Source organism: Trachurus japonicus, chromosome 9, assembly GCF_045865225.1.
Source record: "Trachurus japonicus isolate A0001 chromosome 9, Traja_1.0".
Taxonomy (NCBI): Eukaryota; Metazoa; Chordata; class Actinopteri; order Carangiformes; family Carangidae; genus Trachurus; species Trachurus japonicus.
Window position 1 is genome coordinate 4,726,653 of NC_140915.1, and position 71,549 is coordinate 4,798,201.

At 43.7% G+C, this 71,549-nt stretch overlaps 4 protein-coding genes and 1 long non-coding RNA gene across 7 annotated transcripts in view; 3 read left to right on the forward strand and 2 right to left on the reverse strand.

The window, feature by feature from the left end:
- The window catches only part of LOC146980738 (phosphoinositide 3-kinase adapter protein 1-like), a 19,062-nt gene extending 18,040 nt beyond the window's left edge, over window positions 1–1,022 (forward strand). The window contains exons 14-15 of the mRNA XM_085787926.1: window positions 667–806; window positions 993–1,022. Of these exons, the coding sequence (XP_085644052.1) occupies window positions 667–806; window positions 993–1,022 (170 nt within the window). The remainder of the gene's footprint in view (window positions 1–666; window positions 807–992) is intronic.
- Window positions 1–19,428, reverse strand: part of LOC146980736 (uncharacterized) — a 63,780-nt gene extending 44,352 nt beyond the window's left edge. For 2 of the 3 annotated variants that reach the window (XR_015036535.1, XR_015036537.1), the window contains exons 1-2: window positions 19,338–19,428; window positions 16,144–16,276 (exon numbers count right to left, since the gene is read on the reverse strand). This is a non-coding gene — a long non-coding RNA (uncharacterized LOC146980736). Of the gene's footprint in view, window positions 1–14,766; window positions 14,880–16,143; window positions 16,277–19,337 lie in introns of all 3 variants that reach the window. The other variant, XR_015036536.1, reaches the window with a different exon arrangement.
- LOC146980739 (caspase recruitment domain-containing protein 8-like) lies at window positions 7,893–13,981 on the forward strand. Its single transcript, XM_085785735.1, has 7 exons — window positions 7,893–8,498; window positions 11,315–11,367; window positions 11,613–11,827; window positions 12,013–12,269; window positions 12,527–12,640; window positions 12,728–12,869; window positions 13,408–13,981. The coding sequence occupies exons 1-7, from the start codon at window positions 8,265–8,267 to the stop codon at window positions 13,746–13,748; spliced, it is 1,356 nt and encodes a 451-aa protein (XP_085641861.1). The 5' UTR covers window positions 7,893–8,264; the 3' UTR covers window positions 13,749–13,981.
- A 7,474-nt stretch (window positions 19,429–26,902) lies between the features above and the next one.
- On the reverse strand, window positions 26,903–54,367 carry slc71a2b (solute carrier family 71 member 2b). The gene is made up of 12 exons (XM_085785734.1): window positions 54,012–54,367; window positions 47,844–47,936; window positions 46,459–46,521; window positions 44,828–44,955; window positions 38,172–38,286; window positions 34,862–35,080; window positions 34,662–34,775; window positions 32,773–32,844; window positions 32,510–32,622; window positions 31,820–31,917; window positions 28,696–28,835; window positions 26,903–27,287 (listed from the first exon to the last, which is right to left on the reverse strand). Exons 1-12 carry the CDS (start codon window positions 54,066–54,068, stop codon window positions 27,054–27,056), a joined length of 1,446 nt encoding a protein of 481 aa, XP_085641860.1. The 5' UTR covers window positions 54,069–54,367; the 3' UTR covers window positions 26,903–27,053.
- Window positions 54,368–68,273: 13,906 nt separating this feature from the next.
- LOC146980741 (spindlin-1-like) overlaps window positions 68,274–71,549 on the forward strand; it is a 14,003-nt gene continuing 10,727 nt past the window's right edge. The window contains exon 1 of the mRNA XM_085785749.1: window positions 68,274–68,409. Coding sequence (XP_085641875.1) covers window positions 68,358–68,409 — 52 coding nt within the window. The 5' untranslated portion in view covers window positions 68,274–68,357. The remainder of the gene's footprint in view (window positions 68,410–71,549) is intronic.

Sequence of the window (71,549 nt, forward strand, 5' to 3'; positions counted from 1 at the left end):
GACACCAATTAATTGGAGGGCCCAATTCATTCGAAATAAAAACATCACACAAAAAAAAAAAAAAAAAAAAAAAAAAATCAGGATTTTCATGGGCCCCTCTCTCTACTCGGGCCCTGGGTAGTCAGGTCCACTTTTCCCCCCACTACCACGCCCATGGACAGAGATGGCAAAACCGGCAGTAGCCCCGTGGGCCTTTCAAAATTTCCCGAGAGGAAATTTTCTAGTTTTTAAATACCACCAGTATTCTGGATGTTGCTTATGCTTCCCATCCATATTGCTGTTATTTGACGCAAAAAAGGAAAAGATGTGATTAATAGCAATTAACTCAGGAAATTTTTAGATTAATCGCGATTCAAATTTTAATCATTTGGCAGCACTAGAATGAATACATGAATGCATTCTTTTTCATATGCATGAATAAATATGAAAAAAATCATATAAAAGACTCTGGTGCGTTTTAGCTCCGTTTGATGTATCAAGACACACTGCAGCGCACACGGTGGAAATGCTCTGATTGTTGGCAACGGAGTCAGAACAGAGTGGAGACAGACAGTAGAAATTAATTTGAGCGTGTTCCTGCGCGCTGCATGTATGTAGGCCTATCTGTCTACCTCTTTCATTGTGGATAACTGTGTGTGTGCGTGCGTGTGTGCGCGTTGTGGCAAGCCAGGAGAAGCCACAGGCCCAACCCGACCGGGGAGAAGCCCCAGGCTCCGGTTAGGGGAGGTAGCAGGGGGTGTGTTCTACCCAGTGGAGGTGGTGCAGCCACTGGGAAGCTGGCACTGGACACACCTGCAGCCCATCAGGTAATCAGGGGAGAAGATTTACTCCCTGCTCTCCCACTCAATCTGGCTGCTCTTCGACCAGGAGGAACGACAGGCAACAGACGTCAGACAGCCAGGAGCCAGAGACGTGGGACTGTTAGAGTAGCCCTTGGACCCCGTGGCAAGTAACTCCTGCCTCACCTCTCTCCCTCTCTCTGCCCTATCCAGGAGCCTGTTATGTTGGAGACCCCGGACTGAAACCTGAGGACAAACGCCCCAGCCGGGAAGAAACCTTAGTTTACCTTTAAACCTGTGCCCTTCTCCCTCCCTCTAACTTGTCTATTAAAGACTTTTTGATTTTGCCTCATCTGTCTTGGAGCCTATTTTATGTGAATCTTGTTGCATTCTCCCCTGGGTTGCCACATTTGGTGGAGAATGCGGGCAGTGTGATCCATCGCTACAGATTCACTATAAAATAGACTTCAGATGGAGGAGGCCCTGACCCAGCTCATCCAAACCCAAGCCCAACAGGCCCATAGCCTTAAAGCCTTGCAGGATGCATTCACTGTGTTGGGAAAACACTTGGTGAAACCAGAGAGGCCAGTGGGACCCAGTAAAGTGCTAACAAAACAAAGTGCAGAAGATGATATTGAAGCTTACCTTGAGGTATTTGAGAGGACAGCAGAGAGAGAGAGGTGGCCCAGGGCAGAGTGGGCTGGCATCCTGGCGCCTTTCCTAACGGGGGAAGCTCAACGGGCCTGTCAGGACCTTCCTCCCCGGGACGTCAACAACTATGACCTGCTGAAAACGACCATTTTGGCCCATTTGGGCCACAACATCCCAACAAGGGCTCAGCGGTTCCATGCCTGGGCCTACGACCAGACGGCCCCCGTACGCCCCCAGGTAGCCACGTTGACCACCTTTGAGTTGATCACAGGGTTGGTGAAAAACCTGCCAGTCCCTGTACTCATCGGGAGAGACTACCCCATATTTTGGCGTTTATGGGGGCCAACCAACCCGAGGAAGAAACCCCGGGGCAGCGGGAAAGCGAGGCCCCGGCCTGTCTGTGCAGCTGGGCTCCCCGGCTCCTCTGGGGAGGAGACCAGTGAAGACGTTCAGGGACCAGCTGAACCGGTAGGGGCCAGGAATAATAATAATAATAGTAATGGATTACATTTATATAGCGCTTTTCTACCGTTACCCGATACCCAAAGCGCGTACAGTAACCATTATTCATTCATACACATTCATACCGGTGGTGGTAAACTACGTGTGTAGCCACAGCTGCCCTGGGGCAGACTGACGGAAGCGTGGCTGCCATTTCGCGCCAAACGGCCCCTCCGACCACCACCATGATCATTCATACGCATGCACACAAGGCAAGTTGGGTTAGGTGTCTTGCCCAAGGACACTACGACAGAGACTGGGAGAGAGCGGGATTCGAACCGCCAACCCTCTGATTATTGGACGACCCGCTCTACTGCCTGAGCCACTGCCGCCCCACTGAACACTGAACCCGAAGAAGCCTCATCAGACGACATGTTTTCAGAGGCGTTTTCTGAATTCCCCATTGTAGAGGAGGAAAGGAGGCCCCACCCAGGGCAGTTTGGAACTGCCCAGTTAGAGGACCCCAACTTGGAACAAGCCCGAAGGAACCTGGTTGAAGTTGAGGGCAACCGAGTTGAAGGGGTGAGTGCAATCATCTTTCCACATTTTATGGTAAAAAAATGGGCTCTTGTACAGGGTGGTTAAAAAGGGAGAACTCATTGTTGAACAGTTGTTGGTCCCAAAATGCTATGTACCCAAAGTGTTGTACCTAGCTCATTCACACCTATTAGGGGCACATCTGGGAGTAGAAAAAACGTACGAGAGAATCCTGGGCCGCTTCTACTGGCCTGGGGTGAAGAGGGCTGTCCAGGATTATTGCAGAAGCTGTGCAGAATGCCAGAAGACAGCCCCAAAGGTAAACTATCAGAACCCTTTGATCCCTTTACCCATTATTGACACGCCCTTCCAGAGAGTGGCCATGGATATTGTGGGTCCCCTCCCTAAATCCAGCAGGGGACATCGGTATATCCTGGTCCTCCTTGACTATGCCACTCACTATCCCGAGGCTATTCCCCTACGGGCAGCTACGACTAAGGCTGTGGCTCGTGAGCTGTTCCTACTGTTTAGTCGAGTGGGCATTGTCAAAGAGGTCCTCACCGACCAGGGAAGCTGCTTCATGTCAAGAGTAATGAAGGAGATGTGCAAGCTGTTGAAGGTGAGCCAGTTAAGGACGTCTGTTTACCATCCACAGACAGATGGTCTTGTCGAACGGTTCAATAAAACTCTCAAACAAATGCTGAGAAAGATCATTGATGTGGATGGGAAAAACTGGGACCAACTAATCCCCTTTGTCTTGTTTGCCATCCGAGAAGTCCCACAGGCGTCCACAGGGTTTTCACCGTTCGAGCTGCTGTACGGACGGAGGCCACGGGGCATGCTGGACCTGGCCAAGGAAGCCTGGGAACAACAACCATCTCCCCACCGCTCTATCATTGAGTATGTTGACCAGATGAAGGACCGGATGAGCATGGTTTGGTCCCTTGTTAGGGGGCATATGCAGCAAGCCCAGCAAGCCCAAGCCAAAGTCTACAACAGGAAAGCCCACATCCGAGAGTTCAGGCCTGGCGAGTTGGTCCTGGTCCTCATCCCGACCACAGAATGCAAGTTCCTGGCCAAGTGGCACGGGCCCTATGAGGTCATGGAGAAGGTGGGTGAGGTCAACTATAAGGTGAGGCAACCGGGGAGGAGAAAATCTTGTCAGGTTTATCATGTTAATCTTCTGAAGAAGTGGCATACCACTGATGCGGCCCCGGCGCCCGCCTTGACTGTTAAAATGTCCAGTTTGAATGCACAGGTACCCTTCGGCCCTCAGCTGGCACCGTCCCACCGCCAAGACCTGGTTGAACTGACGAGCCAGTTTCAAGATGTGTTCTCTCACCTGCCTGGACGTACGGATGTGATCCAACATGACATAATCACCGAGCCAGGAAAAAAGGTGAGGCTGCGGCCCTATCGCATCCCCGAAGCTAAGAGGCAGAGCCTTCGAGAAGAGGTAAAGAGAATGTTGGAGATGGGGGTCATTGAAGAATCACATAGTGCCTGGTCCAGTCCAATTGTACTCGTTCCTAAACCTGATGGCTCAGATAGGTTCTGCAATGATTTTAGAAGACTGAATGAAATCTCTAAGTTTGATGCTTATCCTATGCCTCGGGTCGATGAGTTGATTGAACGATTAGGCCCCAGTCTTTTTGTGTCAACTCTTGACCTCACCAAAGGTTACTGGCAAGTCCCCCTCACCAACTGGGCCAAGGAGAAGACCGCCTTTGTCACCCCCGAAGGCCTGTACCATTACACCATGTTGCCCTTTGGAGTACATGGGGCCCCCGCCACCTTCCAACGGATGATGGACCAGGTACTCCGACCCCATCGTGAGTATGCAGCCGCTTATATAGACGACATCATAATCCACAGCACAGACTGGACCGCCCACCTAGGCCACCTGCGGGCAGTCCTGAGAGCTCTGCGACAAGCCGGCCTGACAGCCAACCCAAAGAAATGCCGATTGGGGCTAGAGGAAGCCGAGTACCTGGGATACACCATCGGCAGGGGTAATGTGAGACCCCAACTCCGGAAGGTGGAGGCGATTACCACCTGGCCCCGGCCGATGACCAAGCGACAGGGTCTGGTTGGCTATTATCAATGTTTTATCCCACACTTTGCTACGATTGCAGCCCCTCTGCATGAGATGACGAAGAAGAACCACCCTCACCGCATGTCCTGGAGTGCTGAAGCAGAAGAAGCCTTCTCCACCCTTCAGAAGGCCCTGTGCACGGAGCCCGTGCTGGGTGCCCCAAACTTCTGCGAACCTTTCATTGTGCACGCTGATGCTTCAGGAACAGGGGTCGGAGCGGTCCTCTCACAGATCAGAGGAGGAGAGGAACACCCGGTGACTTACATCAGTCGTAAGTTGCAAAAACATGAACAGAACTACTCCACCATAGAAAAGGAATGTCTGGCTATCAAATGGGCTTTGACCAAGCTGCGGTATTACCTCCTCGGCCGACACTTCACCCTGGTAACAGACCACGCACCACTCAAATGGTTATCAACGGCCAAGGACACCAATGCACGGGTCACAAGGTGGTTCTTGGAATTGCAAAACTTTAATTTCTCAGGGGTGCAAACTCATCAGGGGTAAAAAAGGTGACAAGATACCGACCCCCTAGGGGGGTCCGGGGGCATGCTCCCCCGGGGAAATTTAAAAAAACAACAACTTTAAAGGTGAATTTACAGTCAATTTTAGCACGAGACTAGGTTCCAGATTTACTCAGGTTTGCACAGCTTTTGCTCCTGTTAAACCTGCACAATCTGTCTCTCTGTGTTTGGTTTTGAAACATGTGAAGAGGGTCTTCAGCCTATGCAGGTTTAGCATGAGCAAAAGCTGTGCAAAACTTAGAGAATCTGTCCCTTGATGTCCATCAGATGAACCTTGCAAACCTTGCCTTCAAACTAAATAAAATTGAATACAGACTGATTGGTTCATTGTGAAACATTTAGGCTATTTATTGATGTAAATGTGTTTTCTGTAGGCTACGTAGGCTATGCTCCGAGGTAGCGCTGCTCTTTCTGTCCAATAACACACATGAAGCTTAAAAATGCCATAGGCTACGTAAAACATATTAAAGGGATAGTTCAACATTTTGGCAAATTGGCCCATTGCCATAATTGCTATAGTCATAGCAGTAGGTTCGTTACCTTTAATTGTAGGTGTAAGCTATTTTCAGTACGGCGGAGCGCAGCAGCTGGCTGCTCAGAGCTACGCTATGGAGGCTAAGGGAATTTCTTGGTTTCCCTCATTAAACTCATCAAATACAAAATCCCAAAACTCCACAGCGCTTTTGTAGACAAGTTGTGAGCTGCACAACCACCACGCTATGAGATAATGACGGAACGATACGAAACGGAGCCGTTTTCGAGGTAAATTCATACAAAACCGCTGATGCGCGTTGCGTTCAGGGACAGTTTTTCAGCAAGCAGTCTCCGTATTTACCCTGTATTTACCTCGAAAACGGCTCAGTTTCGTATCGTTCCGTCATTATCTCATAGCGTGGTGGTTGTGCAGGTCACAACTTGTCTACAAAAGCGCTGTGGAGTTTTGGGATGTTGAATTTGATGAGTTTAATGAGGGAAACCAAGAAATTCCCTTAGCCTCCATAGCGTAGCTCTGAGCAGCCTGCTGCTGCGCTCCGCCGTACTGAAAATAGCTTACACCTACAATTAAAGGTAATGAACCTACTGCTATGACTATAGCGATTATGGCAATGGGCCAATTTGCCAAAATGTTGAACTATCCCTTTAAGCGGCAATATGTATTTAAAAGATGTTCAAGTAAACGGTTCGGTTCACGGTTTTGTGGTCATGGTTTTCGGTTCGGTTTCGTATATTTTGATCGTTGGGAAAATCAATCATGTCTCTATATTCAGGTTAAAACTGAAAGAATGAGGCAGTCTGACATCTGATACATCATAGTGACAGTCTGAGGTTAAAAGTAGGTGAGATTCTGGCTGCAAGAGAGGAGACGATAGTTCCAGCATGTTTTAATTTATTGGGCAAAGAAAGTTATCTAACAAATGCTAAGAACAATTAGATATTCACTGAAATATATAACCTATATTTATTAATTGTGGTTCTTACAAAAAATATATCTTATAAAATATAAAAGCTAAAATGTCTCTTAAAGCTCTGCCCCTTTAATTAGTGCATACTAAATAATTTAACTTTAGCCTACTACTTTTACAACCACATTATTTACCAGCAACATAAAGTGAAACAGAGGCAGAGGTGTCCTGCCACAGTCAGTCAGCCTCCTCCTCCTCCCCCTCCTCTTCCTCCTGCTGCTGCACAGGTCGCTCTGGAGCTAGTCTCGCTCGCCAGACCCTCCTCCAGAGAAGAGGGAGACACTGGAGCTAATTAATGCTAAACGCGCTAATCGCTAATTGGCCGCGATCGCGATCATCACACACACGCGGTCCCATACAGCACCTATACAACGCTGCTGGAGCATCTTCTAGCTCCGACTCTTTCACTCGCCATGCTCAAAAAGTCGCGTTAGTTAGTCTGTATTAAAAGTGAAGCTTCAGGTGTGTATTGCTGGACAGAAGAGCAGCGCTGCCACCACTCGTTGTCATCCAGATAAGGTGCATGCGCCTTAAAGAGACAGGTGCATTGGCTCGGCTCGCCTCGCCGCGCCGGACCCCCCCCCCCCCCCCCTCAATTTTCTTTTTATTGCGGATTTACACGAATCACACAAATGACCAATTTGGGATCCAAAACGGCGAATTTCGCCGAAAGGTGACAAGTTTGCACCCCTGTTTCTCTGTTGAACACAGGTCGGGCAGGGCCCACGGAAATGCGGATGCCCTATCCAGAAGAGAGGACTGCTTGTTTGTTGACGCTCCTAGCCCTGGCCTGGAGCTGGTGGGGGGGGTATGTGGCAAGCCAGGAGAAGCCACAGGCCCAACCCGACCGGGGAGAAGCCCCAGGCTCCGGTTAGGGGAGGTAGCAGGGGGTGTGTTCTACCCAGTGGAGGTGGTGCAGCCACTGGGAAGCTGGCACTGGACACACCTGCAGCCCATCAGGTAATCAGGGGAGAAGATTTACTCCCTGCTCTCCCACTCAATCTGGCTGCTCTTCGACCAGGAGGAACGACAGGCAACAGACGTCAGACAGCCAGGAGCCAGAGACGTGGGACTGTTAGAGTAGCCCTTGGACCCCGTGGCAAGTAACTCCTGCCTCACCTCTCTCCCTCTCTCTGCCCTATCCAGGAGCCTGTTATGTTGGAGACCCAGGACTGAAACCTGAGGACAAACGCCCCAGCCGGGAAGAAACCTTAGTTTACCTTTAAACCTGTGCCCTTCTCCCTCCCTCTAACTTGTCTATTAAAGACTTTTTGATTTTGCCTCATCTGTCTTGGAGCCTATTTTATGTGAATCTTGTTGCATTCTCCCCTGGGTTGCCACAGCGTATGTAGGCTACAGGGGGCACAGATGGAAACAAGCACTACAGATGTAAAGAAACATTCCTACGTATCTCTGTTGCATTTACAGTTCGTATTATGCTCTGTTCATTACTGTCCCGTCTAAATAACCAGGACATTTGCATTTACATTTAGGCTATGCAGTGTCGTTTTTAATTACATTTTACACGGGTGTGCCGTGAGATTTTATGCACTTTTGAAAGGTGCCGTGACTGATACAAGTTTGAGAAACGCTGGTTTAGGTCTGCTTTAACTTTATTTATACATCTCTCTGCCTGTTGTTTACAAATTCTCCATGCAAATGGAGAAAAAAAAAGAAGAAAAAAACCTCCCCTCAGCTGTTAAGGAACTCTGTATGTATCGACGGACAACAGCATGAACCACGTGGTCAGGTGGAGTTTATTTCTGATTAGCATATGATAAAGAGAAGAATAGCAGAGACGCTGATTTCTGAGATGTTCTTTGTTTCTTCTCTTTTAACAGGTGTCTCAAAGCCAAAAGTCTCTGAGGACAAGCTGAAGGAGTCTGAGGATGACTCAAAGCTGAAGGTCTCAGAGGATGACTCAAAGCTGAAGGTCTCTGAAGATGACTTGAAGCTGAAGAGGTTTGATGAAGACAGCTTGGAGCTTGAGGACAACACAAAGCTGAAGGTGAGAGAAAAACATTGTATCCTGATTTTCCAGACAGATTTAAGGGCTCAACAGAGGGGAAAAAAATATTCAGAGATTATCTCCTGTGCTGGTAACAACAATGAGATCTTCAGTGTAGAAACAAACTCATAGTTTAGATCTTGGTTTCAGCACTAGATGAATGAGTTGCATAATAATAACAATCTATTCTATCCATGTTCTCCCACTTTTCCGGGGCCTGGTCTCAGTACCAGCAGGTTAAGTAGAGGGTTCCAGATGTAATGATCTGTCTGTTGATATCCTACTACATCCCACCTTCACCCATGCACAAGATCCTAAGATACCTCAACTCCTTCACTTGGGGCAGCAACTCACCTCCAAACCAGAGAGAGAAGCAGAGTTTTCTGGCCGAGAACCAAAGCTTCAGATTTGGAGGTCCTGATACTCATCCCTGTTTTCCTCCTCTCGGCTAAAGGTCGTTGCACACTGAGTCTGATTTTTTATTTTCTGTTCCAAACTTCGGAGAGGGAGACAAAAGTCATCGCGCAGTGATGCACTTTGTGGTCTTCTCACTTGAGAAAAATAAAATATTGTGTCCGTCTGATCCTGAGAGGACGTCAATAGCAGGGGACCTGCTTGTAAATGAGCAGCAGAATTATCATGATCACTTCAACAGTTTATTTTAGGATGTCAGTTCCAGTTTGATAGATATTGATTATTAGCTCACATATTAAACAGAAAACAACCAATTTCCATGATCCTGAACAGCGGCTGGCTCGCACACATACACACACACACACACACACACACACATTCAGTGGGGATCCTTTCTCTCCCTCTCTCTTCAGCCTCGAAGCGCTGATGTGATTGGTCAGCCAGGCTGCGAAAAACACAAAATCTAACCTGTTCCGAAAACTTAAATGACAGACGAAAGTTTCAGACTCGGTAAGTAAATATGATTGACACAGCGCCGTAACGTAACCGCGCGGGGCCCGTTCGCCGCGGATGACGGCGAGGCAATGGCCGCGATGACGGGGGGGGGGGGCAGGCGGCGGCGGCGAGGCGATGGCCGCGATGAGGGGGGGGGGGGCAACACAGCAGAACAGTCCTGCCTAGGAGCTATCCATGGTTAGCCAACTTAACCAAAAGTCTCTTGAAATATCAAACAAAGAGGAGAACTATGGGCTGTGGAAGCTTGAATGGCCAAAATACAGAAGTTATCATGACGTGAACCATGTTGTGGTGTAAAAAAAAAAAAAAAAAAAAAAAGGACCGTTGATTCGGTGGAAACTCGGTTTAACGGGCGGGGGTGGGGCCCCCACGGCATGCGGGGCCCCCCCGCCTCGCGGGGGCTGCGGGGGTATACTTTACGGCCCAGGATTGACACAATATGAGGTTGAATTTATTTTTTGTGTTTTATGTGCAAAGGCCTTTATGCCGCAAATTTGTTGACACATGACACATCTCACTCTTTGGTGGTACATGGACTGAATGGCTTGTAGCAACAAGCGTGTTACGTCCTGGAGGACCCCCCACAGAGTGTCCGGGGCACATGGTTGTAAGCCCTTTCCAAGTCCTCAACACACTTGTAGACTAGCTGGTCAAACTCCCATGCCCCCCGGGGTGGCGTTTAGCTCACTGGGTAGAGCTGCCGCCCCATGTTGAGGCTCGGTCCTCAGTGCAGGCGGCCCCGGTTCGAATCCTGCGTCGGACGGCCTTTTCCTGCGTGTCATTCCCCCACTCTCTGCCTCCCTGTTTCCTGTCTCTCTCGACTGCACTATCAATTAAAGGCAATAAAAGCCCAAAAAATATACTTAAAAAAAAAAAAACTCCCATGCCCCCGTCAGAGCTCCTGCAAAGGTGAAGAACAAGTCCACTGATCCACATCCAGGACAAAATCCATATTGCTCCCTCTGGGTTGACAATCGGTCAGAACCTCTCTTCCAGCTGCTTGGCATGGAATTTTCCAGGGGAGCACACAAAACTGGTGGTTTGCCACTTTACAGGTATTGTACCCAATTGAAAAGATGTGTAGGCAAAGACAGCCCAACAATATCCAGAGCCTCAAGCATCTCAGAGTGCATCTCCTCCGCTCCAGGTGCCTTGCTACTGAGGTGCTTCTTGACTACCTTTGCAACCAAATATGTTTTTTAAATTTTGCAACAGCATCCACTGTGGTGGCCACAGCTTTCTTGACCAGATGGTATCCATCTGCTGCTTCTAAAGACCTTTGTTCAGCCAGGCCCTAAAGTCCTCATACTTCAGCTTGGTAGCTTCCCTCCTGCTGAGATCCTCCAGTGGGTTCTCATGTTGCTGCCTCAACAGGTACTGATGACCTTGAGGTTACAGCTCCCAATGGCTGCTTCTGCAATGGAAGCTCTGTCCCTAACCGTGAGGGGATGAAGGTCATAAAGAAAATAAATAAATACATAAATAACGTATAGCTGCTCACACAAGAAATTCAGCTCAGATTGTATGCCAACAAGAAATTACATGCACCAAGTGTTTCACATGAAAAAGGTCTAAAATTAACAGAAAAACATGTAAAAACTCACTTCAAACTAACTGTGATGATAACCTTAAGGATGAACTGATCATATTATGGTCACGGTTATTCCACAAAACATTTGTCATTTCTCTGCTGCTTCTCAGATGCAGTCTGTACATTAATACGTTAAATCAAATCCCTGTGTCACACTGTCAGTTCCTCCAGACTTTGTCCACTGTGCCTCAGGTCACTCAGGACTGTGGAACAAATCCATTGTCTTCACTCAACACAATATATTTATTATAGCTTACATTTATTATAGCTTACATTGTTTATGTCTGAATTGCAGCAGTCAAGCTTCAAACCTGAACTGGAAACTGAATCTACACAAGTCTCATACAGGTAAACATGCAATAAACTTACTCAACACAGTTTTTACCAAAGTACCTTCCTCTTCCTTCACAGCTTCTGCTGAGCCACAGCAGATGTGTCTCTGCAGTGTTGGTCTCATGGTCGACTGTCTGAGGGAACATCAGCTGGATCAGCTCTCAGTCAGCTGAGTCAGGAGGAACACAATGTTTTAGCTAATGTTGGACCTTTTTCATCTCAGGGTCTGAGGTGGTCACTCTGCCTTCTGTGTCCTACAGGTTCAGGTGTCCTGGTCCAGGCCAGTTCCAGTGTTCTTCAACTGGACTGGTGTTTGTTGTGGCTCAGGAGGCGGAGCTGCTCTACAGGACTGTCCAATGGGATGAGAGCCTCCTCCACTCAGTTGGCCAGATGGCTGCAGGACCGCTGTTCAATATCCAGTGTCCTGAGGATGCCGTCCATCAACTCCACCTCCCACATTGTGAAACAAAGGATGGTGAGCAAGTGATTGTGTTTGTTAGTTGTGACCATCTAATTGACGTGTACATTTATTAAATGAATATAATGTAAAATCAGGGCACTGTCCTTCACCAGCCTCCTGATTAATTTCCTGATGTTGACAACAGTGACTGAAATGATCACTGCTGTTGTAACGAGGTTGTTGTCTCTGTGTTTCCACAGCTCTGCTCTGTGACGGTCTGCTGTCTGTCGCCCACATCACTGATGATGGAATGAGCTTCATCGAGCCACTGGAGATCACAGACACTCATGTGATCATCTCAGTCCCTCATCTTTCTGCCTTTGGTCTGGTTAAGAGGTGGTGGAACAACTTGAAATCAGTTCGCAGTCAAATTCTGCTGTTCCACCAACCAAACCTCATGGCACAGGAGCAATACCTCAATGTGCATCTGCTGCCTCGTAACGTCCCACTGGATGAGGTAAGGCTACTGACCCAAGTGTTAGAGATTCACTTTGCTTCAATTTCCAAACTCTTCACTAACAGAACTGATGACACGAACTTTGTTTCATGGACACTGTGTCTCGCTGTCACCTTGCCATTGCCAACATTCACATGAACTCAAGGATGAAGGTCAAAGATCAGTGTGATCTCAGAAAGGACTCTCAGCCCAGTAGAACTAGTCTGTCTGTTCCGGCTCAGGCCCGACTCTAATGAAATGATCTGATTGTTCTCCAGGTGACGGCAAAGCACAACAACTGTAAGTTCATCACGATGCCTTCTGAAAGCACACTCGTCAAAAATAAAACGTACACAGTTCACTGTCCGCATGCCGATGTAGTCCAACCTAAGGTGAGTGTTTCAGACTAAAGCTGACATGATTCCTCAAACTGCTGTCACTCACCTGGAGACACTGACACACATGCTGCTGGTTTTCAGAAAAAAGACTTTGACCTGGACTATGGACCAAATTACCACCCGACGTTTCAGATCATCCTGCCTTCAAGCACTAAGAAAACCAACATAGAGGTCCGCGATGAAACCAAGACAGCTGTGTGGGAGTGTCGAGTTCCTCTGCCAGGTAAAGTCTTCTTCTATCTGACGTAGATTGGACTGATGAGTGGTGTCTCTGTTCTTATTGGGCCACAGATCATTTTCTGTCTACTTTTATTCTGTGATCCATTCTTGTCAACCAGTGAGAGTCAAACTAGTGGGAAACCATTCAGAGTAGGACCAAAGACAGTCTTTAAGGAGCTGAAAGGACCTTCAATAAAATAAGGACTATAAATGTTTGTGCTCAGTCCTTCATCAGGTCCTGAATCAGTCGTTCCTGTTGATGTGTCTGTAACTTGTGAGTCTGTCACATGTCGTCGTCCCAGTGTCAGAGCTCGTCACCTTAAAATCATTAGAGCTGAAAATGCTCAGAAGTGATGTTGGATGGACTTTACAGTTGTGTTCGGCCTGGTGTGATCACTGGTGGCTTCTGGGTTACTGCTGTAAGGACTTTCTACAGAGCCCTGAACTGAGACAAGCAAACTGGACGACACAGATTGTTTTTCATGAGTTGTTCCATCCGTACTGTATACACTTGTAATTGAATTTGCTTCTACATCTTCCAGGTGCTGTTCCAGAACCAGCTCCAAGTGTCTCAGCTCCTTCTTCAAGTGTCTCAGCTCTGACTCCAAGTGTCTCAGCAGCAAAGAGGCTGAAGTCTGCTCGGACTGAGTTCATTGAGAGAGTGACTGAACCGGTTCTTTATAGGCTGCTGGATAAACTCCTGGACTGTGAGGTGGTAACTGACGGTGAAATGGAGTCTGTTGCTGCGATAGCAAACAGGGCAGAGAAAGCTCGAAAGGTGATCGACACTGTACGAAAAAAAGGAGAAGCAGCTTGTTCTGATCTGATCAGAGTTCTGTGTGAGGTGGATCACTGCCTGTCAACACAGCTGAAGCTGAGCTAGAAACAGTCTGTCAGCTGTTTGTTTCTGATACCAGAGGAAGCAAAAATGTATTTTAACTATGAGAAGGAATAATAGAAAATGTGAGAATTATAAAATGATAAGGCACATGCAGAGTGGAGGAGGATGTGTGCTGGAGCACCTGCCCCTTTGCCCCTTGATGTCCAATGTGCCTTTTAGTCAGTGCCCTTTTTTCCGTGTGTGTGTGTGTGTGTGTGTGTGTGTGTGTGTGTGTGTGTGTGTGTGTGTGTGTGTGTGTGCGTGCGTGTGTGTGTGTGTGTGTGTGTAAGCCTGCCTGTGGCCCTTCAAGAATAACATTTAACAAATAAAATAGTAATTTTGTTAAATGCTACCTTCAGTCACATGATCCACATAGACGTGCCCTGATGTGACCTTGCAGCTGCGAGAGTCAATCAGTTAGTGAAATATTGAACTTACAGTTTTCATTGTCAGCGTTTGGAGGGGGCACTTTATTCTTTTGTTTTGCTGCTGTCAGAAACTTTAAAGATGATCCTGAGGAGAGATAAGAGATGTTTTAAATGTTCTTCTCAGGCATGGCCTTCATTATTCATTGATTTCATACCACCCAAAGCTTGTTAACTTTTACACTTTCATGTTATTATGATACTGACTACTCATATTAATACTGTAAAATATTAAATTAGCTTATTTACTTCACCCTGCTAGCTAGCAAGTTATTAAAGTGTTGCTACTTGCTGTCAAGGAGGCCGACAATTAACGTTAAGTTAAACTTGCATTTTTTTCTTTTACTTCACAACCGTGAGTGCCAGAGCACCAGTCTCTCAGTCAGACTGACTCGAGTGCAGTTCGACTCACTAGCTAACCAAGCAAAAACCTGAAGTAATAAACTTAACATTAACGTTTGTTAGTCTAACGCAGTCACTGGTCCGACGCTAACGTTAGCTGCCATTCAAATGTCTCCCCGTTTGTAAGACTAACAACATTTGTTCAATAACAGCAGTTATTTACTGTTCTCGTTATACTTAATCACTCCACTTACCACTGTCTCGCTTTCTTTTTACTTCAGCCTCTTTTTTTCTTCTCTTCTCGCTCCCAGACGGATAGCTCCTCTTCTTTTTCCTTCGGCTTCATTTGAAACTCCCAGGATGATAACTCAGGTGCATCATACAGGTTAATTTTCTTTTCTCTCTCTACTTTTTATTCTTCTTTGCTCTTACTTTTGACTTCATGTTTAATGTTTATAATTTTTTTCTCATTTAAAAAAATTGGTTTTATGCTGTTCTTTTTAAATGTTTTGTCTTTATGTAAAGCACATTGAGTTGCCTTGGTATGAAATGCGCTATATAAATAAATGTAAATAATTGCCTAATGTTAGATGGGATCATGGGAGTGATGCTTGATTTATGGACGAAACTCCTCCCTCACTGTATAAAAACCACAAAACACCTGACTAACAGGTTTTCAGGCATCTTGTTGCTTCTTCATCATGCATCGAGACCTTTTTTTTTAAACAAAGGAAGGATTTGTTTTGTTTTGTTTTGTTTCTTCTGTAATTTAATGTAAAGTTTGTATCGAGTGTCCAGGGACCAAAGGGTCACAAATCTCAACAGGAAGTCACTGGATTTATTAAGAAAACTATATTTTGTTGTGACCAACGATTTAAGCTTCCCTTGCCAAAGGAAAACACAAACATTTAAAGGTTGAATAATTATGTAGAATTACCAGAACAACAATAGAAAAAGAATTCCAGCAGTCGATTGCCAGACTGTTGCTAGGAAAAACGGGCCGTTGCTAGGGACTCCGCTCTGATCAGAGGACAGCAGAGGAGGAGAACAATGCAGGATATTTACCTTATGTTTCATTTTTACCGTCATTACTAGCATAATAAATGACTTGTAGCTTGTTACAGGAGAGTGGAGGCTCTCTGCCTTCACACCGCTGCTGAAAACCAAACCTGCGCTCAGAGCCTCCGCTGTCACTGCTCTCGTCAAGTTGGAAAAAAAGAAAAGAAAAAGCAGCTTGGGCACCGGGAGTCCGTGACAGTAAACGTGTTTATGACAGATAAGACTACACAAATACACCCATCCTAACATGTACATTATTAAAAAGGCTTGGTTGGAAACAAACGCATACGACCGGGAGGAGGCAGGAAAACAGCGGAGAACTGAGCCACCTGTCGGCTACGGGCAGGTACGAATGTAAACAGAACGTTGACAGAAAGTCATTGTCGAGCCCGTCAAAAAAATTAAAAAATATGAATTCTGACTAAAAAATTTTTTTTTATGGAAAAGCAATACTTTCATTCTGAACCCCTCAAAACGCCCCGTGGATGTATTTTTTTTTTTTTTAAATATAGCTTTTAATGAAGATTCTACATATTCAACCTTTAATGTACAAAAAGGAAACAAAAACTCACCTAGATGAAGATTTCTGCCTGTTTATAGTAGTGTCAGCAGGTGGCGCTGTGGTCACAGCTCAGTCTCTGCCCATCTGAATCCGAAGACATTTCCAACATCCACAGATTCCTCACAGTGAATGGGATCAGCGACCTGGGGTAAAATATTATCAGAAGAGAAAGTTTATCTCTAAATAATCAAACAGCCATGTTTGTTTTTACAGAGATAAATGCCTGTGAATGAACAGCAGCTTAATGTCAGTTTGTTTCAGGTAAATGTTGATTGAATGATCAGTGAAAAGGCTGAACAACAACGTGCTCTTCATATTGGATTCTCTTATTTCTCTTCGGCTGATTTTCTGTCTGCTTCAGTAACACATATTATTCTCATGGATCTTTGACTGTTTATATTGGTTGTCTGTAATGAGTTTCTCAGCTGTACCTGTTCATTGTACGACCATGGGATTCAGTTATTTGTAAATAAAACACAGTATATGTCCTCTAGCGGTTTATGCGTTGTGTATAGTCGACTCTGAGTACATTGAGCTCGTGCCTGACGACTAGTAAAAAGCCATCATCAGTGGAGGTCCGATATTGTGATTCACCATGGCAACAGGGGAGAAAACAGGAAGCAGACATGTTCTGAAAAAAAAGTAACAATCACTGAGTCGCCTTTTCATTTTGAATTTAACATCACTTTCTTTTAATATTGAGGAAGTGGTTGGATGTTTTGTTTTATTTTATGGTACCGGTATTTTATTTTATTTTATTTTATTTAAATGCAGTCAGCTGAAAATGAAATATAAAAACAGTCTTGTGATGGCTCCTCACTTTAGTTTTATTCATATTCAAGGTAAAAGTTAATTCAGTGGATATTTCAACGTGTATATTAGCACCAACATGCTGATTAACACACATCAGTCTCACTTACTTACACTATAATATATCTACAGATTGAACTAGAAGTCATTTAATCTTATCTTAAATGCGGCAGCAAATTAGAAACATGAAATTGCTTTGGTGGGCAAAATATAATAGGCTATGAAATACAGGTATGGTTACTTGTATTGAAATATAAGGAGTGTATGAAAACAAATTTCTTGGTGTCATAATCGATGATAAACTTTGTTGGAAGTCACATATAAATAATGTGATAACTAAAATGTCAAAAATAATTGCAATATTTTATTTAAAAAAAAAGAAATATCCTTAACCAGAAGTCATTATATACACTTTATTGTTCTCTGTTACTTCCATATATGACCTACTGCGTCGAGATATGGGCTAACGCATATAAAACCAACACTCAACCTATTTTTAAATTACAAAAGAAAGCTATGAGAATTATAAAGCGATCAAAATTTACATAGCCAACAAATGCTTTTTTTTATTCAGTTAAACACCCTTAAATTTTATGATTTAGTGAAATTTAAAATGGCACAAATCGTAAAGTGCATAATAATATGCTTTGTTATAGTACTCAGAGGCTGTTTGAAATCAGAGAGAGTTGGTATGAACCAAGGGGGCAGTTGTCGGTCAGAGAAGTGAAGCTCACTTCCGCGTTCAAAAAGCTGCAATCCCCTCGGCTGTCGCTGCGGGCTGGCTCCAGAAGGGAGCAACTCCAATTGAGCCCCATGTTAAAATAGCCGATTTTACAGCTTTAAAAAACATATTTACAGCCTGGTACATTGCATTTTTTTGGTCTCAACCGATAGTTTCTACCCCCGCACACACTCTGAGGGGGGTGAATTTTTTTTAAACTCTACCGTTTTACTGTTGTTAGGTTTAAAGTTCTGGCCATTTAGGGCGCAGAACTGTTGAGTGACAGGTCCGGCGACCGCTGCTACGAGGCCAGTGGGCGGGCTCTCGGCCGGCCAACGGCCGCACCGCTCCAAATATGGCAAGTAGAATCCAACATGGCGCGGCTCAAACCCCCGTAGTAGCGGCACAAAACAGACTCCCCCAAACCAATGGGTGACGTCACGGACGCTACGTCCATTCTTTTTACAGTCTATGGTATGAACTGAGGGGATTAGGTGTTTTTAAAAAACCTCAAATAAGAACTAATATTAAAGAGCGATGTGTTTCTGTTAGAGGTGTTAACGTGTGGAATAACTGTGATGATGAATTAAGAATGTGTAGTTCGATTTCCTCTTTCAAAAATATGTTTAAAACCAAAGTACTAAAATAATATATAAATTTGTTGTGAAAGCTAAATGCTTGTTTGATCTATAACTCAGACGATGTAGTCTAAAAGTTGCCTTGTTGAATTTGTTTTTGGTTCGATTGTTTTTTTTATTTTGTTTTTTCTCTCTCTTTATCTCTTTTCTCATTCATTTTGGTAAAAAGGGTAGGCATAATAAGCATGAGCTTCAGCCTACACCTTTTCGATTAGCACTCCTCATTGTATTTTGTATTTGTGTGTTTTAAGTGAATTCCATCTGTTGAGAAGGGGTGGGGTGGGGGGGTGGGGGGGGGCGTAATATGCTAATCGAATAAACTGAACTGAACTGAACTTATATCTGTCTGAAATAAAGAAAACCAAGTGAAATGTGAGTTAGCCTATTTCTCTTTTTTCTGGCTGCTGGAAGGTGATTGATTAACCTGCAAAGTGAAAGATTAAAAAAAAAAATGTGAAGAGGATCTGAGAGCATGTCAGCGATGATGTAGCCTGATATTGAAGCGGCACCGTTGGGCTCAGGAAACGAGAGCTCGTCTAAATGAATCTACATTTTGCTCCTGTTGAAGTAAAACTATGTGAATTATTTCTGCTTCAACATGATGGGACTGAGAAGGAAAGGACAGAGTTTCCATCATCTCAGGGTTAACTTACTCTGAGTTTTCACATAACCTGCTTTCTGGAGAAAACCCCTCAGGACAGTCACTATGATGCAACTTTATTAGTATCTGGTTATGAAGAAAGTAAAAATATCTCTCCACCAGACCTCACAGTCACAGCTCAGGATAAAACACACTGGAGCAAAACAAAAGTGCCTGTTAAACAGCTACGCCGCTAGGATTAGCCACAACAAGCTAACACTGAGCTAACAAAGCTACCGAACAGCCACATTAACAGTTTACTCCTCGTGTTTCTCACTCAGCTTCATCACAGAACATCAGCAGTTGTTGTCTGGAGCAGAGCTTCACGTGTATGAGAAATAAACTGCACTTTACCCATCAAATATAAAGTTATATGAAAGGACCAGTCAACCTACCACGAGTCCTCCGACAGCAGACTGTTGCCTAGAAACGGGGGCCTCCCCGTGAAGTCTGCAGGGGCTCGTCAGTGTAGCATTTCAAAATAAGAGCTTGTAGCTCATTGATCATAATAAAAAAACAACAAAATAAGACAGTAAAGCAGGTTAGTAATGTAATGAAATGTTGTTAGGGTTAGGGCTGATCAGTGTGGTATTTCAAAAATGTTTTCATCTCTAGAAAAAAGCGGTAAAAATTCTAAAACAAAAAACGTTTTTTAAAGAATTCTAGTAAAAAGTGGAATGATTTTTGATTTTGAAGTTTAACATGTCCTAGTAAAAAGTGGTAAAATAAAAGATTTTAAAAAAGAACAATTCTAGAAAAAAGTGGTAAAATTTCTCTAAATAAATAAATAAAAATTCCAGAAAAAAGTGGTAAAATTTCAAGACAAAGTTTGGGGTCCACTTTGAGAACCATTGCTTTTTTTTAATAGGCCTATATATTTTTGGGGCTTTTTATTGCCTTTAATACTGTAGTATAGTGAAGAGAGACAGGAAACGTGGAGGCAGAGAGCTTTCTATTTTGGCTCGAAACGTAGCCTACTTCACTTAAAAATAAATTATTGCGCTGAGTTTGTGCAGTGTTGTGAGTTTTTTCTTTTCCAGAGGTAGAGAGAGGGGGAATGACACGTTTCTAATATTTCAGCTCTAACAGAATGAATGTTTAGATTTTCTTGTTAATATCTCCTGTCCTGCAGTAGTTCTTCTGTCCCTGCATCGCTACAGCAGCGTAGAATGGGAGCAGACGGATCTTAGGCTGTTGATTGATTGATTGATTGGTGATTGGGTACTTTATTAATCCTTCACGGGAAATTCATTCATTCATTAATTCATCCAACAAAACCAAATAACGTCAGATGTGTTCAAACATCCACCGAGGGGTTTGTTACCTTCAAGAAAGACGACATGTTTGTAAACGGTAAACTTTGCTCCTTGATGCCCAGTGAAGTGAAGTGCTGCTAACTCCTACTCCCCCTATATTTATGCAGATACTATCATCTGTGTCAGTTTTTTTTTTCTCTCCTTCATTGTGAAATTGCTGCTAAAACCTATGCACTTTACTCTCTTCCATTGTAATTATTATACTTGTGCTCTGTTATGTCTGTCTGTTTTATTTTATGTGAGGACTGCGGATGGAAATTAGCTTTGAGCTAAATCCGGCACACTTACAGGATGCCACGGCGTAACTGTCCATGAATGTACACTGTCCTCAACAAATAAACAATAAACTAAGATAAACAATAAACTAGTTAGTTTAACTCAAACATGCAGCCAGAAGTTTATTTACTTCAAGCAAGTCCAGAGTTGATATTCCTGTGTTTATGACACAAACGGGAGCTTCCCACTGCACCTGAACACACCGAGCGTCAACTTGGGTCTCGACTCCGCCAGACTTTGAATTAGATCTAGTTTTACAAACATGTCGGCTTGTTGAAGTAAATAAACTTCTGGCTGCATGTTTGAGTCGCCGTCTGACGCTGTCTGTGGCTTTGAGGGATGGAAACAGCCTAAACAGCAGAACTTACATCCACTCCCATTCATTGCTGCCGTGGCGACGCGGGGACAGACACAACTACCGCAAAACAGGAGACATTAAACTGAAAACCTTTAGATTCCTTCTTTTAGACCTAAAATGTTAGGAACATACAGCCTGAGTTGAATTTGCCCAGAATTGTCCTTTAAGTTCATTGATTTATTTATTTTATATTAAAGGGTGAATGTTCTCATAGCGCTTTCATTTGAATACCACTGTCCTTTTGAAATACTACTACTCTGGGTATTTTGCGTTGAGTTGTCTTAAAGGTGTACAGAAATGGCCGTTTGTCCCGTTTGTCGCGCCGAGTTGTCACGAGCTGCAACACGAGTTTACCCGAGTAAGGAAAATGAATTTGATTGGTCGTTATCGAGCGGGCGGGATATTCAAAGCTTGGGGCGAGCCCGAGCTCCGTGTGTGTGTGCGTGTCTCAGACGTTTGAATGACTGATTACGGATCCAATATCAGTGGCTAGTGAATCGTGTACAGGCTGACGTATAATCCGTGCGCCTGCATTATCCAATACGAAAAAAAAAAACTACACTAAAATACACACTTTCATCACGGATTTACTCAAAAATAGAATTTTGCACAAAGTTTGGCCTACATCGTCTGATAGATGAGTTATTACACTAATTTTATGACCCAGAGTGGGCTCAAATTCAATTTTCTTTTCTGTACACCTTTAAAGGAAGTGTGAGTAACTCGTGTTTGTGAAAGAAACAACGAGGTGAGGTGTATTTCAGCCCCAGAAATGTATGAATGAATAAACTGGGTTGGTAGTAAACTGCTATCAGGACTCTAAGTGATTCTACTTCTAGGTTACATAAGGACCGATTTCAAAATAAAGGTCACCTTCCCAAAACGGATTCAGTTGCATAATTTGCAAGGTGATGTAGATTTCCAAAGTAAAAGCCCCCTCATGTTTCTTGTTTTCACTGTGTTCCCTGTGAATTCAAAATGTATATTTAAAAGGAGACAACCTTTTATTACAGAACTCCACCTCAGAGAGAGTCTGATGTAGGCTACCACCTTTATTTTGAAATCAATCAGTCCTTATGTTACTTGCAGATGGAAGCTTCTCACGGGAATTTGGAATCTCAATAAGTCAGGAAGAAATTACCGCGAAAAACAGACAAAAATTCAATATTAAAAAAACATGAATCCAGTTGAAATAAGACGAGGAAGTCCAGAAGTCAAAGTCCATATATTTCTCTTTATTACCATTATTATTCTTATTATTCTCATTATCATAGATATTATTCAAAATTATGTTCTTGATAAGATAAAAGAAAGCAAACGCACAACACGTGGACGTCGTTCAGCGTCTCTTTGTTTCTCTATAAAAACAGATATGAACATGGAGAATGATTAGAGGCACACGTTCAAGAGAAAGTAAAGTGCAGCAATCGGCAAACGTTCTGCATCATGTTGTAGCTACACGGAGGAAGAGAGGGAGCGCCTGAACGCACCACGCCGCCCGCCGCTAGCTCGTTAGCTCGCTAGCTCGCTCGTCTCTTCGTCTCCTTCGTCGTCGTTGTCGGCTAAAATAAAAAGATTCATCCTCACAAGAGAAGTGACCACGTAGAAAAAACTTGTTTGTAAAAAGCTTCAGTAACACGGCGGCGGCCCCCAAGAGGTTCGCTGTCGCCGTCGTCGCCACGGTAACAGATGGTTGCTGGCTGCCTTCAAGTCCCACCGGAAAATTTAAACTCCTCTTGTAAAAAAACTCCTCTGGTGACTCCTCGACGCCACAACCGTGAAGGCATCGTGATGCGTCGTGATAAACCATTAGATCAGTAACTTCAACCAGAGCTTTGCCGTCGTGTGATGTCGACAGCCCATAATCAATAAGACCGAATCTCGTTGTTGTTTACATTCTACTTCCTGGTAGAAAACCAGCTGTAATTTGAATGAGATCAATAGTAACGAACGAGAGTTTAGCTATATATCATATTTTTCACGCCCTATCACCGTTTAGACAAATCTGAAATGATTGAAGAAACATTACTATTTCTGTGTGTGTGTTTTGTGTTTTTATGTGTTGTATTTATTCAGTTTGGGGGAATCACAGTGTCTAGAAAGCATCAGTGGCTGCAGCTGACAGGGACAGCTAACAGCAGCTAAGCTAACGGCGGCAGCTAAGCTAACAGCACGACGTCAGCTGTTAAAACCCTCCCGTTGTGGGACACGACATGAAACTACTCCAGTTAGCTCAGTCATGTTGGAACTCAGATTTCCGCTGGAGAAAATATTTTTTCATGGAGCGTTTATTGAGTCACTGAGTTATTAAAGTTAAACAGGTAGCTAACCGTTAGCCCGGCTAATCTCTGATAACCATGACTAATTACAAAAATGTGCACACATAAATAGTAATGTTTGTCCAATCATTGGTTTTATAAACTTTACAAACATCAGATTAGTCTAAACGGTGATATAGTAACATGAAAAAGTAGATATATATAGCAAAACTCTCGTCCGTCACTATTGTTCTCATGCTGGTTTTCTACCAGGAAGTAGCTGTAAACAACGAGGAGATTCGTCCTATATCGTGATCAGCTGATGATCAATATTTAAAGAAAAAGGACCTGGGATCAGATCGGGACAACAACCGGTGCTGAAACCGGATCGACCGGTGAGACGTGAACGCAGCAGCGTCAGGACGAGAAACGAGCTCGGTCCGTCATGAGAAACACAGATTAACGGGATTACGAGTTCATAACAACGTGATGCATTCAGGGACATTCAGTAACAACTGTGCAGGGCTTCAGTTCAGACCGACTGTAGAAAAATAGACCGAGTGAGAGTCCGTCTGCGTTTGTTTGACATCTTCAGAGAGAGAGAGAAACCAAACAGGAAACAGGAAGTGATGAGATGATGAATAATAATAATAAAACCTCCTGCTGCATTCAAGGAGGAACTTCTATTTCCCCCACAACGCCGGATGTCCCTCGAATGCAACATGTCTGACACTGACAGTAACAGTTATAAACGGTAGAGCACTGGAAAACAGAGTAACGACACCACCATTGACTCCCGTGGTAAGGGTTTAAGGGTTTAAGGGTTTAAGGGTTTTGCGCCCCTAGTGGCAGGATATGGGTATTGCAAAAGCGCCCAGAAAACCCATTCACTCCAATGTATGTGTGTTGCCCACTGGCTTGTAAATGGATGAAAACGGCCGTGTTTTTGTTTTTAGGTGTCTTGGTCATATCAAATTATACTTATAATTTGTTTATTACAAAATGTAGGTTGAGACATTGTGTTTTACTCTCCTATGTGTTAATATTTATCTGTAAAGGATCCTCAATGATGCTATTAACGTGGGTGATCTATAAATGTCCTTAAAGGGACAACAAGGAGTTTTCTCAAAGCGAAGTGTTTTCACACTACATTTATGAGCCTCCGCACCGTGAAATTCTTTGACCGGCGCAAGACAGACTCATGTTTTCATTCATCAAGAATTAAAGTCAGAGGTTGGAAGACGATCACATACCGTCGTAGTTCCCACCATAAACGGAGATTCGGCGGCGTTATTCTCATGACTCGCCACGGAACCGAAAGTAAAGAAACGCTGGTCGGCTCGCCCAGCATTTCCACCTCCACTAATAATAACAAAATAACCATAGAGACAAAACCATAGATTTATCTAAAATGGACCATTAACAAGTGGTAACGGAGATTCATCCACATTAATATCAGACTTTGTTATAACCAAATAGAAACTCCTCGTTGTCCCTTTAAATTATTGAAAACACCACACTTGCTCATTCACCAACAATGCAGAGATGTCAGTTCTTTTGTAATACCCACATTCCTCCACCAGGAGGCGCTGCCATTGGACCGATGCTGTCCTTACTCTCTTTTCCAGTGACTCTAATAAACGGTAGCGACAGATGTGAGGCTGAAGCAACATCTGCAGTGTTGAAGTAACAGACACTCAGGCCCTCAACGATGCGTTCAAGAGCCACGCCGTCACTCTGGAGTCTGAGTCCGTGGTTGTTTTTCTTTTTTTTTGGGGATGGGGGGGGGGGTTGGGGGGGGTTGTGATGCGTTTGATGACGAGTCGTCTCTCTGGAATGTGGAGGTTTGAACTCCTCAGAACAACAACAACAACAACAACAAAAAGGCAAAAGGTAAAAAAAAGAAAAAGAAAAAGAAAAACTAAAATGGCACCATTTGGTTCTTCGACGCTGCGTTCACTGTTTCAGGAACTTGGAGCGCTTGATCTGTCTGACGGGGAGGAGGAGGCGGGTGGGGAGGGGAGGAGACTGAACAACAACTTCAAGTATTTAAACAGGAGGAGGAAGAGGAGGTCACGCTCTGCTCCTTTAAAGGGATAGTTCAACATTTTGGCAAATTGGCCCATTGCCATAATCCCTATAGTCATAGCAGTAGGTTCGTTACCTTTAATTGTCGGTGCAAGCTGTTTTTAGAACGGCGGAGCAGAGCCGTGAGCTGCTCAGAGCTCCGCTACGGAGGCTCATTATGGGATTTCTTGGTTTCAAACTCATCAATCTCATCAAATACACAATCCAACAACTCCACAACGCTCTGGTGGACAAGTTGTGAGCTGCACATTCACCACACTATGAGATAATAACACAACGTTACCACACAGAGTTGTTTTAGAGGGAAATACAGAGACTGTTGATGAAAAACTGTCCCTGAAGGCAACACGCATCAGTGGTTTTGCATGAATTTCCCTCTAAAAACAGCTTGCACCGACAATTAAAGGTAACGAACCTACTGCTATGACTATAGGGATTATGGCAATGGGCCAATTTGCCAAAATGTTGAACTATCCCTTTAAACACATCAACAAACTATTCATTATGAAACGTTTAAGGACCCCGGCGCTGCGTAGGAAATTGTGAAAATGTGCTGCTGTAACAACAGACAGACAAAACACCTGACAATATTGATGATGATGATGATGATGTCACAGCTCCGTGGGACTGTCGTGTGGTGGTTGTCATGGTGACGACTCCACCCACCGCAACACACGCACACACAGGCAACCGAAATCCAACAACACACCTGACTCCACCCACAGAGGATGACATCATCATCATCGTCGTCGTCATGGTAGTGAAACATCTGGTCCACAGCTGTGCAGCGAGTCGGAGCGTCGGGTTTCCTGACCTCTGACGCCCTGATGACGGGTGGAGTCAGTGGATGACGAGGCGACAACCAGACTGACGGAGAAAAAACTAAACAAACTGGAGATTTGGATTTCTGTAAAAACAAAGAAACAAAAACAAAGAAACAAAGAAACCGTCTGAATTGATTAATCGGTTATTGATTTAGTTCTTGATTAAAGTTCCTGATCGAGTTCAGAAATATTTTAAAAAAAGGTTTTCTCTCGGCGACGTCAACACGTGACTTTCAAAATAAGAGTTTTGGTTTTTTCAACAGTTGAAATCAGGTTTTTCTGCTCTGAACCAAACCGGATCAGACCAGTTCAGACCCGATCAGACCAGTTTAGACGAGTTCAGACCCGATCAGACCAGAATAGACCAGTTCAGACCAGAATAGACCAGTTTAGACCCGATCGATCAGACCAGTTTAGACCAGATCAGACCAGTCCAGACCAGAATAGACCAGTTTAGACCCGATCGATCAGACCAGTTTAGACCAGATCAGACCAGTCCAGACCAGAATAGACCAGTTTAGACCCGATCGATCAGACCAGTTTAGACCAGATCAGACCAGTCTAGACCAGTTCAGACCCGATCAGACCCGATCAGACCAGTTCAGACCAGTTCAGACCAGTTTAAAGCCCTTTGGTCGGCCTGTCCCAGTCACCTGTGCAGGTGCTGCGATGATGAAAAGGAGGAGAATGATTTATGTTAATGAGCGTCACTGTGGTTGTCGTGCCGACGCCGGCTCGTCAGCGTGGTTGCCGTGCCGACGCCGGCTCGTCAGCGTGGTTGCCGCCGTGCGTCACGCGACTCTGATGAGAGGGAACTAAATAAAATATTCTAAAAATAAAAGTTGAAGTCGGTTTATTGTGAAAGGGCCGGGTGGTGGCGAGCAGCGCTCCGATTGGCCGAGCCGGCCGGGTGGTGGCGAGCGGCGCTCCGATTGGCCGAGCCGGCCGGGTGGTGGCGAGCAGCGCTCCGATTGGCCGAGCCGGCCGTCAGTCACATGCTGCTGTCCTGCAGCAGCGGCTCGATGTCCTCGGCGTCGCTGGTGGGCGTGGCCAGAGCGCCGTTCAGAGCGTGGGAGCCGCCGCCGCCGCCGCCGCCGGCCTTGCGCGCGGAGCAGGTCTTGATGTCGTCAAGGCGATGGTGCTCCGGGATGAAGACGGCCACGATGAGCGCAAACACGACGGCGCACGCTCCGAACAGGAAGGGAGGACCGGGGATGACGGACTTCTACAGAGGAGACGGAGAAGAACAGGTCGGATACACGGTTACCATGGAGATACATCCCTGTGTGTGTGTGTGTGTGTGTGTGTGTGAGAAGAGAGGAGGATGAAGTTTTCTCTTACATTTGTGAAAAAATAGGTAAAAAAATTGTAAAACAATAGGTAACAATGCGCTGCAGCGCTGCATGGCATTGTTACCCGTCTTCTCATTTCCTATTGTTTTTATTGCTACAAATGCTGCTGCTCCTCCTTTATATTTATGCAGGTTGCTACCTGCTGTCTCATTGTTGTAACTGCTGCTATTACTATGACTGTGTCCCAATTCAGGGGCTGCAGCCTTCGGAGGACCCAGCCTACGCGGTCTCCGGAGGCAACGGCTTCGGAGGCTCCTCCGGGGGCCGCATCAACGGTCGGTAAATGGGACGGTCTAGCCTTCAGAGCATTTCCTGATCCCAACGTAAACAACGGCCTAACATTAAACATTTAAAAGTGGCGCTTGCAACGGCTCTACCGCTCCTCCGCCCCTCACTTTTTTTTCTTTTTTTTTTTTTAAAGAAGTAGAATCAATACAAGGGCAGTTATCATTAATATACTAATAAACAAACCATTGAACAGCAGCCGGGGGGGGCGGGGGGGGGCTTCAGGCTATTAAGTGAATAGAGAATAAAGAGCACAAGTAATGTGTTTTCATAGTTTTCTTATTAAAAGTTGTCACACTCAGATGCTTTGCCTCCGCTCCTCACCTGTGCAGCCAGAGCAGAGCAGAGCTCAGCAGCGGGCAGCCACGCCTCCGAGCCGGCCGCAGAGCCGGGTTACCGTGGCTACAGCACAGAGCTGCTCCGTTCGATAGCTAACGGCTAGGTTGCTAATAACAACAACGGTGCAGCAAAGCATCTTGGGATACGGGAGGCCGCGAAGGATAGTAGCGGTGCATCCTCCGAATGCAGGGGAAAGGAGGACGCATTTGGAGGCTGCATTTGGAGGAGCCTTCGAATTTAGACGAATTGGGACAAGACAGCCTTCGCGCAGCGCTGTGACGTAATCGGCCTTCAAATGCACCCTCCGAAGGATGCAGCCCCTGAATTGGGACACAGCTTATGTCTTCTCTTATGCACTTATGCAGCTAGCTTCCTACTGTTATCTCTTTGAAGGTATGTCTGTCCGTTTTTAAATGTGAAGACTACGGATGGAAATTAGCTCCGAGCTAAATCCGGAATTTACATGACGTGATACATACATATCACTAATTGTTCATTAATGTGCACTGTCCTCAGCAAATAAACAATAAATGAAATGAAATGAAGAGGAGGGAGGAGGAGGAAGAGGAGGAGGAGGAGGTGAGTGTGTGTATGTGTAGTGTGTGTGTGTAGTAGTGTGTGTGTAGTAGTGTAGTGTGTAGTAGTGTGTGTGTGTACCTCTGCCGGTGAGCTGCGTCCCGACACGGGGCTGATGTCGCTCAGCTCCACGTTGAAGAGGAAGAAGATGAAGCCGTAGAGACACGGACCCAGACCGTTACACAGACCTCTGATCCCCGTGATCATCCCCTGGACCACGCCTACACACACACACACACACACACACACAGAGACACACACACACACACAGGTCAGTAGGCTCCTCCCCTCAGACAGACGGAGGCTCCAGAGTTGGGAAAGTTCAGTTCACAAATTTTAAAATGAACTAGTTCATTTTTTCTAAATTACTGCCTCATATCGGCCCATATTGAACCACAGACAGCAATTATTTTAGCAGTTTTAACCAGTATTAGTTATAGTTACTAGTTACTTTCCCCCAAAAGTTACAACGTGATGAAAATAATTACCAGGAAAAGTAACTATTGCGTTACTATTTTATAAAATTCTCAACAGGGTACCCCCAGAATTTTTCAACTCAAATTTAAGACTTTTTAAGACCACGTCCAATGAAATGTAAGACCAACCTTGCACCTATTCTGGCATGTGTGAATGTATGAATGAAATAAAGTCAGAATAACTAAGAATAACATGACAGAATAGCACAGATAACTTTTTAAAAAACACCAGTGTGTGTGCGCACGCCTGTGTGCAAATGTATTACAATTAGGGCTGGGCGATATGACGATATTAGATCGTGAAGTGATCAGAGCATGTAGACGATCTGCCAAAGTGCAGAGATCGTAGGATCGTCTGGGGCTCATTCTATGATGATGCACCGACGCACCGGACGTATTACGTCGTCAACCTGAACGACCAATCATAGCGAATTACAGGCAGTGACGCGCTTTCTTACCCGCCTCCTTGTTTGTGTGTGTAGCGGTAGCCGCATGGAGAACCATGGCTGAAAGCCAAACGGAGGGGTTAGTTGCTCTTTTTTCTTTTAAAAACAGCGTTTCACTATCTCTCATCTCTGTCAGTCAGACTCTCCACCTGCCACCTCTCTCGCGTGCGTGCCCGCGCACCGCACGTACACACACAGACACACACACTGCTGGAGCATGGATAGGTCGCGCTTGGCCGCTAATAAACAGTAAATGCGCTACAGTAGTAATATCGCGCTAATTGTACAGTGTTCAAATTACTGCGACCCCCCGCCCCCCCCGTCAGATAGTCCGACCCCCCCCCCTCCAAATCCTGTGGGAAACACTGTATATGCATTTGGTTAGGCTTTTCCCCAAATGACAAAGTGCAAACAAAGGTCCTTTGCGAAGTTTGCTAAAAGAGATAAACACAGACTTTAGTTTGCATTTTTATTTTTTATTAAATCCTGTTACTACTACTGTGTTGAATAAAACAAACAGTAATGTCTATAATGTGTAATTGATATTTTACTTTCATGTTTATTGAAAGCTACCTTTTATGTTGCAAGATTGCACTTTATCAGAGTGTTATTGTTTATCTTTTAGTATGTTTGCAAATGTTGGCAAAACTGCAACTATTTAGATTAAAATCTGTTCAGAAAGGTTATTTGGCCTAAACTGTCTGCTTTTCTTTTTTCGATTTAAGATCGTGATGAAATCGAAATCGTGACTTTATTTTTAAAAAATCGTGATATGATATTTTTGCCATATCGCCCACCCCTAATTACAATGGAGCATATAGGCTACCGCCTTTAAAACTCAAAACACAATCTCTCACCACTGTATTTACACAATTAAAATCATAAGAAACAACAACTGTGTGAGTGTGTGAGTGTGCCGCTGGACTGCACACGCTCCAAAGTGATGCTGTGTTCTAGAAAACTCGGAAATCGGGATTTTTACGACCTCCTAGTTGAAACAGTGCATTGACCTTTGAGAAAGAAATGTAAGACTTGTAAACTAAATTGAAGACCTTTTCAAGGCCTTCATTTATGGTTATCAAATGTAAGACTTTTTCAAGTTTTTAAGACCCCGCGGGTACCCTGTTCAAATATGTCAAATGACTTGGACTTCCCTCTCTAACCCCGTTTATCTTTTACTGACCGACTGGGACAGTATCCCTCCACACAGACGACTCCGACACGCGCTGTATCACTCCGCTGATACAAACAGCTGATAGCCGTGTTTCCCCTACAATATTTTTTAGGCCCGGTGGTACCCAAGGAAAAATCCTGAACAGACGAGGCGCGTGGGACAGCACGCAGCCCCCTCTATTAAATATAATATATATAATAGGAGGCCCACATCAGGGTCCTACTTGTCCTGTTGGGCAAGTACTTCTCAAATCTACTTGCCCCATCTAAATTCTTACTTGCCCTGCCTAAGAGGTTTTTTAGTAGCAGTTACACCCTCCGTCCCCTATCTGAACAGGTCAGCCACCTGTTTAATGCCTGATCACAGTTGAAATCTTGAACTGAAGGGCCTTTAATGGCCAAAGACATGAACAACATTTTAACAGGTAGCTGGCTCCTCCAATCAGATTTTGCCTTCACATGCTGCAGTGGACAGTGGACAATTTAGCTTCAGTATTAATTCAGTATCTAAAAAAAAATATACTAGAAAGGACCAATTTAAAAAAGCATTTTTAAGATGAAAATGTTGGCCTTTTGAAAAGTATGTCCATCTATATGCTCTCAGTACTTGGTTGTGGCCATTTGACTTGAACTACTGGACTTTTCCATGTTATTCTATCTCACCTGTCTGTCACCCGCGATATTTTTCTTTTTTCCAAGGCAGTTTAGTTTACTTGCTACAAACCTCAACATCCCATAATATGCTCGCACACTCGTATCATTACTAGGCAGCGAAGCAGGTTAACTCGCGTTGCAGAACAGCGCCGCACAAAGCCTCCTAAACAGAAAAGATGATTGATTTCTGAATGAATGGATATGTCGCTTATTTTTGCCTTTTTCTTTTTGGCCTGGCGGGCCAACGGTCGGGGAAACACTGGAAAGGTGTTGCCCAGCTGGTTTCCTCGCTACATCTTAACGCCTGTTTACAGTGTTTTAGCTGGTTTTCTATGGCACACTCCTGAACAAAGTCATACGTTGGGAGAGCGCCGTTCATAAACGCGTTCACAATAACGTTCATCAAGCGGAAATACAGAAGGTTCAGTTCACATTAACGACGCTGTGTGAGCTCACCCTGCTGGTCCGGCGAGGCGCTGTGTGACACCAGAGCAGAAACAGCTGGGAAGGTGATGGAGGACATGGCCGCCACGGTTCCTGCTGCCCACATCATCCTGACAACAACAAGGAGACAGGGTTAAAGGGATAGTAGTATTTTTTTAAAGTGGGGTTGTATGATCTCCAAATAGCCCCGAAGTACTTTAATTGCAGTAGAAGACTCTCTGCACTCCTCCCGTTAGCAACGCCAGCCCATAATAGCCCTGCCCAGAGATTTACAACATACAGTGTTGTGAACAGACCCAAATAAACGGCCTATTTTCACGGCCTAAAAGAGGTTTTACCTGAAATAAAATACACTGTTCCATTATTCACTATAATATAATTTTTTCCAGCCCTTCAAAGTGCAGGAAAAACACAGTTTTTATTTGGACCTAACCAACTGCTGATCGGTGGGCGCTAACCCTGGGCGGAGGGATAATACGTGAGTTGGTTAGGTCCAAATAAAAACTGTGTTTTTCCTGCACTTTGAAGGGCTGGCTATTATGGGCTGGCGTTGCTAACGGGAGGAGTGCAGAGAGTCTGCTACTGCAATTAAAGTACTTAGGGGCTATTTGTAGATCATACAACCCCCCACTTTAAAAAAAATGATACTATCCCTTTAACAACAAACCGATCAGCCGATAACGGATCAATACGGCGACTCACCAGGGCTCGGAGCCGAAGCCGTACCAGGCCAGCTGGAAGAGCTGGAAGCCCAGACCCAGAAGAACCGTGTTCTTGTTCCCGATGGTTCTCATCAGCACGCTGAGCAGCAGAGTCTGGAGGAGGAGGAGGAGGAGGAGGAGGAGGAAGAGGAGGTTATTAATGTACACTGTCCTTTTTATAATAAACTAATAAATAAATAATTTCACCATCAGACATTAATCATTAATCATTAACTCTTGTGTAGTTTTGTTCAGCGTCGTTACCTGGGCGACTATAGAGAGGATTCCCACCATGGCGATGAAGGCGGCGATGGCTGCTGGAGAAAACTCAATCACCTGACACACACACACACACACACACACACACACAGACACACACAGACACACACACACACACAGTTTTAACACTGAGAAATCCTACAAACACAAACGCATCATGACATCATGTTCTGTTGTGTTCAGGGAACCTCTCACGTGTGGCCCGTTCCGTCAAAATGAGTCGGATGTCGCAGCGTTCTATTTTTAGATAATCAGCTGATAACATGGAAAAAAAATTTTTTTACACTAATTTCAAAGCAATGACATTGAAGAACAATCTCCCAAAGTTTCACAGTCCAGATAATTGAGAAAAGGCACGAAAATGATGATTAAAGTCGACTTGCAACTTAAACCCTCTGAAAATGAGTGTTGCTTCGGTGCAAAACATGAAATATCTTCTGAACCGTTCATGATAGAGACGAGCTGTAAACTGCATCTGAATTGCGGGATTCTCCGCTTTCCGACGGTCATTGAATGGTGCCTCTATGACAGGAAGGGACGGATACAGAAACAGATGCTAAACCGAGTAGCATCGATGCTAAACCGAACGTAGCATCGATGCTAACAGAGCGTAGCATCGATGCTAAACCAAACGTAGCATCGACACAACGCTTGCACATGTTTTACAAAACATGTGTTATGATCGCGATCGCTACCAATTAGCGATTTAGCGCGTTTAGCATTTATTAGCTCCAGCGCGACCCGTGCAGCAGCAGCAGGAGGAGGAGGAGGAGGAGGAGGAGGAGGGGGTGGGGGGTTTTCTGAGAGCCCAAACGAGTCTGTGGCAGGACACCTCTGCCTCTGTTTGCTGGTAACTAATGTGGTTGTAAAAGTAGAAGGCTAAAGTTAAATTATTTTGTATGCACTAATTAAAGGGGCAGGGCATAAGAGACATTTTTGCTTTTTATATTTTATAAGATATATTTTTTGTAAGAACCACAATTAATATAGATATTTCAGTGATTAACTAATTGTTCTTAGCATTTGTTAGATAACTTTCTTTGCCCAATAAATTAAAATCATGTTGGAACTATTAATGTCTCCTCTCTTGCAGCCAGATTCTCACCTACTTTTAACCTCAGACTGTCACAATGATGTATCAGATGTCAGACTGCCTCATTCTTTCAGTTTTAACTGAAGACATGATTGATTTTCCCAATGATCAACGTATAGCCTACCGAACCGAACCAAAAACCGTGACCACAAAACCGTGAACCGAACTGAACCGTGGATTTTGTGAACCGTTCCACTCCTAGTAAATATGTCACGCCTGTTATGTAAAAATGAGTTGTTTAAAGTGATGCTTAAGTCACTTTAAACAACGATGTTTAAAGTGATGTTTAAAGATGCTTTTTATCTGAAAAGTTCTTATTCTATTACATTATGTACAGTATATGAATTACACTTGCTGATGTTACTGTGTAAGTGATGAGCTGCATTAATTGTCCTCTGTAGAGGTGACGGGCATTTTTAGGGTGTGCTACAACTCTCTGGTCCTGTGCTAAAAAACTGTCAGCCTCTGTAGCACTAGTGCTATGTGCTGAAAAAGTTAACGTACAGCCCTGAGATGCCAGAGTCACTGGCAAAAACTTTAACTGCAATTATCTCAGGTTTTAGAACGGAATAAGAGAGTAGAGAATTCAAATGGCCACATCTAGAAAACAATCAAATGTAGGACTCTGACTAGGGTATCATTTTAAAGCTTATTTTCTAATCTTTCCATTGATACCAACATCTCAACTTTGAAATTGGGGTCACTGTGACTCATTTTGATGGATCAGGTCACAGATGTGGTACTTTGTGTGTGTGTGTGTGTAGGTGTGTGAGTGTGTTACCTGTCTCAGGTAGAGGAAGAAGCTGGAGTACTGTCCGGCCTCGGGCAGGTAGGACAGGAACACTGTGACACAGATCAGCAGCACCGTGGTGTCTTTCCCCACGCGCCGCAGGGACTGAACACACACACACACACAGAAACGTAATCAATACCCATAATAATCAATAACTGACTCCAGATCAGTGCGGCCGTCAGACTCACGGCGAAGGGGTCGGCCTGCTCCCAGGTCAGCGGGAAGCCCCAGCTTGTCAGCCTCATCTTGTCCGGCAGCGACTCGGGGACCACGAAGAACACGAAGGCGATGTCCGCCACCGCGATCACCGTGGCGACCAGGACCACCAGGCTGTCGTCGTAGCGCGTCGACAGGTACGCTCCGATGGCCGGGCTCGTCACCAGGCTGGCCGCGAAGGTCGCCGACACCTACGGGGGGGAGGGGGAGGAGACGGGGTTACCACGGTAACGACTCATCACCTGAGTTCAGACTAGGATGAAAAGACTTAGACTTTATTGTGTTTTAATTTTACTTCTACTGCTTATAAACAGCTTAAATGACATATAAAGTAAATAATAATCTGTTTCCAGCCTCAGACTCGAACCAGTAAATGTGAACTAAGAGATTTGTGAGTTTACAAAAGCAGAGGAACGAACAAATGTAAAACAAAGATGTGTTCATCAATTATAGGAGTCAATCTATGGAATAATTTAGAATTAGAAATGGAAATACTGTATGTAACACACTCAATAGATTCAAAGACATATTTAAAAATATTATTAATAAATATAAAACTGAATTTAAACTAACGACTGTTTGTAGAATACACACGTTTTGTTTTGTCTAGATTTTTAAAACGAGCGGATGGAAACTTTTAATTTAAGAAGGAGGAGAGGAAAAATGAGCTGAAGCTTCAAGGTACATTTGTTTTGTTTTGTATTTATAATTTAAGAGAAAAAAGAAATGAATCATGTTTTTTAAATAAAATCAATTTCCAAAGAAGGATTATGTGGGAACCGTATCGGCGATGTGCACCAGATAGAAGTTAATGTCCATTTAGCTAATGTAACATTGAATTGGTAGGAATTTAAATGTTAGGGTGTAGGGCTGCCACGATTAGTCGACTAGTCACGACTACGCCTAATCGTCGACAACTAATTTAATAGTCGATGCGTCGTTTCTTTTCTTTTTTTTAAACTTTGTTTTTCTCTCAAAACTGCTGGGGCACCTTCCACACACGCACCCACCGCTGCAGCCGCGCATCACACACGTGCACTCACGCTACTAGGAGCGGTACCGCCGCTCCACCGTTTTAAATCACGGACTGAAAAACAGCCGTTCGTCATTTAAAAATAAAACCGCAGACTTTGAGACTCTTGGAGAATACTAGAACGTTACCGCGTCTGGTCACAGCGTCCTGGTCACGTAATGAGCGCTCATCTTAACGAGCAAGTCTTCTCTCCCGGCGTAAAACTACGTCAATATTTTCCGGTAGCTTCTCATCACAGTCTGCACCTTGCAGAGTTTGAGCTGCACCTCAGTTTCACTTGTTTTCATTTGACAGTTTCACACAGAACTTTCTGTTGAGTCTTTCCATGTTTCTCCTTCTGTGACAGTAAAAAGGCACATTTACATTTTTTCAGACAAGACGATTGTCTTATAAACTATTTGATTTTTTTTAACAGAACGACTCCTATTATTTACAATGAGCACAAGTTATATTTGATTGATAGGCCTACCAAAACTTTATTATTGTGAACAATTCCTTAGTTTCAGGTGTCCACCTCATTTTATTTAAATGTAGCTATGTTTAATGCCAGAGACAAATGAAGGAAAGACAAAAAACCTTTAAGTATTTATTTTGGTGTTGTTTAGGCCAGTGCCTTATCCTTATTTTACTGAGCTGTTTGCACTTTATGCTACAGTTAAAGCTGCATATTTCATTAAAAGTTTAATGAACTATCAATTGTCTTTATTTTTAGTTAGCATATACCTTAAACACTTCAAGCTGAAAGCTAATGATGGTATATAAGGGCAGCTGCATGCTGGTGCGATAAGCTGTATGTTTTACATTCAATTTACGTATGATCCGATTAGTCGACTAATCGAAAAAAATAGTCGGTGACTAGTCGACTATCAAAATAATGGTTTGTGGCAGCCCTATTAGGGTGTCATTTGTAATTAAAAAAAAATATATATATTTCCCCTGGGAGATTAATAACTGGTCTTTATTTATGTGTGTGTGTACTGTATTTTCTGGACTATGTGTCACACTGGAGTATTAGTCGCATCTGTCAAAAAATGCGTCATAAAGAGGAAACGAACAAACTGTCTAAGTCGCATCGGTCCATAAGTCTCATGTTGTAAGTAGAAGACTATTGTTGTTAAACTGAACTAACTAACTAACTAACTAACTAAACTGTGTCGTGTGTTTAATGCTCGGAGGTTGCTATGGATACGGTACGTGCTTTCTGCGAGTCCGGAAAATACGGTATGTCTCTGTGTGTGTGTGTTTGACTTTGTTGTGTTTGTTCTCTCTCACAGCTTCCTGTTCAGGCTCTGACCCCGACTCTCTGATCGTCTATAATGGCAGGAAACCACAACTCCACCTCCATTATACACAACACTACACTACACACACACACACACACACACACCACTAGAACAAGGATGTCTATGCAGGAGCTTTAAAGGGCAGGGCTCCAGACTAACTTTTTTGACTAGGAGCACAGTGGCCCCTAACTTAAAATTTTAGGAGCGCAAGCAGAAAATTTAGGGACGCACACCGAAATTGACTTGCAAAGTAAATGTTCACATTTCCTCTAATTTTCACTGTATTACTGATAAATACTGCATAAATGCAGAAACTATAATGTTTTAAATTCACATTTTATTGTCAAACAGTTTAAATATTGAAAATATAAAGTTAATGTTTAGGCTGCACTGACCAATAACAGAACAAGTAGACACACCACTTGTGGTAAACTCATCCTATAGATATAGATATATAATAGATAGATATATAATCCCTATTGTCATAGCAGTAGGTCCACTCCGCAACGCTCTGGTGGACAAGTTGTGAGCTGCACATTCACCACGCTATGAGATAATAACACAACGTTACCACACAGAGTTGTTTTAGAGGGAAATTCATGCAAAACCGCTGATGCGCGTTGCCTTCAGGGACAGTTTTTCATCAACAGTCTCTGTATTTCCCTCTAAAACAACTCTGTGTGGTAACGTTGTGTTATTATCTCATAGCGTGGTGAATGTGCAGCTCACAACTTGTCCACCAGAGCGTTGTGGAGTTGTTGGATTGTGTATTTGATGAGTTTGATGAGGGAAACCAAGAAATCCCATAGCTTGCACCGACAATTAAAGGTAACGAACCTATAATGCTATGACTATAGGGATTATTATGGCAATGGGAACAATTTGACTAAATGTTGAACTATCCCTTTAAGGCTGAGGAGGTTCAGCTCTCATGTCATGGTGATGTCACGGCGGCGTCATAGTTACCAGGCCGTAGGCTGTGCTCCTCTCGTGCTCCTCCGTGATGTCGGCGACGTAGGCGAAGATCACAGAGAAGGTCACGGCGAAGACCCCCGAGACGGAGATCAGGGCAAAGTACCACCTGCACACACACACACACACACACACACACACACAGGAAGTGACACGTTAGCTCCTCCACGCACACACAGGATTGGTTGATCTGTTTTTATACATATTTTTCTATGACTGTTTTTTATAACCTATTATTATCACTATTATTTTGATTAGTATTAGATAAATAGAAGGGGGTAGGACCAGAAAAGTTTTTAACTTCTTCTTACCCCTTTTGAACATGGCAGGCACCTTCTTTAGAGATGATGATTATTACTGTATTGACCCGAATATAAGACGATATTTTTTCCGTCAAAAAGAGTCTGAAAAAGACGGGTCGTCTGTATTCGGGGTCTAGATATTTAAATATGCAAATCAGAGGGTGACATCAAACAACGTCTGTCCAAGCAAGTCGGGGCTTTTCTTCCTCTCACACTCACACACACCAGTGACCTGCAGAGATGCAGCTGCATCCGAGAGGACGATTGCGCGTGTGTGTGCCAAGTGTGTGTGTGTTGCCCCTTCGCCACACAGCAGAGCGCTGCCACACAGTTACAGCTCAACTCGACTCGGTTTAGGTCCTTTTAATCACAGCTGACTCCTTCACAGTTCCTCCGGGGGCGGGGTCGTCATATCACGGCGGCTACGGCCGCGTTGTCGCCGGGGACAGGGACACACCGGACACGGAGGCGCCGAATAGCTGCGAAGCGCCGAGAAGCTGAGCCAGTTTCCTTTCCTTTCATGTTAAACGATGGTGTCGTTCACACCGACGTCCTGCAGCGACCGTTTCACTGTCTGGTCTATTTTGTGCGCGAGCATCGAACGATTGCGTCAAGCCGGGCAGGTCAAACAAAGAAACACGAGAGAATCCGCTCAACTTTCAAAATCAATGTCCATTAAATTTATGAATGAGCAGCTAGTGTGATGTTATGTATGAATGTTTGCGTGTTGTTTGCAGGCACAATCGCCTCAAAAACTCGTTCATTCATCCCTCTGTCCATTAACTTTATGAATGAGCAGTCTGTGTAATGATATGTATAAATGTTTGCGTGTCCATACATCTGCCACTAGTACTTTTCTGAGGCATATTGCACTTTAATGATTTTATTGTATGTTTTTAGTACTTCTCTGCTGCTTTTCCCTTGTACTGTTTTTGTCTTTGTTGTGAAGCAGCACTGCTCTCTGTCCAAGAGGAATTTCTCCTACGGGAGACTAATAAATGATTTTGACTTGACTTTGAAAACAATTTTCAAAATAAAACAGCGCAATTGATGCGTGTGCCTTTTTGTGTAAACAGAGTGCAAGAGAGATGGACACACACCTACACACATTCAGAGATCAGTGGGCGCTACGATCTACCAGAACGATATTTCACAGATTCTGAAAACATGATTTTAAAAAGATTAATTTTTTCTTTGATTTTGTCTGTAAAAGGTATTTTTCCAAAGACATGTCTTGAAAAAGGGGGGTCGTCTTATTATATTCGGGTCAATACAGTAATATACATTTATTCATTGCTTTTATTTTTGTTATTTAGTTTGTTTTGTTTTTATTATGACATGTTCAATAAAGAATCTAAATCAAAAATTAAATCAAAATCAAATCTCCTAGTAAACAACTGAGTGACGCTACTGCTCCAAAAATATAGACAACGTTTTGCCCCTAAAATCTGAGACAACCCAAGTAAACTTGTTTTATCTACTTGTGCATGTGAAAGCTGTTTATTTATCTTTTTTCTTTTAAATACTGGTTAGTAATACTGGTGTTAAATGTTGAAGGAGCGACTCCAAGACTCTGGACTCGGTCATTCCAGGTGTCAGGCCGATGTGTGTGAGGATCATGGAGGAAAAGGAAAATGTTGAATATTTGCTTTTCAAGTCGACTGACGACCCCTAAAAATGTAAAGTTAGGAGGCCGCTGCGCTGCAAGTAAAAAAAGGTTGTTTAACATGTTTAACTAACCCTCCAGTTACGGACGGGTTAAAGGACATGATTCGGTGTCATGTGAACAAGCGCTGTCCTGATCTCTGATTGGTCGAAACACGTCAAAATAAAAGTCTGGAGTCTCCGTCGGCCTCAGACTTTTATTGTGAAGGCTGGGTCTGTGGAATGCGGCGCAGTGATCATGTGACTGGTGTGTGAGAGGCTCGAGATCAGCTGATCCGACTCAGACAGCCTGCTGGGGTGTGTGTGTGTGTGTGTGTGTGAGAGAGTGTGTGTGTGTGTCAGGCTTCAGGTGGACACACAAGGAACCTCCACCTCTGATAATGTGACCCGACACATTTTGGTAACACACACACACACACGGTGCTGCTGTCCGTGAGCAGCTTCACATGAGCCACATGTGACCGTTTAACTCTCACTACAGATCTGAGCTCTGATCAGTTCAGTTTAGTTTATTTCATTCATCGAAAAAAACTCCACAACTCAACAAAACAACAATAATGTAACTGGTGGATGAACGGAGGCAGAGAAGTGAACTACTGCTCCTTTTCCAGAAATCCGATGCCTACTGCTGGGATTAAACATCGACATTATCCCACAGAAACTGATTCATAAACTCTTTTCTGAGTTCAAATATTCTTGTTCTCGTTTTCTTTGCATTATTATTATTATTCAAGGTCTGAAAAGACTTGATATTTTTGTTATTTTGACTAGTTGAGTCATTTTCAGCCAATAAAAGCTCTAAATTACGATATTTTTATTTCAATTTGGGGAGAAATGTTGTCGGTAGTTGATTTTTAAATTTAATTTTACTCAAACATATCTATAAATAGTAAAACCAGAGAAACTGATCATTTTGGGAGTGGTCTCTTCATTCTTCCAGAGCTGTATATACCACACACACACACACACACACAAAATTCCGGACTATAAGCAGCTACTTTTTTCACACACTTTGACCCCTGTGGCCGATACAACGATGCGGCTCATTTCTAGATGTTTACTGGCTAACGGCCTGCGGGAGGCGCTCTAGCAGAGGATCATCACAGCTCTCAGTGAACGGCACGATTTTTTTAATGCGCGATTAAAGCTGTCACTCGGTAGTTTGGGAAAACAGAGAAGCTGCTTCTCTCCAGACGTGACCACACAGATAGGTGTGTGTCTGTGTGAGTTACTACGGTTACCGCGGCGCTCCCGTCCCCCGGATATTTCTGCAGCTGGATTCACATGATCCGGTCTGAGACATGAGACTCATGGACTGAGGAGTCGTCCTGCTGCGTCCTGCTGCGTTCTGCTCGTCACACCGACGACCGTGCATTTGTAGGAGGAAGTTGTAGTTTCTGTTGTTGTGGTTGTGCGCGTGGAGATAATTTAAAAATAAATTATTAATATTCGAATATCATATTTTAATAATCGAATTTCATTTTTATTACTATAATTCGAATATACATTCAAATTTCAAATATTCATTGACAGTCCTAGTATATATGAACACACAAACAGTTGCTGCTGTCTAGTAGCCGGGGACACAGCCGTGGGTTTTACTTCCTGTCCCGCTCCCACAGAGATAATCCCATCCCGTCCCAATCCCACATGAATGACTCCGGTCCAATCCCGTCCCCGTGTTGTGTTTTTTGGCCAGAGTACACAGATCACACTCCACGCCGACCGCAGCCGATTAGAAGCTTTACACTGCTGACTGGTAGAAACAGACGCGTCCTGTGATTATTAAACTCTATTAAAGATGAAAAGAGGCTGAGAGTCACAGGACTCGACTGTTCTGTCCTCACACCCGTTTCTCTTCTAGAAAACTCCTTCTACATCTCAGAGGCCACGTCTTTCCTCCTACCAGCTTCATTCTGCTTTCAGACGGGACAGAGGGAGGGAGGGTCGGTGCCTTTACTGGTGCCGAATTTTGTCAGTACCGTTCAGTTCCGGGCAAATTCAACTCGGGGCTGTATGTTCCTAACATTTTAGGTCTAAAAGAAGGAATCTAAAGGTTTTCAGTTTAATTTCTCCTGTTTTGCGGTAGTTATGGTCTGTCCCCGCGTCGCCATGGCAGCGATGAATGGGAGCGGATTGAAGTTCTGCTGCTTAGGCTGTTTCCATCCCTCAAAGCCACAGACAGCGTCAGATGGAGACTCAAACATGCAGCCAGAAGTTTATTTACTTCAACAAGCCGACATGTTTGTAAAACTAGATCTAATTCAAAGTCTGGCGGAGTCGAGACCCAAGTTGACGCTCGGTGTGTTCAGGTGCAGTGGGAAGCTCCCGTTTGTGTCATAAACACAGGAATATCAACTCTTGACTTGCTTCACATAGGGATGGGCATTTGAAGAAATCTTTTTGATCGATCTTCGGGAAAATTAACGGTCAATTATCGATTAATCGTTAATATTAATATTAATATTAATAATTAAAAACAAAATGCGTGCGGCTATGGCGTGTGCCAGTAATCCAGGGCAGTCCCCATGAAGGAAGAAGGTCAGACAACAACGTACACGGACGTCTGTGTGCTTGTGCTTCACTTGTAGGGGCGGTGCCGGTGCCGGCATCATTTAGGTAAAAAAAAAAAAAAAAAAAGCACCGTTGCGCTGCCTGGTTCACCTGCAGCTGAGCCGTCAGAGCAGCTCTGCTGTCCCTCTCTCTTCAGCCTCGTGTTTGGCTGCACTTGTACAAAAAAAATCATAAGCACTTTCAGACTGTGAAAGCGTGTGTTTTATTGTTTTTTCTGTGGCCAACACACGGCGGAGCGGCGCTCTGATCAGCGCGGCACAGAAAAGAGAAACAAACTATGCAGGATATTTACCTTAAGTTTCATTTTAACCGTCGTTAAACAGCTTCGGACTAATTGTGATGTTACATAAATGACTTGTAGCTTGTAACTTACAGAGAGAGTGGAGGCTCCTTCCACACCGCTGCTGAAAACCAAACCTGCTGATCAGAGCGGGCGGAGCCGCGGTGTCTCTCGCCTCTGTTGCATTGAGTCCGCGACACAAGCGCCCCGTCATATTTAATGAATTATTTCACTCTTAAACCATGTAATAATAATAATAGGCCTGTATAATAATACTTATATGGAGTTTATTGGTTGTCATGAAAAAATAAACCCGTGGTTTATTTATCCATGACAACCTCTGCCCTCTACATGATCCCTTATAATAAATCGATAAAAAATTTCCGTGATCGATAAAATTCTTAACGATCAATAATCGATCATCGATTAATCATGCCCATCCCTAGCTACAAGTGAACGTTTTTTTCCCCACAGACAGCGTCAGATGGCGACGCAAACATGAAACCGGAAAGTCTGTTTACTTCAAGCTAGTAAAATGTTAGGAAAATACAGCCCAGAGTTGAATTTGCCCGGAATCGTCCTTTAAAGGCTGAGGAGTTGTGATGTTGTTGAGAAATAAATATTAAAATTTTAGAAGTTTCGACTATTTTTAAAAAAAATATTTTTTTACTGACAATATAACTTTATTTACAACACATACACACAAAAACTACTGAGAACAGGTTCTGTTGTTGTACACCGGTTATCGGTTCAGGTGTTAAAGGCACCGTCCGTCTCTACCGGAGGGAGAAGCAGGTCGGACGTTAGGGGTGGGAGAAAAAATCGATTCACATACATATCGCGATATCTTTTTTGACGATTTTTAAATCAATTTTTAATTTGAAATTTTTTTTTTTTTTAATATTGTGCAATGTGCATTTGTTCGCCTTTTTTACATACAGAGAGTCCAGGTTTTGAAAAGGGTTTAAGTTCACTTTATAATGGAGTATGTTAATTTATAGGCTCCTACAGTATTTGTGTGCAGATAAATGTTAAAAATTCAGACTAAAAATCGAGAGAATCGGCAATATCGTAGAATCGCAATTTAAATTGAATCGCCATCCAAAAAATCGAATCGGGAGAAAAGCATATCGTCCCAGCCCTATCAGACGTGCACGAAAAATCAAGCGCATCGCACTGAATGCGTCGCTAAACTAGTTGTTTGGGTTCTGAGCGCACACGACGCACGTCCACTTCGAAAGTAGTTTGTGCAAAAGTGAAAACCTGACTATCTAAAAGTTTTTAGATACAAATTCTGTATTTAAAAAGGGACAACGAGTGTTTTCACACTACATTTATGAGCCTCCGCACCGTGAAATTCTTTGACCGGTGCAAGACAGACTCATGTTTTCATTGATCAAGAATTAAAGTCAGAGGTTGGAAGACGATCACATACCGTCGTAGTTCCCACCATAAACGGAGATTCGGCGGCGTTATTCTCATGACTCGCCACGAAACCGAAAGTAAAGAAACGCTGGTCGGCTCGCCCAGCATTTCCACCACCACTAATAATAACAAAATAACCATAGAGACAAAACCATAGATTTATCTAAAATGGACCATTAACAAGTGGTAACGGAGATTCATCCACATTAATATGAGACTTTTTTATAACCAAATAGAAACTCCTTGTTGTCCCTTTAAGAACTTGACTAGAGTTACAATGATCCCGGTGACTTTTCCCCAGTTCCGTCCCAGTCAGGTGATTCATTAGTTGATTAGTGAAACTATTCCCTTCCCGTGGGAATCACGTGACCTGCGCACACACACACACACACACACACTCTCACCAGGGGCTGATCCTCATGAAGGGGATGGGGGCGCAGGTGAAGAAGACCGTCATGAGGAGGAAGGACTTCCTGCCCCAGATGTCTGACAGAGCACCAATCAGAGGAGCCGACAGGAACGACAGGAAGCCCTGCACACGGACACACACAGATGGTTTTTTTTATTAAACAAAAAATAAAAACATACAAATATACAAACAATAAACAAAAAATATATACATTGAAAGGGGTATTACAGGGTATATACAGGAATCTTGAAGTTAATTTTAATACCTTTTTAAGACTTTTTCAAGACCTTTTCAATATTTTTCAATACCTCACCGCCACTTCAAGCTGTAACCATTTACATCAGTGACACTTTAACTCAACAGTTTTAGTTTGTGATAAAGACTATTGACCACTATGATACAACAGAATTCAAAATAGGCTGGGATAATAAATCAAAGGCAAAGTTTATTAAAAAAAAAAACCCACATTGCTCCACTCTCAAAAAACAAAAACAACAATCTTCTTTTCTTCTTTATGTACCGGTTCATCTTTGTTTTTTAATAAAATGAATAAAGAGGACTCAAACTCTTGGACAGCTAATTCAGAAAAAATACCTTCAAAATTTAAGACTATATAAAGTCAAGAAAATACTTTTTAATACTTTTTAAGGGTCTTAATTTTCCCAAAATTGATTTATCACCTTTTAATACTTTTCAAGACCCCGCGGATACCCTGTATTAATATTATAGGTATTATTAAATCATATAGTTGTTTGTAATAATTTATAATATTCCAAGGTTTTTATAGCTTTTCTGTCTTTCATATTTTGTAATAGCTGCATGTAATGTCTTATTTATATTTTAAACTCATAAAAATGTGTTTTTTTGGATGACCATTTACATTTATGGATAATAATAATATTTTCCTCGTAAAATAAAAAGATTCAACAAAAACAATTCCTTTCCCTTAAGTTTTTTTTCATCACAAGTGAGAATTATATATATATTTTTAAAGTTTAATCTTGATGCCTGTCAGACATCTAAACATGTCTTCTAGTTCTATCCAAAACAAGGAGGTATAACGACATTCAAAGAACAGATGACAAATATTTTCCTCCTCCTGTTCACAAAAGTACAGTGGATATTAATATTTTTAAATTTGGAGATGGCCTGATTAACAGGATAAATTGAATGGATAATTGTAAAAGAAACTTCCTTAATTTTGTTTGTGACACAGTATTTGTTACTTGAACTACAACTACTACAACGAACTACTACTACTACTACTACTACTACTACTACTACTACTACATTGTTGTTGTTGTTAACACATGGCACAGTGGTGTGATGTCACTGTGATGTCACCGTCTCCTCCTGAGCTGTCAATCACTCCGTGTCTGCTGTGGCGGCGGCTGGGGCTTTTATTTTGAAGGGCAGGAATGTGTCGTCTTTATTCTATTGTTGCTTCATCTAGTCTCTTTTTAAATGTTCTTTTGTTCTTTCAGTGTTCCTTCTCTTATATTGTGAAGCATTTTGATCTACAACAATGTTATGAATGTGCTTTACAAATAAAGTTTATTATTATACCGTATGACTATTTTGAAGTGTGTGTGTGTGTGTGTGTTGCAGCTGTGACGGACGTGTCACCTTGACGCCGTGGACGAGGCCGTTGATCAGGAAGGTGTGCTGAGGAAACGTCTCATGGAGAACCTGGAAACACACACACACACACACACACACGGCTTTAAACAACACACACTCAGGTGGAAACATGTTCGTCTGCAGATGTTTCAGTTCATTCATCAACATAAATAGTCAGATAAATGTGATAACTTTACATTATTTACATAACATTTAATGGAAAATATCAAATATCAAAATGATCATTTAAATGCATTTCCACAACACAGCAGCTTCTTTAGAGTCTGGACACACAAAGAAAAGTAAAAGGCCGATAACACACTGAAACGTGACCTTGTTCTTTTCTCAAACACGAAACGTGAACAACATCATCGAACTTGAAGCGATAGTTTTCGGGACAGTTTCGCATTTCGGGGCTTCAATACAAGACGGACATTACAGACGAGCAGCATGGAGGTATTTGGATGTTTTTTGGTGTGTCTTTTTGTTACGAAGACAGTTGGTATCTATATATTTGCAACCGTTATATGGACATGCACTGCTACGCCGAGACCCCCTGTAACTCAGAGAAGCCACGGAGGACTCTGAAACTTCTCCCAGCCCTTAGTCCACATGAGGGGGAGTAGAAATTTGAATTTTGGGTGAACTAACCCTTTAAATGAATTATTTGAATTTAAAGCAGAAGTAAGCGATATTTTTGTGTTAATATAAGTCTTAAATAGTTAAAATCTTCCGACAGCAATCACTTACATAGAGTGTTTGGTCTGAAACACGGGTCTGTCAGTCACTCTGCTCTGCTCTGAGCCCAGGAGAAAACTTTTCTCGTATCCTACAGTTTTTATCCAATGAGGAGAGAGAACGGCATGCAGGGCTGTGTGTGCAGCCAAGGGATGCGCCTGAATGTGGTGACGTAGGGACGAGGACCAATAGATCCATGACGAGGGCGGGGGCTGCTAACTCCATCTGCTGACAAGACGTTATGGTGCGTTCAGGGCAGCCCGTAACTCGTGTTTTTCCGACCTGTGAAGTCGTACCAGTTCGATCTGGTACGAGTTCACGGGTCAGAAGTTACGAGTGGCCGTTATAGTGACTTTCACAGGTAAAACAGGTCGGAGAAACACGAGTGGGTTGCCTGGAACGCTACAAAGTCGTAAGTTGTGACTTGAAGCTGTAATTTACGGTTTCAAAAGCCTGCCTGGAACGCAGCATTAGCCAAAACCACCGGATCGCTTACTTCTGCTTTAATAGTCGATAATGTAATGTGACACCAAGAGCCTTCAGGTGGAAACGTGTTGGTCTGCAGATGTTTCCGTTCCACAAACCGCCTGGACGCTCTCGTGTTTACAATGTGTGTTTATGAGGACGCAGCGTGTGTGTGTGTGTTTACTCACCCTGAGCATGGGCGTGGTCAGCAGACCCCAGGCGAAGAACTCCAGGAAGATCACCACCACCGCATGACTGACTCTGGCTCGGCCTCGGACGGGCTGCCAGAGGAAGAGGAAGAGGAAGAGGAAGAGGAAGAAGAAACGTTGGCGTTATTGATCTGAGGGAGTTCACTCACTTCCTGTAGCTGTGATGACATCATCGCCTGAACACTAGATGGTTTCTCTTCTATTTGTTTTACCTTTATCTCAGTACTTCTTCCTTACCCCCACAGTGAACAAAACAATTGGTAAAAGAGCATTTATGTACAAAGCGCCTTCAGACTGGAATAATCTTCCTTTAAATTTACGCTCATTGACCTCTTTTCATAGGTTTAAATATTCTGTGTCTTCTTATTTTGAGTTAAATTGCACATGCTTCAGATGATTTATATCAATTCTTTTTTTTTTTTTTTTTTACACTGTAATTTTTTATTTGAATATTATGTTATTATCTTACATTTCTCTTTAGTTTATTTAGGCTATTGCTATGGCCATTTGCGGCCATCGAGAGGTTGTGTCCATGTTTTGTACTCATTTCTTTTATGTCTGTGTTGATGTCTGTTGTCTTTGTTGTTGTATGTTTGTAGATTGTTGGTTGTGTCTTGTCTCTTTTTGGTTTGTAATGTATATTAGGACCCCCTCGAAAACGAGAGGATTCCTCTCAAGGGGTTTATCCTATTAAATAAATTTCTGAATGAATGAATTTATTTTACCTTGATTTTACCAGGCAGATTGCTTGAGATTGAAAAAAATCTCTGGTAACACTTTTCTTGAATAGGTATTCATAAGATTGACATAACAGCTGTCATAAATAGGGGTGGGCAAAAATATCGATATGGCAATATATCGCGATACTTTATTCAATATTTAAATATCGATTTTTTTTTCTTCAAATAATAAATCATGTTTCAGACGTAAATCCAGTACGACTTCCATACCGAGGTGTCACTGTACTGCTGCCTCAGACAGTGTGTTGTCCATGCAAATATGTTGTTGTAACTTGCACTTGTATAAAATAGCATGGATAATTTGAATTACATTGTTTTGACTCAGTTTGTCCTATAAATTATCACTATCATCTGATGTACATATACAACTCGGATTTTTAGATGCATAAATAATGCCTTTTGCATTTTTCAGTGAACTATGTAGAATATTGTAGAATATCGCAATATATCGCAAAATTTGGATATCGCAATATCGTATCGTATCGTGATGCGTATCGTATCGTGAGGTCCTTGGCAATACCCACCCCTAGTCATAAACATCTATGACAGCTGTGGTTAAGTGTCATTCGGTAAGTTATGTCACTTTTGATGCAAAGTTGACATTGTTTGAGATGTTCCTTGTTATGAGAACTTGACGTAATTTTTTAAAGTTTGTCCATTAGGTCTGGTATGACAGTTTAAATTGTCTTTATGTCAAGTTGTCAGAACAAAAACATCTCAAACAATGTCAACTTTGCATCAAAAGTGAAAGTCACATAATGTTCAAATTCATCTTTACTCCCTGGCACCTCAGCCTTTCCTAACCTCCGGTGTATCAACCATAGAAACGTTATCGGTGTTGACTGTGACACTGTACAGATGTGTGCGACCGGGTCTTTACAGCAGCAGCTGCTACACAAACACATCACACACATCACACACTCCTGCCTCTGTCAACACACACAGCTGCCTCTAATTAACCGTCTGTCGATCATTAACCAGCTTCAACCGGCCGAGTCGACACTACAACTACACAACTACACAACTAAACTATACATTTAGTTTCATATAACGAAACTCACTCACTACTCTCAACTTCTCCTAGGCCTGCCCCCGACCAACAGTCGTCTTTTAGGGCCGTTAGTCGACTAATCTTCACAGAGAAGTGATATTGTTGTAATAATAACAGTTGACTACATTACAGAGAAACACAAAGCAGTAATAATGAGCCTTTAAATTAGGCTATTATTGTTTAAAAAACTCACGCACGAAGCCAACCAACCGCCTGGTGATGACACCTGCTAATTATTTTCTCTAATTCTGAATGTGTCAGATAACTGTGTATTTATTACACATTTACACAGCTTGATATGATAACTAACTAAACTAAATTAAAGTCAATCTTTTTTTTTTTTTTAATTGTAGGTAACAAATAAATACAGTAGCTCTACAGCATCTAAAACAGTGAAAAGACTAGTTTGCCCGTCACCTTCATGGGGTCGTCCTGTTTCTTCTCAAAATGAGCCCAGATTTGAGATTTCATACCCGACATGATATTAACAGTTAACTGTCCAACTCCATCGATACCACAGGGACCTGCTTTGTTAAAAAAAAAAAAAAAAAACACCTGACAGTGAGTGAGTGTCAGGACTTCCTTTATCTGTCCCTTCAAATTAAAAGCCCCTCTAGCCTTTCATTCACAGTTCAGTCATATAGATTTTGACCTAATTTTGACAAGACACGGCAACAACAAGACAGTTTCTGCGACAAATCCACCAATTAAATTTTGGTCGACTATTTGGGGGCAACGTATTGATTAATGGACAAGATGTTCAACTGATTGGAAGTAACCATTGTTTGTGAACAATAAGCTGCCCCCCCTCCCCTCCCTCTCAACCAACAACAGTCAGGATACTGTTACACTTGAATATTAATGAAGTGGTGATGTAATAACAAAGTCCTTCTAGGCAAGTCAGGCCACTCGGCGGCCATATTGGCGACGCTTCGAAAAGCCCAAGAAGACCAGACCCCTATCTAATTGAATGGAGGGGTGGTCAAATCCACCCTTTAACGTGATAGCAGGACGGAAAAAACATACAGACGTGCTAGCCAGTGAAATAAGATACAAATAAAAACCAAAAAAACATAGACTTTACCGCAGAATGACGTTTAAATCGCTATTTTTCCACAGGGAGTACTCAACTGCGCATGCGCGCGGATTTACGACACAGCCGTTACTGTACGGCTGTAACGGCTAAATCCGTGATCTAGCAGCAGCCCGAGCATACCTACACCGGTCTGCCCCTGGTCTGCCCTGCTCTACCTGGAGACATATCGGCTTGAGTCTGGAGATTTTTGCTAAAAAATAAACGCTAGACTTACATGAAATCCGTCTTAATAATCACCTATGGGCTCCTAGTTCTGTGTGTGGTGACTGTGTCTGCTCCCCCCTCCCACGATCCCCACAAACGTTAGCTGTCTCGGATGCTATCGAATGCTAGCATGGATGTATTAGTGCTAGCATGTCGTCTCAGCAGCAGCAGCAGCAGTCAGTTAAAAATAAATAAATACAGTCCGAGTGAACCGCTGGAGCCACGGACTGATTACCGACCATCACTAACAACTAAAGCCTCGACCGGTAACAAGTATGAGGGGCGTTCGTTGTGCTGAGCTAGCTCGATGCTAACTTCGACTAGCGGTAGCGTTAGCATCCGCCGCTAGCTTCGGTTAGCATCCGCCGCTAACAGCCGCTTCTCAGCTCACAACAAGCCTCTCGTACTCGGTACAATAAAACGAGAGGCTCTCGTTAATGGTGACGGTGTCTATCGGTCCACGGCTCCAGTGCTTCACCCGGACTGTGTGTGTGTTGTTGTTTTTTTTTGGAGTGGACTGCTGCTGCTGCTGCTGCTATCATGGACAGGAGGCTAACGCCCCCAGGGGAAGGGGCCCAGTTTGAATGTTTAGGTTAAAAAATGAAACGAACAAAACTATACATTCAAAAGTTAAATGAAAGAAAAGGTGGACTGATCGGTTCATTGTAAAACACTTATTGATGTGAATGTGGTGAATTCTGTATACGTAGCGAGGTAGCTCTTTCGTTCAGCAGCACAGACCTGAAGCTTCACTTTTCATTAAGACCAACCAATGTGGCTGCCAAATTAACAAGCCGGCAGTAAACCTCTAAAACTCCGCGGGTAAATGTAACAGCTTTCCTCCAGGATGAGGAGCCGCTCCCGGTCGCCGGTGGCTTTTCCGAAAACCTTAGAGTAAATGTTCAACCTGACCAGTGACCACATACAGTACACACGGTGCTAAAGCCGTGTTGTTGTTGCCACCAGGTAGGTTTGTCTGTCGTAAATCTACTTGTGCGCATGCGCTGGTGCAACAACATGATTGGCCTAGTTCAGCTCTGGCAAAGCAGGTGATTGGCTGCTGGTGAAAAGGGGCGGGACATGCGCCATCTTTGGCGTCGCAGCTTTCCCCATTCAAAACGGGCAGAGTGGTCTGTCTCCTCATATTAGAACGTCTCTGGTAATAACACTAACAGGAGACATTACAACATCTTTTTTATTTCACATTTTCCATGCAGGTAGTGAAGCTGTTGGTACCAGCAGCTCAGCAGCGAATGTTTGGACCCACAGATCTACCTGCACCTTGTTGACCTCACTTATGCTGCGTTCAAGACAACTCGGAAGTCGGAAAAAAACGAGCTCCGAGTTGTAAAAAAAAAATGAATTGAACGGCGTCGAACTCGGAAATTACAGGTGGGAAACTCGGTCCTTGTCTTAAACGGTTAGAATTTAGACATTTTAATTCATTTGTTCAGGTTTGAATGCATATTTTGTGTGTATTATTGCAGTAGCCTATGTGAAATACGTTTATATTAAGCTGTGATTGTTGTATGGTGTGAAATTGCGGTCCTCGTATGTGACGGAAATAAGGTTTAACTGTTATCAAGGCTGTAACATTATATGTGCACTCATCTGCGGCGTCTCCTCTCCTCCAAAATAAACATCATTTACTGCTGCATTTATTTTTCCTATTCAGCGATGAGCCACAATAATACGCCAAACTTCCTTCAGGTATCCATGTTTTTTTCCTTACGAATTCCTGCAGCGTGAACGCAATGATGTCGGAAGTCGGAAATTTCCGAGTTGGGAATTCCGACCTCTGAGTTGTTCTGAACGCAGCATTACAGCCACCGACAGTACAGGTGAGCTGACTAGCAGCTGGAAACAGCAGTTAGTTGGTAACAAGGTGAGAGAAGCAGAGGAACTAGTTCTCAGTGTTAACTAGCCCTCTCATTTAGCTGCCAGCGGTCATCTACGGCTAAGGACGCCAAATAACCCGGCTAGCCAACCAACTGACTAACTAACCAACCAGACAACTGACCAACCAACCAGCCAACCAACCGACTGACTAACTAACCAACCAGACAACTGGCCAACCAACCAACCAACCAACCGACTGACTAACTAACCAACCAGACAACTGACCAACCAACCAACCGACTGACTAACTAACCAACCGGACAACTGGCCAACCAACCGGCCGACCAGCCAACTGACTAACCAACCAACCAACCAACCGACTAACCAACCAACCAGCCAACTAACCAACCAACTGACTATCTAACCAACCAACCAACTCACTAACCAACCAGACAACTGACCAACCAACCGGCCGACCAGCCAACTAACCAACCAGCCAACTGACTAACTAACCAACCAACTCACTAACCAACCAACCAACCAACTAACTAACCAACCAGCCAACTAACCAACCAACCGACTGACTGACTAACTAACCAACCAGCCAACTGACAACCAATCAGCCAACTGACTAACTAACCAACTCACTAACCAACCAACCGACTGACTAACTAACCAACCGACTAACTAACCAAGAGGCCGACTAGCCAACTTACTAACCAAATCAACCAACTGACTAACTAACCAACAGACCGACCAACCAAATTAATAACCAACTAACGAACCAACTGGCCAAACAGCCAACTGACTAACCAACCAACTAACTAACTAACCAATCAGCCGACCAGCCAACTAACTAACCAACCGTCCAACCAACTGCCCAACCAACCTACTAACTGACTAACTGATCCCTGCTGTTTTTACACCAGTTAACGGTTAACGTTAGATTTGTTTTCCTGTACACACAGCAGCAGCAGTAGAAAGCCGGAAGTGCTAACGGTTAGCGTTGTTTCCCTCCGTACACAGCAACGTTAGTTAGCCGGAAATGCTAGCAGTTAGCCGGCGGTGCTAACTGTTAGCCTTGTGCCCTCTGTACACACACACACAGCACCGTTAGTTCGGTAGTTAGTTAGTTAGTTAGCCGGAGGTGCTAACTGCTAGCTCTGTTTTCCTCCGTACAGTACCGTTACACACTAACTAACAGCTACACGGCTCACCGAGCTCCGGACCAACATGACGTCGTTGGCCTCGGTCGCTGTTTTCTCCCGGTTCATTTCACATCTTGCCGCGACGATTTTCACATCGAGTCCGCGTTGGCCGGCATCCTCCAGAGGGTTCTCCGTCTCTTCCAGGGTGTCCCGCGGTGTGGATCAGACCTATGTCCCTGCTGCGCTATCATGGACCTGGGCTTCGGTCTGTCTCGCTGCTCGCTGCCGGAGCGGAGCGGTGTTTAACCGTTTGGCCGTCGGGAGGCGGGGCTCGGCTGGCTTTCGGTTTTTACCTAAATTCCTGCGCTCTGATTGTAATTTAACAATCTGTCCCGTTAGTTTTTATCATCACGGCCCCCCGGGTGGGCGGTACTGTTGCCTAAACGTTCGCTTATTGTTGCTCAATGCGGGAAGCACCGCCCGTGTGGGTTGTCTCTTGGGAGCGAATCGAACGCGTTTCCCCCCCTCCTCCTCAAGGCGCGTGATTCTGGCTGTTCCCAGATCAGCTCACTCTGATGTTCGACTGCCATTCACACCGTTAACAGACAGAGCTCAGAGCTGACCCCGGATCAGCTACACACGTGTTAACGGTCACTCGTTACCGTTGTGTCCGCCCGGGCGGTAGCTACACTACAATGCAGTGAGTTAGTGTGTTTTATTAACGTAGCGTTGTGTCCATAGACTGTAAAGTAAAAAAAAATAAAAAAAAATAAAAGGTTGTGTCGTTGTGTCCGGTGTTCGTGTTTTAACGGCTGCGCTCGAGGGGGTAAAAAAACAACAAAAAAAAACAGGTCAACAGACAGTCTCACTATTTGGCAGGAAGAGCCAGAGGCAAACCGCGCTGCCAACACGCCCCCGGACCACTATTTAGCAAGAGGGAGAAAGGCGGGACTCGGCCGTGCAAGAATTTTTTGGCTTCAATCAAGGGGGCAGTTGTCGGTCTGAGAAGTGAAGCTCACTTCCGCGTTCAAAAAACTGCAATCCCCTCGGATTCCTCTGGGGGCTGGTGTCAGAAGGGAGCATTCCCCATAGACCCCCCATGTTAAAATCGCCGACTTTACATCCTCAGTAAACATGTTAAAAGCCTGGTGTCAGAACGTTTTTTCGTCTCAATCGATAGTTTCTACCCCCGCACACACTCTGAGGGGGGTGAATTTTTTTTTAACTCTACCGTTTTACTGTTATAAGGTTAAGACTCTGGCCAATTAGGGCGCGGAAACATTGAGTGACAGGTCCGAGCAGCTCCGTGGACAGCTGCTTCGAGGCCAGTGGGCGGGTTCTCGGCCGGCCAATCCAACATGGCGCTGTTCAGGCCGCCATATTTGAGTCACAAAAACGACTCCTCAAAACCAATGGGTGACGTCACGGACGCTACGTCCATTCTTTTTACAGTCTATGGCTTCAATGCAAAACCTGCACAACAACGAGCGTCAAGGCAGCCCGCGTAACGTACCGCACATCCGGTCAGCGTTCTTCAAAATAAAAGCGTTGTCACGATTTGTGTGAAACAACTGACAACATTTCTTTAAAAGTCATTGTAAAGATGTTGGATTTTAGTCACAGAATGTGTTTCCCTGATGTAAGATTGTTTTATTTTCTTTCTTTCTTTCTTTTTTTTTCCAAAACAGGACTGACATCTATTGGATATGTATCCGTCTTTTACTCTGCCAAAGTTTTCATTCACTTTTTGACATCATTATTTGAACTCTTTGAATTATCTATCAGTCTGCTTGTGCTTTCTTAATTTAATCAGTAATATTGATTAATCTCTAACTTTAAGTGTGTCAAGTCCAAGATGAGAGTTTTTATTTTTATTTTTTTTAAAATGTCATATGAACTATCACAAACCCACAGAACATTTAAAAGATGGCGCCGTGCTAGAGGCAAAATAAAGAAGAATAAAATGAATCGTAATCTTGATCCTGTTTGAGATTCACACGGGCACAGTGAGCTGTGAAGAGCAAACACCAACAACAATCAACAAATACACATTTAGTGAGAAGTAATCACCGTTAAGACAGTGTTTCCTGTTCATTACAGTTCATTACAGTCCCTGCTTTTAAATATGCTGTATGTGGGTATCAGGGGTGGGAGAGATAGGCTGTTTTTTATGGAAAGCCCTTTGTGTTGCATTTAGACTGTATGGCAAATGCTATAGAAATAAAGTTTGATCATTGATTGATTAATTGAATTAACAAGAGAAAACACAGTGATAAATTAAAATCTAATTTTCTAGTGTTCTGGCCACTTGATCTAGTTACCAGAATTTGAAATAAAAATGCAAAATAAGGTAAAAAATAAAAAACAAAAGACAGATAGATAGATAGATAGATAGATAGATAGATAGATAGATAGATAGATAGATAGATAGATAGATAGATAGATAGATAGATAGGTTTTTTTTCTTGTGTTCAGACAAAGAGTAGAGAGTGTTTGTTACCTGCTTAACAGTCTGTCTGAACACAAGAAAAAAAACCTATTTCTACAAAATGAACATAATTAATCAGATAAATAGATGGATATAGGCTACAGATATATATACGTTATTACTGTACAATGAAATTGGTTGTAATCCTATAGTAGAAGAAAGAAGAAATAAAACAAGAATAAATAACAGATTGAAAACACTAAAAAAAAATATTTAAAAAAACGACAACAAAGCAAAACAAAACAAAAAAAGCATTGCATCAAAACGGCGCTTTTATTTTATTATTTCATTTTAAAATGACACTTTCTAGTGTTCTGGCCAGATCTTGGTGATCTAGTTACCAGAATTTGAAATAAAAATGCAAAATAAGGTCAAAACAAAAGATAGATAGATAGATAGATAGATAGATAGATAGATAGATAGATAGATAGATAGATAGATAGATAGATAGATAGATAGATAGATAGAGGTTATTTTTCTTGTGTTCATTGTTTGTTAGCTGTCAACAGTCTGTCTGAACACACAAAAATAACTATTTCTACAGGAAGACAAAATGAACATAATCAGATAGATAGGCTACTTTATTACTGTTTGAAATTGGTTGTAATCCCATAGGTTCAGAAATACAACATAGAATACAACAAGAATAAATAACAGATTAAAAACACACAAAAAAAAAAACTAAAAAAAAAACCCACAACAAAACAAAACAAAACAAAACAAAAAACGCATTGCATCAAAACGGCGCTTTTATTTTGAAGGCTGTGCCGCTCCGTTTCCGCCCGGCCCGCCATCTTGGCGCAGTTAGCTTGACGCAGTGACTGAGGAGCCAAACGGAGGCAGAGCGGATCAATTTGCAGCCTCGGCGGTTGATCGGGAGGATTATGCGGCGACACTGATTGTTGCTCGTATCGGTAAGAAAACTGCTGCGGCGGGGGGTGAGGTGGGTGGGGGGGGGAAACGCTTTGACGTTAGGTCTCGACGTTGTGTTTTTATCGTTACCGCAAAGCAGCGAGTTTAGCGCCACTGTTTTCCTGCTCACAGAAACACACAGACCTCCCCCTTTCCCTTTGTTCGCTTGCGCCTTTTTTTTTTTTTTTTTTTTTGCACCGATGCGGGTTTTTTTTGTAAATAGTGGCGCAACATGGCCGCCGCCGCCGCCGCCGTCTGTGGCCGTTAACCAATTAACCTGTGCGCATATTGGAAAATGTAGGAGAGGAGGAGGAGGAGGAAGAGGAGGCTGGTCTGTGGTCAGTTGGTGAGGGAGGGTAAACTGTGACCTCTGGCTGTTATCTTCAGCATCATCTTCATCACATTAGGCTACAACAACAACCGTGTTTAGTGTTTTAATGTGACCTGCACACCTTTTAAGTGTGTCCATTAATCTTATGGAAATAGGCTACGTGTAGTGTGTGTGTGTGTGTGTGTGTGTGTGTGTGTGTGTGTGTGACATGTGGAGGACACACATACACATACACATACACATACACATACACATACACACAGAGACACACAGAGGTTGGTGTTGTGTGTTTGGGTCAAGGATGTCATTAACCTGTGTGCTGCTGTCAGGTAGAAAATAAATAAATAAATACATTGATTAAAGCAGAAGTAAGCGATCCGGTCGTTTTGGCTAATGCTGCGTTCCAGGCAGGCTTTTGAAAACCGTAAATTACAGCTTCAAGTCACAACTTACGACTTTGTAGCGTTCCAGGCAACCCGTAACTCGTGTTTCTCCGACCTGTTTTACCTGTGAAAGTCACTATAACGGCCACTCGTAACTTCCGACCCGTGAACTCGTACCAGATCGAACTGGTACGACTTCACAGGTCGGAAAAACACGAGTTACGGGTTGCCTTGAACGCACCATAACGTCTTGTCAGCCGATGGAGTTAGCAGCCCCCGCCCTCGTCATGGATCTATTGGTCCTCGTCCCTACGTCACCACATTCAGGCGCATCCCTTGGCTGCACACACAGAGAGGACCGCCCCTTTATGCCGTTCTCTCTCCTCATTGGATAAAACTTGTAGGATACGAGAAAAGTTTTCTCCTGGGCTCAGAGCAGAGCAGAGTGACTGACAGACCCGTGTTTCAGTCCAAACACTCTATGTAAGTGATTGCTGTCGGAAGATACAACTATTTAAGACTTATATTAACACAAAAATATCACTTACTTCTGCTTTAATATCTAAAAGCCCACAGGTGAGCCAGAGAGCTGCAGTGTGTTCAGGTGTGACGATGCGTTCAGTGTCATCAGGACGTCTGGACGCCGCCGCCGCCGAGTGTTGAAGAAGAAGAAGCACCGACTGTTGTGGTGTTTCTGGAAAAAAGTGTTGTCGACTTTTCAAAGCACCGAGGCCTGTTCGGCTTCTGCTGCTTCTAGCCCTCTGATTGGTCGACAGGCAGGGCCCTCGGGGTTGGACTTGTTGTTGGTTTTTAAACGTTACGTTAGGGGTTGGAGATCCTTGAGAAACGGTTCCATCGGGCCACGTTTGGAAAATACACGAGTGAAAAGTCCGAGCCCCTTTCCTCAGACGGCTCTCTGAGGCCTCCAGAGCTCAGGGACGCACAACGCGTTGGGTTCACACTGGGGGCTGTCAATCTCCCCCCCCCAAACACCTCTTATGTTAAATATTCAAATTGTATTCGAGTTTTCATCATAAAAACCTATAGCTTGTTTTCAGTCACGTGGTTATGATGACGCGAAGGGGGCGGGGCGATGTCAGATGGAGGGCAGGAAGTGGAGAGCGGTGCCTGAAAATAATGGAAAGCGAGTACTCTGAAGCTTTTGGTCGAGCCTGCACGTAGCAGGTATCACCAAAAATTAGAGAAATATATCGGATACGATCCATACAACCTTAAATCGGGAGAAAGGAAGCAGTGAAACACACCGCCTCGACCAGAGCGATTGATATAACAGAGTGGCGACACTCCCATAGGACTCCCATAGAAATTCCGAGTAATTTTAAGTCATTAAGTGGTAATAATCTTTGCCATGTACAGTAACCATGTCGATTTAACAAAATAAAATGTATTAGACTGATCGGTTCATTGTAAAACATTTATTCATTTACGTAAATGTGGTGATTTCAGTCCGTAGCCCAGAAGCAGCCCTGCTCACTTTTCATTCAAACAAACTAATGCCACTGCCACAGTTAAATTTCATCAATGAGACCAACATTAATCTCAGCGGTAAACCTCTAAAAGCGTGCGGATACGTTACTTGGCTCGTTTTCTCCGACGGGAGGACGGACGGTCGGCCCCGGCAGATCAGCTCAGTAGAGCGGCTGCTGCTGCTGTGACAGCCGCTGCCCCTGGTCCCCGGTCGGGGCTGTGACAGCCGTTACCATGGTCCCCGGTCGGGGCTCACACAGACTCTGCACTTCTCCCAGAACAAACATCGGAGCAAATTCCCCAGCGTTATAAACTGACCACAGACTCTGGATTAAACGGTGACAGGTTAACAGCGCTAAAGCCACAATTAAAACAGTTTTTAGCAGCTTTACTGGCTGTAAACTGCATGCTAATTTCTGTTAGCCCGTCTATGGTGTTTTACATATACGTTAGCATTAAGCTAGCGGGCTTTATATGCTTAGTTGTGACACTGGCTGTGTGTGTTTTGAACGTTGTTTCAAACTATGTGGGTTTGGCTGAACATCGTTGATGCTTAAATATATATTGCCGCTTAATATATTGCTTTACTCCTCTTTCTATGTGCCATTTTTACTGTAGAACAGGCTAGGACACCGTTTGTTTACTATGGTCACTTCCGTCCCTCCCACACACCGTTTTACGGTCAGTTGTTGAAATTTGAGTCCTTTATGTCTTACTACCTTAGGAACTCTCAAGTAACTTTTTTGATTTTCCCGGTTTGACCCTTTTGAACAGCCGTAGACAGCGCAGACAGTAGGCATTTTCCTATTGTTTTCCTGCGGGCAAAACACTTCCTGCCCTCCATCTGCAGTCGTGACGTTCCACGTGACGTCATCTGAAAACCACCTATAGAGGGATTATAGCCTATGTTTGCCAGCAAGTCAGGACGCGTGCGTGGGGTTGTTCCTATGTTCCCACAGCCCTTTGGTCCCACAATTGACCTCTGGCTAAGCCCCGCCCCCTCCACTCACCCGGACAAACAGTCAACATTCTGTGACAGTTGCTATGGCAACAGCCGTCACAGTAGGAGACATTTCACAGGAGGCAATTGATGGTTTTTGGAGACAGAAAGATTAAATATCATCTCCAAGTCACCAAAACTTCACTTAGCTTTACTGCTATGGCTGTCGGTTTCTGTTAGCCTGTCTATGGAGTTTTGCATTATACGTTAGCATTAAGCTAGCGGGCTTTATGCTTAGTTGTGATACTGGCTAACATCCAAACATCTCTCACAATATGTTGCCTCAAATACGTTGTTGACTTAACTTAGAACAGATGTAGACATCCTTGTTAAGTTTATCCACGTTTAGTTGGTGTTGTGGTCTACTGCATAACTTTATCCAGAGCAGACACTTCTCTCGGTTGAGATGTGGCTTGGGAAAGGGTTAAAAAAATCCCCCCCGTGGCCCAGCCTCTCGGGATACCTAGTGTTGGAGTTGCATGTACCCCATGAACACCGTTTGACCATTTTAAACTTAAAATGTCAAGAAAAAACATATAAAAACGAATGAAAACTGACTAACTGCAATGCATTTCAATGGACGTGGAAGCAGAGAATGTCCGAGTGTATGGGCTATAGTCCATGAGCCAGACCACCAATCGCAATCGAAAGGGTGGGCAAATTCTTGTTGCTATTTTATTATTCCTATATATGTCTAGATTATTAATTGGTATGATAACCTTCGCACAAGAGTAGCTTAACAATATTTATCATGCATTCACTATTTTGACCATAAAAATGCCATATACACCAATTATGGCCATTCTCCGATGTTGCACATTTCATAATTTGTGTGCCACTACTGATGATTTAGAGCGCCTTTGCAGTTGCAGAAAGGCCCTGCAGATAATATTTGTTTGCACCACTAGTTGACGCTAATTCCACTGGGTGCATGAGGGAGCGAGGGGGAAAATCGGCTTTAATACTGCTGTTAGCAGGAAGTAGCAGAGGACTTTTGTGAAATCACATTATACAGGGAACATTTTTAATGGTTTATACATACATCCAAGGTTAAAGGGATAGTTCACCCTAGAATGATATTTCGCTCATTATCTACTCACCCTCATGTTGACTAAGGGCTGGAAGAACTTTCAGAGTCCACCGTCCCTTCTCTGAGTTACAGGGGGTCTTGACGTAGCAGTGCATTTCAATGCAACGGTTGTAAAGGGACACCAGAGCTCTTCGTAAAAAAACACACACAAAAAAACATCCAAATACCTCCATGCTGCTCGTATGTAATGTCCGTCTTGTGCTGAAGCCCCAAATTGCGTAATTGTCCCGAAAAAAATTAAATTAGTCCACATTCCAAGCATGTTTGTAGCATTAGCTCCTAGTGTTGTTGTCCGGTCTTCCGCTGCCAGCGCACATGCGCAAGGTTCGCACTGATACTGAGACCGACTGAGACTCGAGTCGGTCTCAGTCGACCCGCATTTAAAAAACATGCGTCGACCCGCTGATGTTAGTAGGAAAACGGCTAGAGTTTGGGCCTGCAGCTTTGCACGGGTTCAGCCGTTTAAACAGTCTCTTCACCTCTCCTTCTTTGATTTGATTTGATTTCTATGATGGAGAGAGGTGTGAGAGGTGTGGGGGAGGGTGGCACTTGGGTGTGGGGCTGTGTAGGTGATCCAGGTGTGGAGGAGCTGTTGCTGATCGATGGCTGGTGGTTGGAGGTGTGGGGGATATCAGGTCTGTCCCATTGTCTTTCAAAGCGGCAGTAGAACTCGTTCAGGCTGTTGGCCAGGCGTAGCTCATTGACAGAAGGGACACTTGAAATACTGTACTGGCAGTATGCTTCACATTATTTGTGACAGAAGGAGCAAGCTCTTTAGTTGATTTTAATTGTGTAAAAAAATATTTGTTTGTTCTTGTTATTGCATTAAAAGTAAAACACTCTAAAAACGTTGGCTATTTCATGTGTATGTTCTAATTTTTTATCACATTTTCATTTACATATTCCTGAGGTGAGTCTATTATTATTACAGTAGGGTCTTGATAAAAGGGAAAAACATCCTTGAAGTGATTTAGGCACTGAGTGGTCAACAAACAGCATAATACCGAACAAGCGCTATACACAGTTTTCAAGTTTCCACTCTACCGGTCCACCTATTCAACACATGATAACCACCACTAAGCTACCTGTTTGCAATGGTTATCATGCCAAACTGTTCACTAGAGATGTCTACCAAGTCAAAAAAACAAACTAGAAATTGCCCACCCGTTCGATTGCGGGAGGCCAATTTTGGGGTCTTGGCTCATGGACTACTAGCTATGCGCACTGTGATTGGCTCATTGTGTTTGGGGGCGTGGCTTAGCCGGAGGTCAATTGGTTGGGTTTAGGCAATGAAGAAAAGAGTTGGTTAAGTTTAGTAAAAAAGACTCGGTAGAGGCTAGACAGGCCAGATAGAGAGAGTCCAGTGGGAACATAGGGCCTAATTTTGAGAAAAATCTTAGAACTGTGGGAACATAGGCATGGACCCGCGTGCACAACCTGACTGCAGAAAGAACCGGTTGTCATGGTTACCTCCATGGATCAAGTGTAGTCAAAGCAGTGTTAGCTAGCCAGCGATGTTGTCGGCGTACTACGACAGTTTATCACCTACTGATGTAGTGTGTGTTTTATACGTAGACTGTTGGTTTTATAGACCGAATCGCCTTGTTGTTTACATTCTACTTCCGGGTAGAAAACCAGCACGTAATTTGAATGAGATCAATAGTAACGAACAAGAGTTTAGTTATATATATCATATTTTTCACGCCCTATCACCGTTTAGACAAATCTGAAATGATTGAAGAAACATCACTATTTCTGTGTGTGTGTTTTGTGTTGCTATGTGTTGTATTTATTCAGTTTGGGGGAATCACGGTGTCTAGAAAGCATCAGTGGCTGCAGCTGACAGGGACAGCTAACGGCGGTAGCTAAGCTAACAGCAGGACGTCAGCTGTTAAAACCCTCCCGTTGTGGGACACGACATGAAACTACTCCAGTTAGCTCAGTCATGTTGGAACTCAGATATCCGCTGGAGAAAATACTTTTTCATGGAGCGTTTATTGAGTCACTGAGTTATTAAAGTTAAACAGGTAGCTAACCGTTAGCCCGGCTAATCTATGATAACCATGACTAATTACAAAAATGTGCACACGTAAATAGTAATGTTTGTCCAATCATTGGTTTTATAAACTTTACAAACATCAGATTAGTCTAAACGGCGATATAGTGACGTGAAAAAGTAGATATATCGAAACTCTCGTCCGTCACTATTGTTCGAATGCTGGTTTTCTACCCGGAAGTAGTTGTAAACAACAAGGCGATTCGTCCTATAGCGATTGAGTTTGTACCGTAACGTTACGTGCATGGCTGAGTATTTACCGGTCATATAGCTTAACGTTAATTAATCTCAGCTTGCTTTCCATTAGTATGTGACCTCGTCTTCAGTCACTGTCGTTATTGTAGTAAACATTTCACAACTCATTCGCTGCGGTTATACAACTGTGCTTTGTGGGCATTTAGGTTTATCACCATTCAAACCAACGTATCTAACACATTATATTGCTTGAAACTAATCGCCAATGTACTATTTTCTCTCTCGTTTGCCTTGAAAGGGGTGCGAGTTGACGGTATTCTGTAAAATTTGCGCGTTTTGTTATTTTTATCAAAACGATTAATGCAACTAACAGCACAAAAAGACACGATCGTGGCTCTTTCTGCTCTCTTTCTGCAGACGACATGCGCAGTAGAACGTCTGTGACGTAGGCTGATAATCCCTATATCTATACCGACTTATTATTACGTCCAACCAATCTATTATGTAACATTTGCAACACACTTTAAAGGTACATTGTGTAGGAATTCCTCCAATCTAGTGTTGTGGTTGTAGATTATAAGGCTACGAAAACCAAACAAATTTTATTTTATAGCGATTATATATACACTTATACAAATATATTCTTGGCTTTATTCAGATTTTAAGAGAATAAACCTTGTTAATTATTACACACTGGACTTTTAAAGGTACATTGTGTAGGAATTCCTCCCATCTAGCGTTGTGGTTGTATATCGCAAGCAACTCAATCGTATTTTTCATGCTGCATTCACCTGAAATTGGGCAGACGGCAGACGGACGACAGCCGCTGCACGTAACGGCATAAACAAGCCTCTATGTAAACAAGTGGTCTGTCTGCACGAGGCAAAACAATACACGTGACAATATGTTGTCATGGCGATGTGGTATTGTTTTACCGTCTTTCTCTGGACTTCTGTGACTAAAATGACATCTGGTTTGTTAGCGACGGAGAGCTGAAAGGAACACTTCACTTTGTTGATGGGGGGATTACTGGTTAATGAAAAGCATACTTTTGAACCAAATAATCGATTTTCCTGAATAGATAACAGGAGAAGTTACACAATGTCCCTTAAGTTTTACCAACTCAATATAAAACTTCAAGAAGTAGTGGTGCAAGTGGCCCACGGATTGATCGATAAAAAGAAAAAACAAGTTGTGTGTGTGGGAACACGTAGGCACCGTCCCAGACGAATAAACAGACAATTAAAAAAACTCTTGAAGCTGCAGCTCGACGTCGCACAACAACAACAAAATAGTTTGTTTTATCACCGTGTTACTACCTCGAACGACACAACGTTAATTTGCATCGTTGCGGAACGAACACGTTGGAACGTCAGTTTCCACCTTCGAATGTTCTCGTTTTTAAAACAATTAATTCAGTTTGAGTAGTGAAGTTGGTTCTGACATCACTAGTTCACATCACGGTGACGCTGTGAAGGTCCCAACGCGACGCAGCTTTGTGCGATACTGTGGCGTGTCGCTGCGCAGCATCGCTAACGTTCCTCCAGCTTTGTCTCATTCAGGTTAAATAAAACACGTGACATCATAATAAACCAATCAGCATCCAGCTACCAGACGTCAGTGTGGACCATTGGATCACTGGCGTTGTCTTTTCCGCGGTCGTAACTTGTTGAAGACTCAGATTGCGTGCGTGATTAGTGCACGAACATCACGATCCAGTCGTCTGGACGGTGTTTTTACAGGACGGTCCGTCCCACAGGCGACTGACTCTTTCATTTTTGTGAAAAACCATTTAATTAATTGGTTGCAGTCGGAGTGTGAAGACGATTTAAAGCAATTTAGTTTAAAAAAAAAAAAAGGATTTCCAACTGTACCTTTAATCAGTCAATCAATCAATAAATCAATCCATCTATGGCTGACCTGTCAGATTGATTGGCTGGCTGGTCGTCAGGCAGGTTAGTTTAGGCCACCATCATCTTTTGCACAGGTTGTTGCTGATTGATTGGAAGAAGCAAACAGTTTTCAACTGTGCTTGGGAATCCGTAGCGTTTTCTGATGTGGATAAAAACGAAAGCATATGACTTTGTTAAGAAATGATATTGCATTTCAATTTCAAAGGAGGAATTCTTTTGATTACACGTCAGAAACCAAACAAAAGTTAGCAGCCAGTAGTGGACAAAGTAAACCGGGAATGTGACAAATAAAAGACACGAAATTGCGAAAATATTTGGCGGCGAATATGCGACGGATGCGACAATTATAAACCAAAGTTTCTCTTTGCGTCGGGTGGCTCTTCACCTCCACGTCGTGTCTTAAATCTCTTTAACCCAACTACTCGTTAATTATTATGTAGTATATATATGTATTCAACACCAGCTGTCGTCTGGTTACCAACTTTACCTACATCAACACAGCAGATCACTGATCAATATCTGATCACTGTCCTTCATGTCGTTGTCTTCGTAAAGTTTGTGTCCATTGTCAAAAAGACCGGGTTGTGAGAGACACAGGTTGTTTACATTGTTGTCATGGTGACGTACCTCCTTTTCACGCTACATGAAAACGCAGAAAAATCGTTGCATTTTCGCTGCCTAACGGTGCGTTCACACCGCGCGCGAGTAAAATATTCGCCTTGCTCTACTCGCTCGAGTTTGCCCGCTGGAATATTTGTTTTTACTTGCGGCATTCGCGCGAATATTTCGCTTGAGTTCAATATTTAGAACTTGAGCGTTCACTGACCTTTTTATAAGGATAATGTATAGTTCGGAGGTTGTTATGAAACCATCCATACAACCTGTCGGGGTTTATTTCTCCATAACAACCGACCAACTATACATTATCCCGCTTAGAACACGGCCTACAACTAAATTATTAGGGCCCGAGCGGCGACTGCAAGTCGCCCAGCGAAAGCCCTATTGTAATTGCTCTGTTTATTATTATTCTTTCATTCTTTTTCTCTCAAAAGGATCGCATTTTTGGAGGCTTCAACATGCCCCAAAACGCGTAAATTTTGGCATGCACATCAGGACTGGCGAAAAATTTGATATTTTAAAGTCGTTGGAAATGGGCGTGGCCAAATGGCTAAATAGCGCCCCCTACAAAATTTCAAAACATCAGCCCCGCCTTTGTGTGTCACCTAGACGCATGAAATTTGGTGGGCTTATAGAACATGGCAAGACACACAAAAAAGCCTCTTATGTCATGGTGAAATCACAACAGGAAGTCGGCCATTTTGATTTGAATTTTTGACCTGTTTGATCTATCTCCTCCTAGGGATTTTGTCCGATTGACTTCAAATTGGCTGGAGACCACCGAGATGCCACTCTGATCAAAAGTTGTGCTCCGCAGGTCTCTACGTCAAAGGGCGTGGCTTCTGGGGCCTTGAGGATTTTGGCGACTTTTCGTTTGCTCGCCATTTCACCTTCGAACAGCTCTAACGCCCACATACTTTCTTCCTCTTTCCTCCTCTTCCTTCTCCTCTTCTTCCTCTTTCCCCTCTCCCTCCTCCTCTCTCTCCTCTTCTCCCTCCTCCTCTTCTTTCTCTCCCTCCTTCCTCCTCTTCTTCCTCTTCCTCTCTCCTCCACTTCTTCCTCTCTCCCCTCTTCCTCTTCTTTCTCTCCCTCCTTCCTCCTCTTCTTCCTCTTCCTCTCTCCTCCACTTCTTCCTCTTTCCTCTTCTTCCTCTTCTTCCTCTTCCTCTCTCCTCCACTTCTTCCTCTCTCTCCTCTTCCTCCTCCTCTTCTTTCTCTCCCTCCTTCCTCCTCTTCTTCCTCTTCCTCTCTCCTTCTCTTCTTCCTCTCTCCTCTTCTCCCTCCTCCTCTTCTTTCTCTCCCTCCTTCCTCCTCTTCTTCCTCTTCCTCCTCCTCTTCTCCCTCCTCGTCTTCCTCCTCCTCTTCTTCCTCTTTCTCCTCTCTCCTCCTCCTCTTCTTCCTCTCTCCTCTTCTCCTCCTCTTCCTCCTCTTCCTCTTTCCTCCTCTTCCTTCTCCTCTTCTTCCTCTTCTTTCTCTCCCTCCTCCTCCTCTTCTCCCTCTTCCTCTCTCCTCCACTTCTTCCTCTCTCTCCTCTTCTCCCTCCTCCTCCTTTTCTTCCTCTTTCTCCTCCTCCCTCCTCCTTCCCCCCCCCGCCCCTCCTCCTCCCCCCTGTGTGTGTGTCTCCTCCTCAGGCTCTCCTCCTCTGCGCCTCCTCATCGAGTCCATCATCAGTGTGTGACGTCGTCTCGTCCTCCAGGTGTTAGTCTGCACCGGCCTGTATGCAGCCTGCTCAGGGCCTGGCCTAACTCCTGGTCCTCCTCCTCCTCCTTCCCACCTCCTTCCCACCTCCTCCTCCTCCTCCTCCTCCTCCCTCCTTTCCCTACCCCCCCCCTCCTCCCCCCACCCCCTCCTCCCTCTCCCTCCCTCCTTCCCTCCTTCCTTCCCTCCCTCCCAGTGTTTAGTCTGGTCCGGTGGCCTCAGGCTGCCCCCTACAGGTGGATGAATGAAGACTCCCTTCAAGAGCCCAGCGGCGCCGCGGCCCCGAGCCGACGGGGGTGAGTCGCTCCTCCTCCTCCTCACTACAACTCCCATCATGCATTTCACCAACAACAAAAAACTCTTCGGTTGTGTCCGAAATCACTCACTCATTCCCTCCTCCCTCCTCACTATATAGTGACCACGCCATTTTGTAGTGGTGTCCGAATGTTTAGTGATTATTAAAGCAGATATCATCGGCACGGCCGTTTCGGCTAATGCTGTGTTCAAGGCAGGCTTTTGAAACCGTAAGTTACAGCTTCAAGTCACAACTACGACTTGGTAGCGTTCCAGGTAACCCGTAGCTCGTGTTTTTACCGTCCTGTTGTCTGTGAAAGTTCCCTATAACGGCCACTCGTAACTTCCGACCCGTGAACTCGTACCAGATCGAACTGGTATGACTTCACAGGAAGGAAAAACACAAAGTACGAGTTTCCTTGAACGCACCATGAGTTAGCAGCCCCCGCCCTTGTCAGGCATCAATTGGTCCTCGTGCTACGTCACCACATTCACGCGCATCCCTTGGCTGCACACACAGCCCTTCATGCCGTTCTCTCCCCTCATTGGATAACACTTGTATCCCACAAGGAAAATTTTCTCCTCGGGTTACAGCAGAGCAGAGTGACGGAGAGACTCGTGTTTAGGCTGAAATACTTCATGTAAGTGATTGCTGACGGAAAATAGGACTATTTAGGACTTATATTAACAAAAACATTCCACTGATATCTGCTTTAATGTTCACTATCTAGTGACTGAATCTACCACAGCGACCCAGAACGACCGGTGTAGCTACCAAATAAATGAAGTAGTGCAGCAGCCTCAATAAATGTGTCCAGGCTGCCAGAGTTGTCCGGTCGCGGCTTCCACAGATTCCCACAACAAACGTCGGAGCAAATTTCCTAACAAGCGTTATAAACTGACCACAGACCCTGGATAGCGATGCTAATTTCTGTTAGCCCGTCTATGGTGTTTTACATTAACGTTAGCATTAAGCTAGCGGACTTTATGCTTAGTTGTGACACTGGCTGTGTGTGTTTTGAATGTTGTTTCAAACTATGTGGGTTTGATTGAACATCTTTGATGCTTAAATATATGTATTACCGTTTAATATATTGCTTTACTCCTCTACACCGGCCGTTGCCATGGTTGTATCCATGGTACCTGCACCAGCTGTTACAATCGCTGTCGGAGCGTTTTAATTACGCGACGTAATACGTCATTAACTGTGCGGCGGAGTAGTGTCTGAAAGTGTTTTTTTATTTGACCAGTGAGTCCACTATATAGTCACTATATTGAATTCACTATATAGGGAGTAGGGAGGAGGGAATGAGTGAGTGATTTCGGACACAACCTCACTCATTCCCTACTCCCTACTCACTAGGGGTGCAACGGTACAGGTAGCCCACGGTGCAATACGTGCCTCGGTTTTTGGCCACGGTTCTCGGTGTAGGCACCAACATAAAAAGAGGAATAAAGCCAATGGGAATGGCTAGTGGCTACGTCATCACAATCTAAAACATCACTTCTGTGTCCAATCGCAGGATATTCAGAATAACAACTAGGGATGCACGATGATTATCGGACCGATAAAATATCGGCCGATTTGGAGAATTATTACGTCATTTTTTATCGATCCGATGGGTAAATTTCAACCGATAAAAAGATCCGATAAATTAATTCAATTTGGGAAAATTTGCCGGCCAAGTCGCCGCGAAAACAGGCCCTGGCGCGCTAGTTACGTCATCTATTCGCGCCATATCAGAAGGACCCAAGCCTGGCTTCGTCACTGCCTGACAAATAATGAGCATGTCTTCACCTGTGTGGTCGTTTTTCACTGTGGCGGAAGATGACAACAGCATTGCTGTTTGCAAAACTTGTTCAGCGAGGATTTCCAGAGGAGGAAAGAAGACCTCGAGTTTTAATACAACAAACCTCACAGCTCATCTTAAAACTCGTCACCGCGGCGAAGCGGTATTGAAAGAATACGAAGCAGCCGCGGTAGCAGCTAGCTGTGCTAGAGCCAAAACAACAACACGGCGGAGTGTGGATGTCTCCATTGAGCAGGCGTTTGACAAATGTAAAAGCTTTGCAAGAGACAGTGAAAAGAGTAAAGCCATTAACGACAGAGTGATGGAATTCATAGCGCTCGACGACCAGCCTTTTTCTGTCGTCGAGGACCCGGGCTTTCGTAAGTTAATAGCACATTTGGAGCCACGATACACCCTCCCAAGTCGCCGCTTCTTTTCGGATGTGTCCCTCCCTGCCCTCTATGACATCGTTGCCACACACATCCACAACTTACTCAACAAAAATGGACTACACGTAAGTTTTACCACGGACATATGGACGTCGGATGTTAGTCCGGTCAGCATGTTAAGCTTAACAGCTCAGTGGTTTGATCAAGATTTTAACATGCAAAAAGCTATGCTGCACGCACAGGAGTGCCCCGGGTCGCATACAGGGACAATGCTATGTCAAGCTTTTGAAACAATGCTCGCACAGTGGAAAATAAAAAAACAACAAGTGCATGTTGTGCTCAGGGATAATGCACGAAACATGGCCAAGGCTCTAGAGGAGTGTGGGCTTGCCAGCTTGGGATGTATGGCACACACTCTGCAGCTCGCTGTAAATGAGGCTGTGCTGAGCCAAAGAAGCATCACAGACTGTGTTTCCATCAGCAGGAAGATCATTGGGCATTTCAAACACTCCCAACTCGCCACCTCCCGTCTTCAAAACTTACAAAAACAACTTGGCATGAAGGAGGCAAGGCTTCAGCAGGACGTACCCACAAGATGGAACAGCACGTTCTATATGTTGAGAAGCTTACTGGAGCAAAGACGAGCCCTTGCAGCATATGCAGTAGATTTTGACTTGCCTGCTTTTCTGACCCCATACCAGTGGACTTTACTTGAAAACATGCTCACTATACTTGACCCCTGTGAACAGCTAACAAAAGACATAAGCTCAGCTACAGCGACCGCAGCGGACGTCATCCCCTCCATTGAAGCCTTAAAACGCCTGTTAAATAGGACTGTTCCAACAGATCATGGAGTTAAAACTTCAAAGACCACCCTTTTGCAAGCCATAGAGCAGCGTTTCAGTCACATCTACACAGAGTCCTTGTTTTATCTTGCTACAATCTTGGACCCTAGATATAAGG

What these genes read in the sequence shown, in the direction of transcription:
- LOC146980739 (XM_085785735.1), top strand. Translation starts at nt 8,265, where the DNA reads ATGATAAAGAGAAGAATAGCAGAGACGCTGATTTCTGAGATGTTCTTT. An exon ending in CCGATGTAGTCCAACCTAAG is followed by an intron (nt 12,641 to 12,727) that starts GTGAGTGTTTCA and finishes GCTGGTTTTCAG; the next exon opens with AAAAAAGACTTTGACCTGGA. An exon ending in GTGTCGAGTTCCTCTGCCAG is followed by an intron (nt 12,870 to 13,407) that starts GTAAAGTCTTCT and finishes TACATCTTCCAG; the next exon opens with GTGCTGTTCCAGAACCAGCT.
- slc71a2b (XM_085785734.1), bottom strand. Translation starts at nt 54,068, where the DNA reads ATGAACCGGGAGAAAACAGCGACCGAGGCCAACGACGTCATGTTGGTC. An exon ending in TCATGTTGGTCCGGAGCTCG is followed by an intron (nt 47,937 to 54,011) that starts GTGAGCCGTGTA and finishes TTCCTCTGGCAG; the next exon opens with CCCGTCCGAGGCCGAGCCAG. An exon ending in CGCCTCGCCGGACCAGCAGG is followed by an intron (nt 28,836 to 31,819) that starts GTGAGCTCACAC and finishes GTGTGTGTGTAG; the next exon opens with GCGTGGTCCAGGGGATGATC.